This window comes from Pantherophis guttatus, chromosome 6 (genome assembly GCF_059756535.1).
Source record: "Pantherophis guttatus breed Tessera chromosome 6, ASM5975653v1, whole genome shotgun sequence".
Classification (NCBI taxonomy): domain Eukaryota; kingdom Metazoa; phylum Chordata; class Lepidosauria; order Squamata; family Colubridae; genus Pantherophis; species Pantherophis guttatus.
In genome coordinates this window covers 82,265,242-82,337,330 of record NC_142068.1, presented here as the reverse complement: position 1 = coordinate 82,337,330, position 72,089 = coordinate 82,265,242, and the positions used below count along the sequence as shown (strand labels likewise).

The following is a 72,089-nucleotide window of genomic DNA, read 5'->3' as shown; positions in this document are numbered from 1 at the left end:
GGATATCTACGGGACCGCCTTCTGCCACCAACAGCCTCCCACCGACCAGTTCACGCCCACAGAGAGGGACTCCTCAGGGTGCCGTTGGCCAAGTTATGTTGGCTGGCGACACCCAGGAGGAGAGCCTTCTCTGTGGGAGCTCCTGCCCTCTGGAATGAATTGCCCCCGGATATTCATAACATCTCTGACCTCCAGGTTTTTCGCTGTGCCCTCAAGACCCTACTGCTCTGACGGGCGGGGCTGTCAAATTGAATGATTTAAAATTGGGTTTTAATTTTGGGTTTTAAAATTCGACCAAAACTATTTAATGATTTTAATTAATTTTAACTATGATATTGTATATTTGTATTTTTGTATTTTAATTCTGGCTGTACACCACGCTGAGTCCTTCAAGAGAATGGGTGGTATATAAATAAAATTATTATTATTATTATTGGTTAATCTTTAGTGAGATTCACAGCCTTTGAGGCTGGTTAATAGCTCAGCAGCTCGAGTCCTAACCAAGGACCTAGGAACTGTTAAGGTGTCGTCGGAGGATGTAAGCTGTTCCCAGTAAGGATTATTACTATATATTATTATTATTATTATTATTATTATTATTATTATTATTATTATTATTATTATTATTATTATTCTCCGAATGTAGCCCCGCCCAGCTTCTCAAACAGAGGTTTCAGAGGCTGAAAAAAAGCATCAGAAAAGAAGCTTCAGAAAAGAAGCCCCCAAACAGAGCTTCAGAGGCTATTTTTCTGAACTCCACATTGATGAATACCAGGCCTAATTAATTTTTGCTAAGATTGAAAGATGCTCATTAACCATGCAAGCTTTTCCATTTTTGGCTTTCCTTGGTATTCACTGAAATGAATGAGTAGACTCTACAGATGGACTCTGAATACTGGATAATGTTTTATATGGCTTTTTTCTTAAATGTGGGGTGGAAACATGGGAGGTTCCCATAATGTAGAGGCAAATAAGTTGAATTATTGGATGAATTGGCTTTGAAATGATTTAAATTATATGCATATTTCTGTGCATATAGAGAAAAAGCTTCTTTTAAAAAGATTTTTTTTATCCCATCTTCTTTTTCATATACAACTCAAAGCAGAAAATGAAGAGGTACTCCTTCCCGCTCCTATTTTCCCTACAACAACAATTTTGTGAGAGGGCTGAGAGAGAGTGACTGGCCCAAAGTCAGCCATTTTTTCATGCCTAAGAGGTAAAGCTAAAGGTTCACCTTGCACATATGTGCTAGTCATTTCCGACTCGAGGGGGCGGTGCTCATCTCCGTTTCAAAGCCGAAGAGCCAGCGCTGTCCGAAGACGTCCCCGTGGTCATGTGACCGGCATGACTAAACACCAAAGGCGCACAGAACGCTGTTACCTTCCCACCAAAGGTGGTCCTTATTTTTCTACTTGCATTTTTTACCTGCTTTTGAACTGCTAGGTTGGCAGAAGCTGGGACAAGTAATGGGAGCTCACTCTGTTATGCAGCACTAGGGATTCGAACCACCGAACTGCTGACCTTTCTGATCGACAAGCTCAGTGTCTTAGCTACTGAGCCACCACATCCCTTTAGCCAGTATACATGTTGCAAATTAGTATGTGGTCTCTAACTATTATGTTGCAGGTAATATAAATAGCATGCTTAATTGGCCATGGAAATGGAATAATACCTAGTACATTTTGAAAAACATTAGGAGCAAGTTCAACATAATTTTGAGCTAAAAATAGAAAATAAAAGGTACTACACCATGAAGTGAAGGGATAGATTCACATTTCAAAATATTCTATTTTAAAAACAGCTTGGATATAGGTAAACAGAAACATGGCAAAGGGTTTATTTGAAAATATTCTTTTTGACTCATAAACCTCTTTTGCTTATTTGTTTGCCAGATTTTTTATTTCTTAAAAATTGGGGTATTTTCAATATGATACTCATCACAGGTATGAATAATTACAGGTGTGCACAAAATAAAAACTGTTTTCCCAGATGGGTTAATAGAATAACAGAATAACAGAGTTGGAAGGGAATTTGGAAGTCTTCTAGTCCAACCAACTGAACAAGTAGGAGACCCAATATCATTCTGGACAAATGGCTGTCCAATCTCTTCTTAAAAACCTACAGTGATGGAGCACCCACATCTTCTGAAGGTAAGCCATTCCACTGATTAATTGTTGTCAACTGTTAGGAAATTTCTCCTTGTTCTCAACTGTTAGGAAAGGTCTAGGTTGCTTCACTCCTTGATTAGTTTCCATCCATCTTGCCTTCTGGTGCAAGACAAGAAAGTAGATTAACCCCCTCTTCTTTGTGGCAGCCTCTCAAATATTGGAACACTGCTATCATGTCATCCCTGGTCCTTTACTAGATTAGACATACCGAATTCCTGCAACCGTTCTTCATATGTTTTAGCCTCCAGGCCCCTTCTCTGCACTTGTTGTGGCCCGCCAGCGGCCTGTGCGGATCGTGGCTGATCCCAACAATGAGGAGGCTGGTGTGGTGTCACACCAGCAGCCAGCGCTCGCATCGGACAGCAAGGAGGCTGAAGAGGATGTGGTGCCAGAGGCAGAGACTCAGCCAGGGCCTTCAGAACCTCCAGAGGCTCCTTCAAGTGGAGAGAGCGAAGTGGAGGAGCCTCTCCTCAATGCTCGAGCACGCAGGGCTGCCAAAAGGCAGGAGTGGCTACTCAGGAGGAGGAGGTCTCCTCAAGAGTAAGGCTTGAGGATAATTGGCCACTCCCTTAGCCTATTTAAGTCACACGCCGTTAGTAAGTTTCTTGCTAGAAACAACTTGTAATTATCATCAGAACATTTTTGGAAAATCGTATCTTGTTTTCTGGGCTGGTTGCCAACCTTTGTCAGACTTTGGTTTATTCTTACTACTTAATAAATTTGATAAGGACCGTTGGTGTGTGTCAATATCCTCAGGAATCCAGAGCTGGGGCAGAACAGCATTCTTTCCACAGTCTCAACATCTTTTTTTAAATATTATGATGACCAAAACTGGATGCAGTATTCCAAGTGTGGTCTTACCAAGGCATAATAAAACAGTAATAACACTTCACGTGATCTTGATTCTATCCCTCTGTTAATGCAGCCTAGGAGTGCATTGGCTTTTTTGGTGGCTGCAGCATACTGTTGGCTCATATTTAAGTGGTTGTCCACTAGGACTCTTAGATCCCTCTTGCAGTTATTGCTATTGAGACAAATTCTACCTATTCTATACTTGTGCATTTAGTTTTTCTTGCCTAAGTGTAAAAACCCCACTTTTGTCACAGTTGAATTCCATTTTGTTAGTTAGGGCCCAGTGTTCAAGTCTGTCTAGATTCTTCTGGATCTTGAGCTTATCTTTTGGGATATTGGCTACTCTGCCAGCTTGGTGTCATCTGCAAATTTAATGATTACCCTTCTATTCCCTCATGTAATTGTGTGGGTGTGTGTCAGTTAAACTGCAACTCGACTTTTGGTTCCTCTTTATTTCAGCGGAGATCAATTCTGGACGGGTCTTACAGAGAAAGAATGGCAGGGCAGACATTCCTATCCCCAGGGGTGGGATTCAGCTGGTTTGAACCAGTTCGGGTGAACCATATGCTAATTTTACATCTGGTTTGCTGAACTGATAGTTGCAAGGACTGGCTGGCCCTGCCCACCCCACCCCTTCCAGGAGTCTCCAGGCAGCCCATTTTGGATGCCAGGTAAGTGCAAGGTCCACACAGAGGCTCTGGGAGAGTGAAAAACAGGCCTCCCAGAAGTTCTGGAAGTCTGGGTCCATTTCCGGCCTCTGGAGGCCTCTGGAGCCCAGGGAGGCCATTTTTGGCCTCCTGGAGGCTCGAGAAAAGCCTCTGGAGCCTGGGGAGGGTGAAAACACCCCCCACACACACACTATGGTGCAGAAGGCTGTGTAGGCCGTGCCCACCATGGTCACACCCACTCAGCAACTGGGCAGAGAACTGGTTGCTAAAATTTTTGAATCCCACCCCTGCCTATCCTTCTCTCTTCTCTTCCTTCAGGTGGTCCATGCATCAGCCCACTTGCCTGTCTTCCAAACACCTTCCTCCCTTTAGCCACTGCTACATTTCCATGCAAGCATGGGATACCAATTTGCCATTCCTCCCTCATTTTTTCCAGGACCTTCCTTTTCTTCCCCTTTTCTTACATTCATATTTAACTAGCCAGTTCACTTACAACTCTTCTTAATCTTCCAGGGACTTCCTTCCCTTGTAAAAAGTAAAGGTAAAGGTTCCGCTTGCACATATGTATTAATCGCTCCCGACTCTAGGGGGCGGTGCTCATCTCTGTTTCAAAGCCGAAGAGCCAGCACTCCATGGTCATGTGGCCAGCATGATTAAACGCCAAAGATGCATGGAACGCTGTTACCTTCCCACCAAACGTGATCCCTATTTTTCTACTTGCATTTTTTACATGCTTTCGAACTGCTAGGTTGGCAGAAGCTGGGACAAGTAATGGGAGCTCACCCTGTTACGTGGCACTAGGGATTCGAACTGCTGAACTGCTGACCTTTCGATCGACAAGCTCAGCATCTTAGCCAGTGAGCCACTGCGTCCCTATTCCTTCCTGTGAGCAATCATCAATTCTATCAGAGGATACTCAGGTAGAGATATTGTGAAATAGTATTGGGTTTATTTAATGGCTACATGAAATATGTGTCACCAAACAGTTTTCATGAGCCGAGGCTGCCTTTCTAATAAACAATATAGACACAGTGAGCAATGCCTTTCCTCAAGACAATACGATAGCCAGAGGTCATAAAAGGCAGGAGTAAGATTGCAGTTTAAAATGCTTCATGTTGTATTGAATCATTTCTCTTCCATCTCCAGTATGTTCCATGTAGAGTCAAGACACTAGATTATGGTGATAACTTGATTTTAGGGATTTGCGCATGAAGTAGATTATTTGGATTCACCTCAATCTATCTTCAGGCTCTTTTTGGGATAGAAATATTTTGATTACTTTAATGAAGTATCTATGTCTGGAACTGAACTAGAGAGAATTGATTTTGATGGAATTTTTACAATGCCATTAATTAAAATATTCTTTTGGACAACTTGCTGGGTTGAGATTTTTTAAGTCACCATTTTATTATGACATCCAACTTCTAGAGAGTTGGGTCTAAAGGCAGATCCAATTCCATTGGGGAAAAAATATTATTCTTTTAATATGAGCTTTTCTGTTCTATTGTCAGCTGTAAAGCTTGAGGCACTTTCAGTGGTGGGTTGCTACTGGTTCTTCCTGGTTGGGGCAATCCGGTAGTGGCGATGGTGAGTTGATAGCGAATCAGTTCACTGCGACTGTCAGCTGGGCCCTCCCGCCGCGCCCTGCGCTATACCTACCTATATTCGATCATTTTTAGCCCAGGCTGATAGGTGTGGCAGAGCGGACTGCCGTGCCTCAGCTGTTCTGAAATTAAATGTGCTTGCGCGATGTGCAAGTTTGGCAATCATGCGCAAGTGCAAATTGCGCTCAAATCATGTGCGCAAAGTAAACTGGTGATAACACCAGTTGAAACCCACCACTCCCCTCATCCCAGCTACAATCACAAGACATCACAAGCTACAGCTTGTGAAGAAGCCACAGAAGAGGCTGTACTTCTTGAAAATGCTCAGGAAGATAAATCTATCTCAGCATCTACTTCTGCCCTACTATCGTAGCACCATTGAGAGTGTCCTGACATACGGCATTCTTGCATGGTATGGGAGCAGCTCTGTAATGGACAAAAAAGCTCTACAGAGAATCATTAAAACTGCCCAGAAAATCATCAGGCTCCAGCTACCAGCCCTGGACGACATCTTCGAATCTTGCTGTTTGAGAAAGTTGGATAACATTCTCAGAGACTCTTCCCATCCTCCTTACAATTCTTTTTAGACTGTTGCCTTCTGGCAGAAGATACAGAACAATTAAAACTCAGACCACACATCTTCTGAATAGTTTTTATCCCAGAGCTATAATTGCACTCAACAATGAACTAAAGGGCCACCATCAGTGAGCTGTTGGACACCATTACTTGGTCTGTTGTGTGGATGTTTGGGTGGTTTAGGGGTGGGGAATATGTAGTGGGTGTGGGTGTGTTTAGGGGTTGTTATGCGTGTTGGACCTGGTCTTTGGGTGTTAAGTGAATTTCGTTGTATGGGTATACTGTGTATACACGTACAATGACAATAAAGTTATTATTATTATTACAAGGTGGAGTACAGAAATGTCTGTTTCTACTTTTTAATTAACCCAAGTTCCTTTTACATGCCAACTTGGAGAAGCTCATAAAATCAGGTGGAACTTCAACAGCCATACCTAGAGTCACAATGGTATTTGTGAAGCAAGGACATTTTGCTCCAATATATCACATTTTACACATTTGCTTCCTATAACTATTCATTACAAGAAACATAGTCTGAGTCAGAGAAAGTATCTTAAATAATGTATATAGTTAATTATATTGTGTTGGAGAAAATGAACCCTGCTATGTAATTTTTGCTAAATTAATAAGAATTTTTATTATCCAGTCTCAGAGCATTATTTTCCCCTTTCATAATTAGCTTGTTTTTAAAACATTGCTAAAATTTAAATTTTAGATTTACTAATTCATGGAGCACAAATGATATATTCTGTGCCATGCTTATAATTTGTAACAAAGGTATAATGAATGCTGATGAAATTCACAAGCTGGCAGTAGGAATTTTACTACTGATAAAATAAAATTCAGATTTGTAAGACATCCGCAGCAATATCTGCAGTATTTTAATTCAGTTTGTAATAAGTAACATAGACCCATCTTTAGAAAAAGGCACTGCCTAGATTTCATCAAGCCAGCCACTGGATTTCCCCGGTGCCCTTCAGATATTTTGAACTATAAAGTCCTTAAATTTCATGCCATTCCCAAGGATTGATGGGAATTGTTTGAAACATCTGCTCGACCCATTAGCTTACTCATGCCTTAAACTCTTATCCCTTCTTAGTTGTTGGAACCCATACAAAGTGCTACTGGTCTGCTCAGAAAATTGATTTAAAGTGAGAAAGGGAGCTGGGGTCTCTTAGCTATTGTATGTATTGCTGGTTATACTCAAATTGGAAGTGTTAAATCCATTTTCCCTTCTTTTCTCTCTGTCAACCTTGGAGCAGTGGTGGGATTCAGCCAGTTCTCTCCAGATTGGGTGAACCAGCGGTGATTATGGGAAGCTCCACCCATCCATCCAGATATAATGCATAAGCATTGTGCATGCACAGAAGGCCGTGAGCATGCACAGATGAGGCATGTGTGCTCACATTTGTGAACCAGTAAGGAAGGTAAGTGAATCCCACTGCTGCCCTGGAGCCATCTTGGAACATCTTCAGGGTTGCCAAAGCTAGGCTAGATAGAGCTGTGGGTAAGGGAGGGGGAGTAGAGATAGCTGGGGAAACATGTAGCCAACATAACATTCTTTCTCCTGGGAGCCAAGGACACTCTCACCAGCATCTGGCGGAGCGTGGATGGGAGTCATACGGGTCTGGGACTATGACCTGATTGGAGCCTGTGATGGTTGTGGGCAGTGGAGAGAAGAACTTTACCCATCGGGCTCCGGACGGCCCCTGACCTCCGCACTTTCCGCACCGACCTGAAGACATGGCTGTTTCAGCAATTTCCCTGATCTGCTATGATTTCCCTGATTTTATTCTGTTGGGGTTTTATATTGGTGGTTTTTAGGATTTTTATTGTTATATGTTTTTAATTCTGTGCACCGCCCCGAGTCCTACGGGAGAAGGGTGGCATATAAATTTAATAAAAATAAAAATAAAATAAATAAATAAATAAAACTTTGGATTTTTAATTGAGTGGGCTGAGGAATTCCCAGCTGGCTGAGGAATTCTGGGAGTTGAAGTCCACAAGTCTTAAAGTTGCCAAGGTTGGAGACCCCTGCTCTAGAGCAGGGCTGTCAAACTCCCAACCCACGGGCCGGATGCGTCACGTAGTGGCCACGCCCCCACCCGGTTTAGCAATGGGGGAAAAAGTCCCGATACATCACATGATGCTGCTGTGACAATGTGAGTTTGACACCCCTACTCCAGAGCAACTATATGAATATTTCACTAACTAAAATTCCTGGGGATTACAGACACTATGGAATGCATGGTCTACATCAGCAACAGCTGTAAAGAGCTCTTCCAAAAGTAAACAGATTTTTCTTTTCTTTTTTGTATTTTTTGTAGTTTTAACTCACTTTTAACCCATTTTTAACCCATATCTGACTTTTTTTTTTTTTTTACAAAAGCACTTATAGAGAGGGTACCAATTTGTTTTAACAATACTACAAGCTAGGATTTTTAAGAATGGGGAAAAGGAGAAAGAGACAGCACTGAGTTCATCCAAGCCATTGAAGCAACAGGAAATGGAAGATTATACTGCGGATTACAGAGGAAGAAAGACAGATTATAAAGCAGACCTACTATATAACAGTAAGGGAAGTTTCTGAAGCTGTACAATATAGATTAAAATTATAACTGTTCTCTAGCTGAACTTGTTTATTGATTTCTTAGAAACCAGAAGTCTCCTGAAGCAAAAATTCTTTGCTTCTTTACTGGATTGTTTTCCCCAGCTTGTATTTTTTAAACTCATGAGAACTATGTTATGTTTTTCCTTTCCTAATCCCATATTTAGCTTCTCCATTTTCTCTGCCAATTTTTCTTAATATGTAAAATGAAGATTTTTGTCTGTCTTTAGGAAAGAGAATGGCTAGGATCTGATTGCCCAGGTAGGCAGTCTTCCTTGGCTGTAGACTGAGAATGTCTGAGAGGCAATAATCTTTTAAATTAGCAATTTGTGCATAAATTTAAGCATAGGGCTTCTTCTTTTTTGTCTGTAATAAAGAGATAAATTAAGACAAGCTGTGTCTGAAATTCTAGCTGTCAACTCGCAAAGCATCCCTGGCCTGCTCTCGAGTTGCCATAGGAAAGGGGGGAACAGCACAGCAGCTAAAGACAGATGCACATTCCAGACTTATCTCTCTCAAGGCTGTATCCCAGGGTTACTTACAGAGGCCGGAGGAGAGTGATCTCTACAACCCGCGAAATTGCCCCATTGGCAAATGTGATTGATGACACACACTGGGGGAGGGGGGTAACAGGGGCATGATTGGGGCCGTAAATTACATGGGGTAAGAGCTGGCTTCACTTGGGAACGTGCTGACATGAAGCTCCTAATAAATAACTGGATTTCTTTTGAAGCTTGGCTCGAGGGTCATGATTTAATTAGGGCATCTGTCAGAACCCTGACACTAGCACTTTTGGAATGGATGAAGAAGATCTGGAGAGCTGACATGTACAGTTGAGACTGTTCTGAAGGCTGATAATTATCTCCCCCAAATAAAAAATTAAACATAGTGCCATTACGTACTGTTACTGTTTTTCTTAATAAAATATAGACTGCAAATACAAAGACTGCATTTTGTTTCCCCCCTCATAAATATTATTTTATTATACACAGTTAAAGTCAAATTCCTTATTACCAAATCTTAATACTAATTCTTTGCTCTTTTCATTTTCCTACCTTATTCTGCAGTTTCTTATTTCAATTAAGCTTTTAACAATTTTTCTTTTTAATGTTAAGCTAAACTAGAAAAATGTTCTGTAAACTCCCTGAGTGAAGTACAATATATAGATGGAGGGATCTTGGTAAAGCTTATCACCATACTTGACATTTGTTCTGGTGCACCCCTTTCCCAAATGTTCTAATCAGTGGTGGGATTCAAATAATTTAACAACCGGTTCTTTGCCCTAATGACCAGCTGGGTGGGTGTGGCCATGGTGGGTGTTGCCAGGGGGTGTGACAGGCAGCACCTGGCCTCCTGCACCTCCCTGAGAGCAAAAACAAGCTGGGGGGGTGCCACTCCTCTGCCCCATTTTGGGCCTAGTAGGCCTCCCTGCAGCCTCCTGAGAACAAAAATGGGCCACACACCCCACACCCCATTTTGGATATAGTAGGCCTCCCTGCACTTACCTGGCAGCCAAAATGAGGTGCATGGGGATTCCTGGAAGGGGCAGAGCAACCCAGCAATTTAACTACTGGTTCATCCGAACCGGCCCGAACCGGCCCGAACCAGCTGAATCCCACCACTGATTCTAATTCTTTGTACATAAGTTGAGTATTATTTGTGGAGAACTGGACTTGCTATCTACACTTTAACTTTCTAATACTGCATTCTTCATACTGCATCCCCAAAATATTTTGTATCTATAGTAGTTTCTACTGAATGGGAAAATTAACATTGTGGGATCAAGCAACCACTTCAATGGCCAAACAAAGTTGGCCATTATTAATATTTACTGTTTCAAATGTGTGTTTCTGGTTACAAAAAAAAATATCAGGTGCTTTAATGTTTGGTCAATGTGTTCCCTGTAACTCTAAAATATTTAAAAGGGAATGGAGGATTTTATCCGGCAAGAATTAGCTTGGAAAAGATCAATTTTAAATGAGATATGTGTTGTATCTAGAGACTGCTTTGAGTACAATGGTAGATTTGAGTGGGATGACATTTCATTTTCCATATAAAGAGTTATCGATCTGCAATAGCAATTTGGTGCGGTGATTCAGCTATTAAATCATTTCAATTGGAAGAGTGGGCGCATTCAATTTCAAGCAGACCTCTAAAAGAATGGGTCCTTCCTCTAACAACATTTTTAGCTTTCAGCTAAAATCAAACTGTGCAAAAGGAGAATTTTAAATATTTTTTTTCAGGAGCTCAAGGCAATTTCTTTGCTTCTAGTGAACCCCTTGATGCTTTATAAAGTGCCTTCTTCAGAACATTAAAGTTACCATATCCTTTGGAAGGCTCATGAAGCTGCTTTGAATGCTTGACTGTTGCCATGTATAGCTATTTTGCTTCCGTGACAGCCCAGAAGAACTTCCGCCAGTAAGAAACTAGAAAGGACATACAAGGAAAACCAGTTGAAGATGTTTTATAGATGGCATTTACCTCCGGCTAGACTTGCGAAGATGTTTCCGAATAACTCTCCAGTATGTTGGAGAACATACAGAACATATTATCAGAACAGCTACAGAACAGCTACAGAATATATTATCATCTTTGGTGGATGTGTCCGGCTGCAAAAACAATTCTGGGCTAAGATTAAGAAAGGGTTAGAAAAAATAACAGAGCAACCTATGGATGGAAAACCAGAGACATTCTTATTAGGAATATTTACTGAAAAATACACCAAAGAAATAAAATATTTGATTTTACATACCCTGTTTCTCCTAAAATAAGACATCTCCTGATAATGACCCAATTGGGTTTTTGAGCCCATACACTAAAATAAGTCCACCCTGAAAATAAGCCCTCCCCGAAAATATTTAAACACATGTGCAGCCAATCCCCGCCATTTCCTCTGGTTTCCTCTGGCACCCCAAAATAATAAGACCTTCCCAAAAATAAGGCCAAACGCTTATTTCGGGCTTCAAAAAAATATAAGACAGGGTCTTATTTTTGGGGAAACACGGTTATAATACCTAGTAAGCATAGAATGCGCACAAAATTGGAAAAGGGAAAACATACCAACAGAAGAAGATCTGATTTTAAAAAATCCTAGAATGTACAGAGATGGACAAATTAACAAAAGAGCTCAAAGAAAAGGAAGATACGGAATATTATATAATCTGGAACAAATGGTATAAGTGGCTAGAGACTTGAAATATTGGATAATAAAAATAGAGGTGTTGACTCAGTCTTCCATCCTTCCAAGGTGGGTAAAATGAGGACCCAGATTGTTAGGGGGCAATATGCTATTTAGTATACTGTCTTTGGTGTAAGCCGCCCAGAGTCCTCAGAGAGTGGGCGGCATAGAAATATGACTAATAAATCAAATAAATAAATATATGTTTTGTGTTTGTCATATTGTGTTATAATAAAAATAATTTAAAATTTAAAAAAAAGAAACCAGAAGGGACAGCCTTTGGAACTGCTGCACTGAGTTTTCTAAAAGATGAAACTGCTTAAGCCATTTGCTTATTTGTGCCAATATGTTTTGTGAATTCTCTCTTTTGAACACCTCGGCAACCCTCATGTGGGTTGTTTGCAGCTCCTTTGTCTCAAAATGCATGCAAATCACTTCCTTTGGTGGCATAGTGTTTAATCTTAATCAAAGCCCAGCCTAATTGAGATATAAACATGGTCGGTTCATGATATCATTCTTTCCATGCAATCCTCTTTGACGAAAAATACATTGTAAGACTAAAAGCATAGCACAACTGGAAGGTAAAGGTTGCATTACAGAGGTGGTTTCACATACTGTAACAACCAGTTCACCCAGCACTGAAAATGTGAGTGCGCGCCATCCGCGCATACATGTGGCGTCACAAAACATGACAATTCGTGTGCGCACATCATCCGCACATGCATGAGGCATTAAAAACACAGTGATACAGGACGGGATTGCATCTGGGCGGGTGGGCGAGAGCAGGCCTACCTGCAGGTCGCCACTACCGGTTCGCCTGAACTGGTTCGAACCGGCTGAATCCCACCTCTGTTGCATTAGCGGACAAAACCTACAACAAAACTATCCATGTTTTGAAGAGAGAAACTTACTTTTTTAAAAAAAAGTTTTGAACAATTTTATATCAGGCCATGCTGTGTTTTTGCAAGGATAATACATAATGCGTATTTCTGCAGAGAGGATCTTAAAAACCAGCAAGAGGAATGATAGTTCCTGTTGATCTGCACTAAGTCATACTGCTTTTTAAGTAAATTAAATATATCCATGTTAGCACTGCATTTATTTTGTATTATAACACCTGAATAGCAACTGGGAAAAAAATACGACTGCTAGTCCCGTTGTTTGATAGTTTATTTTAAAGATATTTACTCAAAATATTCCATGGAGAACACTTTAGAAAGATAAATAGACAAATCCCCATCTTGAAGTTTGCATTTTGAAAAACCTGGGGTACCAATTCAGGAATGAGAAGGAGAAGAACATAGCATGATAGCATGAGTTGAATTGTCCTACATGGAGGGCTGTGTACATTCTGGGGTTGTGCTATACTCCTACTTGCACTGTGGTTATTATTCACCTGGACTACATGGTGTTTGCATTGGATACATCATCCCCATCCGTCAAACTGTTTCATTGATAGTTCAGAATAGCGGAGGAATCACCTGGTGTCCTACTTTCAATCCCTATTCTACTATAGTTATATACATAAGAAGTTTAAGGATGCAATAATCAAAGACCACTCCCTTTGGGATCAACCTTGCTGATTAGGCACGCTGTTATTTCTAGAGGCTCTGGAAAGTTTAGTGCCTTTTGATAGCTACAGATATATACTGTAGATAATAGAACATTTTGTTTGCTGTACCCCTTACTTTCTCTACTTTTTACCTTTTCATCCCATGCTGTTCTTTTTAATGCTTTCTAATATTAAACAAATGAGCATCAAGCTATGGTTTTCCTACTTCACCTGAGTAGGATGTAGGCCTGCTCTGATCAAGATAAGTGACCAATTAGATGCATACAAAACCTTTGCCAGACCAATCCTCAAATACAGCTCGTCTGCCTGGAATCGGATATTAATACAATTGAGCGGGTTCAGAAGTATTTCACAAGAAGACTCCTCCACTCCTCTGCTCACAATAGAATTCCTTATACCATCAGGCTTGAAAATTTGGGCTTGGACAACCTTGAACTATGCCGCCTATGGTCTGATCTAAGCATAGTACACAAAACTGTCTGCTATAATGACTTACCTGTCAACAACTACTTCAGTTTCAAATGCAATAATACACGGGCAAACAATAGATACAAACTCAAGGTAAACCGCTCCAAACCCGATTGCAGAAAATACGACTTCAGCAATAGAGTGGTCAATGCCTGGAATGCTCTACCTGACTCCGTTGTTACTTCCTCCAACCCCCATAGCTTCAGCCTTAAACTGTCTACTGTGGATCTCACACCATTCCTAAGAGGTCTGTAAAGGGGGCGTACATAAGAGCACCAGCGTGCCTACCGTCCCTGCCCTACTGTCCCCATTTATTTGTACTCATTTCATGTGCTCATGTCCATGTTTATACTTATACCTATTATCTCATACATGTTTGACAAAACAAAACAAAACAAAACAAAACAGACAAAACAAAACAAAACAAAACAAAACAAAATAAAATAAAATAAAATAAAATAAAATAAAATAAAATAAAATAAAATAAAATAAAATAAAATAAAATAAAATAAAATAAAATAAAATAAAATAAAATAAAATAAAATAAAATAAAAGTATGTTGGGAGCAAGCTAAACTGGAAATGTATTTATTTAAAGGGCCCATCTCCCTCTTTTTCCACTATTTTGGTGACTTGTCCTTCTCCTTTCCTTTGTCCTTTTTCTTCTCCTTGTCCTTCTTGTTTTTTATCCATGTGTCAAATTAATTTACATTAATACACATACCAATTTCTCATTTGTGGCAATGCTCTTTTTTCCATCATTAACCCAATTTTTCCTCTTAAAAATTGTTCTGAATATTGACTTAAATGTGCTTTTTGCGTCTTTATTTCTGTTGCTTTGTTGTATTAGTTTTAAAGGGAGTTATTCAACAAATGAGAGAACATCCTAGATTTCAGAGGGAGTAGAATCACACCTGACTTTGAATCCAGTATTTCTGTCAGTTTCTGGGTTCACTGCCAGGGCAATTGATCTGCTGCTATGTTATTCCACTTGATTGGGCTCTCCTTTATCAGGAAGGACACATGGATGCAAATATTAAGTGAACAGGACAGGGCAAGGCAAGGCGGGGCAGGGCAGGGCAGGGCAGGGCAATGCAATTGTCTTTATGTTTAATCATGATGAGGGTTTATTGCCAGCCAACCATCATTGCCCTTTATCTCTCTATATAAAAGCTAAATACCACTTACTCATCATGAAATATTCAGATCCGTAAAGCCTACAAATTTGAAATTTTGGCACGTATGTTCACGTGGCTTCTAGATGCTCACTAAGAAAGGATTTTTCAAAATGACTATCAGATCATTAGTATTTCATATACAGTATTATATTCACACACACTGATGCTAAAGAGTGAGATGTTCTACTCTCCCGCCCCACCTGAAAGGAACTCTGTCCCAACTGCCAGTTGCCTTATATTAACATGCTCTGATGCTACCCCTTCGTTAAACCAAGCATGGGTGTAGCCAGCGTGTGACTCATCCAGCCTGTGGGCTGGGACATTCTACTCCCCCTCCCCCTCTGTTCCAACTGCCAGTTACCTTATATTAACACACTCTGCTGCTATGGAGTTACACATTCCACCAGGCTTTAAGTGTCAATTTATTAAGCCCTATCACATAGTTTCGTAGTGAAGCATGGGTGTCCAGCTAGTTTTATATACTTTACATTGCAGTGTTTAGGACCAGCCGTATTATTATGTTTGTCAAGATGACTGCGACTAGGATTGATATTTAGATGAAGGGACAGCAAATATTTAGTGATGATGACAGTGATGAGAGGAGAAGGGTTTATGGGATGTTCTTCATCAGATACCTGTGGGCTTCTGTTGTTCAGTTACTCAGTTTCTTCCAACTCTTTGAGGCCCAACAGACATCATTGTGCCAGGACTGCCTGCCAGTAACTGCTTGTCATCTTCATGTTCCACATTTAGATAGAACTCTTATCTGCCGTTCTCTGGAACTCAGTTAATTTATTGGGCAATTTTTCCTCAGTGTCTTTTGCCCTCAGCTGTCTTTCTTTAATTATCAACAGTTATTTCATCTTTTTTTTTTTTCTGTGTGCATTTTGGCATATTTTTATTTGCTTTGTTTGCTGTAATGATGTCACAAATTTCAATCCAGTGTTCTTCAGACATGCTGTTTATCTAATCTATCCCATTAAATCTATTATTTACCTTCATTGCACAACCGTATGAAATATCGCTGAAGCTGTACCTCGTTGGTGTGATTATTTTTTCTTTAAGTTGTAATTTTGCAAAAAAAGACTTCATGAGCATCATGAGATCAATGCTCAAGTCTTGTGTATGCTGACTAAATAGAACTTCATTTTTCCACGAAGAGTATGTCCAGATGTTAATATGATAATATTTTTCTACTTGTGTATTTTGATTTGTTTTCTTGCAGAATATTCATGCATGGACTGCTATAATTCACTTTACAGATAACAGATTTGGAAGGGACCTTGTAGGTCATCTAGTCCAACCCCCTGCCCAAACAGTAGACCCTACTCTTCTTGAAAGTCTCAAGTGATGAAGCTCCCACAACTTCCAAAGGCAAGCTGTTCCACTGGTTGACTGTTCTGTCAGAAAATTTCTCCTTATTTCCAGGTTAAATCTCTCCTTGTTCAGTTTCCATCCATTATTCCTTGTCTGGCCTACAGGTGCTTTAGAAAATAGCTTGACCCCCCTCCTCCTCTGTGGCAATATTGGAAGACTGCTATCATATCTCCCCTGGTCCTTCTCTTCATAAGACTAGCCATGCCCAGTTCCTGCAACCGTTCTTCATATGTTTTAGTCTCCAGTCCTCTAATCATCCTGATTGGTCTTCTCTGCATTTTTTCTAGAGTCTCGACATCTTTTTTATAGTGTGGTGACCAAAACTAGATGCAGTACTCTAGGTGTGGTCTTACTAAGGCTTTATAGAGTGGTATTAGTACCTCACTTGATCTTGATTATATCCCTCTGTTTATGCAATTTAGGATTGCATTGGCTCTTTTGGCTGCCGCTGCACACTGCTGGCGTATATTTAGCTGGTTGTCCACTAAGCCTCCAAGATTCCTCTCACAGTTACTGCTATTAAGCCTGGTTTCACCCAGTCTATATGTGTACTTTTGGTTTTTCCTGCCTAAGTGTAGGAATTTTCTCTACATTGAATTTCATTTTGTTAGATAGGGCCTTTGCATGGGACTGCCCTTGAAGATGATTTAAAGCTCCATCTGCTATCATATTCAGCTTGTCATATGTTTACCAGTCAGCACCTGTACAGCAGAATGACAATAATTTTATGGGAGCTGCATTGACTACCATTTCCTTCTGGGTCCATTTCAAGGTGCTAGTGCAAGGTCTATAAAGTCCTTTATGTCTCGGATCCTTAGTATTTGTCAGCCCTTTGAGGCAGTCCAGATCCGAAAGTAGACTCCACGAAGTTCACTTGAATTTTATAGATGTGAGTGTGGACTCCAACTCCCTGAATTCTCATCAATGATCATGCTGGCTGTGGAATTGTGGGAGTTAAAGTCCACCCAGCTGAAAATTTCTCTGGTTAGGAAACAGTAATATAAACAATAAAAATAAACTCTTGAAAACCTGACAATGTTTTCGTTTTGTCTTTTAAAAGATAAAGGTAAAAGTTCCCCTTGCACATATATGTTAGTCGTTCCCAACTCTAGGGGGCGGTGCTCATCTCTGTTTCAAAGCTGAAGAGCCAGCGCTGTCCGAAGACGTCTCCGTGGTCATGTGGCCGGCATGACTAAACACCAAAGGCACACGGAACGCTGTTACCTTATCAAACTTAAACAGTATTGCTAAGACAGATAAATGAATATCATCCTACCTTCATACATACATACATAAGGTAACGGTAAAGGTTCCCCTTGAACATATGTGCTAGTCGTTCCTGACTCTAGGGGGAGGTGCTCCGTTTCAAAGCCAAAGAGCCAGTGCTGTCCAAAGATGTCTCTGTGGTCATGTGGCCGGCATGACTCAACACCAAAGGTGCACGGAACGCTGTTACCTTCCCACCAAAGGTAGTCCCTATTTTTCTACTTGCATTTTTATGTGCTTTCGAACTGCTAGGTTGGCAGAAGCTGGGACTAGAAACGGGAGCTCACTCCATTACGCGGCATTACGGATTCAAACCGCTGAACTGCTGACCTTTCGATCAACAAGCTCAGCGTCTTAGCCACTGAGGCACCACATCTGTCTTTTAAAGAGAATTAAATTAGAGACAGTTCCTTTCTGAGGTTCACTTCCTGCCCAGACTTAAATTATTTCCACTAACTGCCACTACTTTCCTTCTCCAAGGTTGTTTCTGTGGTTATCTACAGTGCTTTCAGGACTATTTCCAAATTCCTGGTAGAATTTGCCTGCTTAGGATGCAGTGGGGGTTAAGAAACTGGATGGTTCTTCCCTGCTGACATTTCCAAAGGCAGTCAAAATTGCCCTCTTTCAGAGAGACTTTTGATGGAAGTGTCATTTAACTGGAAAATCTATTTAGTGGAAGAAATAGAATAACATGCAGTATACAGTACTGATTATGTTTAATGGTTTAATGGCATATAGTCACATTAGATCATTTTAACACCCTAGAATTGAGGAAGTAGACCGTATACTAGTCCGTGAAAAAATAAACATTGGGGTGGTTGTCATTTCCTTCTGTGGAATATATCCCTTATTTGTGATCTACCCATCAGGGATGATAGATCCGGGAGTGTACATACACAACAGTAGTTCATAGCACAATTGGGATGCTCAGATTCACTACAAGGTAATGATCCATGAAGGACTATAAGCTGGATCCAATTGGAGCTCAACAGATAACAAACTAGTCCAGCCAGCTTACATCAGTTTTGACATATTGTTTTCCTTCATGGGAAATTGAGCCTTTAAAATGGTTCAAACAACGTAAATAATAAAATGAAGTAAACAATGCCCTCATAGATAGGAGTAGAAAACCATAACTTTGACCTCTTGAAATCAAATTTAAGGCAGAAGGGTTTGCTTGAAAATCTGTATCAGCCTCCTGGCTGCTCCAAAACATTTATATTTTCCTAGAATATACATATGGAAACAGCATCAATATTTTAAATATAATTCAATTTCCAAGGAATATTTTGGGTCCCAGGAAAATCCATGAAACAAAGCTCAATTCCAGGATGACAGTACTTAATGTCAACATTATTATTTCATTTTCCAATTGAACTTAATTTCATATTATATTATTAGAAATATTCAATAGCTCATGCTTTTAAGAATTATAGACGTGATCTTTTTTAATGATGATGTTTACTTTTACATATGTCCTATGTATCTATGTATCTATGTATGTATGTATGTGGTGGCTCAGTGGCTAAGATGCTGAGCTTGTCAATCGAAAGGTCAGCAGTTCAGCAGTTTGAATCCCTAGTGCCGCGTGATCAAATTTTTTTTCTTTTTTTTACTTTTTAAGCATTTTTTTACTACCGGTTCTCCGGAACTGGTAGTTAAAAATGCTTTAAAAAGAAAAAAAGAAAAAAAAAAGTTCCCACAATCGTGTGTCGCTCAGCTGATTGTTGGAAGTTTTTTTTTTACTTTTTAAGCATTTTTTTACTACCGGTTCGGGCGAATAGGTAGTAAAAAAAATGCTTTAAAAAAGTTTTTTAAAAGGCTTGGACGATTGCTTGACACAGCTGTGATCATCGGAACCTTTTTTTTACTTTTTAAAAGCATTTTTAACTACCTATTTGCCCGAACCGGTAGTAAAAAAATGCTTTAAAAAGGTTTTTAAAAGGTTCCGGTGATCACAGCTGTGCCGCACGATCTTCAGAACCTTTTTCTTTTTTTACTTTTTTAAAGCATTTTTTTACTACCTATTCGCCCGAACCGGTAGTAAAAAAATGCTTTAAAAAAGTAAAAAAGAGGTCCGACGATCGTGCAACACAGCTGTGATCGTCGGAACCTTTTTTTTTTTTACTTTTTAAAAGCATTTTTTACTACCTATTCGCCCGAACCGGTAGTAAAAAATATTTTTAAAAATATTTTTAAACAGGTTCCCAAGATCATGTGCCACAGCTGATTCCCCCCCTCATTGTTCTACTTACCTTCCCAAGACTCCTTTTGGCACGTATTGCGCATGCACGCATAGTGCGCATTTGGTGTGCACTGCACCTGCATGCACGCAGTGTGCACAGCATGTGCTTGACATGCAACTCACATGCGTGGCCAGTGAATTGGTAGCAAACTGGTTCAGATTTCACTGCTGCTGCTGTATATCAAAAACATCTCAGAAACCAGCAGCAGACTGCAGATGGCAGTCAGCAGATGACAGCAGATGGTTATAATAACCATCACTCTAGGTCACAAACCAACTAAAGCCCTCCAAAATATGCAAAATAAGTAAACCAAGTCTCAGCAGCCCCAAAAGAAAAAAATAGGAGTCATCTATAGCATACGGTGTAAGGACTGCAACAGTCACGATGTAGGACAAACTGAACTAGCAGAGCATATCCATAAACACCAACTAGCAGAAGACATGATAAAAACTCCTTTCGTAACACGTGGACAGGCACAACCATAGTTTCAACTGGGAAACTGGGGGAGGGGGGGCCTCCTAAATCAAGCTAAATCCAAAAATACTGGAGAATTCCTGGACGCCTGGCACTCAGATAAATTGGCCATCAACAGGCACATAGATATAAACAACATCTACATACCGTTCAAAGGAGGCAATCAAAAAGTCCCAAAGAAAACAAAAAGACTAAAGCATCTCCTCATCAGCAGAGATTAACACCATGATTGACTCTAGATGAACAATCAAGGAGTAAATAATACCCCAGTCAAAGAACTACCAATGCTGACCAGCTAACAGTAAACAGCTAAAGGAACACCAAGAATACTCCTATCAAAACTGACAGGTCAAGACACTAGTATATAAAAATAAGCACAAATCCCAGTCCCTTCTAATGCTGATGGTGTTACCTCATTAGGTAATAAATGCCTGCAAGAAAACCACCAAACTCAGAGAGGACCAAGGACTCAGCAGTTCAACCCAGAGCTGCAAATATTCTCATCTATCAATCGGTCTGTTTCTTTCTCTGTTTACCTGTTATTTATGTATTCTATTTATATAACCACCCATCTCACTTTTACGTGATTCTATGTAGCTTCATCTTGCTTGAAGAAGCAAAGAGGAAGCAATGTATTGAAAAAATAATATTTAAGCAAATGAATTTGATACTGGAAAAACTATCAACTGGTTTCAGCAGACAATAATTTGAGTACTGTATCATTACTATCATTATTGAATTGCATTGCCTATAAATAAATTATAATCAGAAGCAGATGATTTCGTACAGAGTTAAAGGATTTTTTAAATCTCTTTGTTCTGAAATATAACACTTCTTGCCTGCAGTCTCAGCTGGCATTGATCAGAAACATTTTCTGTGCTTTTAATTCATACAAAAGTATTATGAAATGCTGTTTAGGTTTGGACTATGTTTTCCTTTTTTCATTCATAAATGAAATTCACATTAGATGCTTGGGTACGTATATCAAACGGATTGTGTAAGTTTAAATTTTAAGGCATTAAAAAGGTTCATTTCCATACAGAATGTTTAGTGTAAAAATGTTAATAAGTTGTCTTTTTTAAAGGCTTTTTAATCCTCTCCTTGTCACAAGTTCACTCAAGAATACCCAGTACTGTGTCAGGGTTCCAAGTAACACCCCCAACGAAAGAAGACTCAGAGACTTGAAGTTCCTCAAAGTTCCATTTTATAAAAGATGTCATATTGGCATATCTGGGAAAACCCGAATCTGAAAGCTTCCAGGTTTTCCTCACCCAAAAGAAAGTCCAAGTCCCTGCCCAGTAGCCACATGTCCATCACATGGTCCAATCAAAGCACCATCCCAACTGGAAATGCCTCCCAGTTCCAGCTGTCCAGGTGCAGGGCAAGATGTCCTTGACTCTCTAAGAAAGGAATGTTATTATGACTATGTATCATCCATGCTCTGTACAATCCCCCCCTCCCAGTTTCCACAGCACTAAATGTGGCAGGCCTGAAGGCCCAATGCAAAAGATGGCTTCCAGACCTGACATACTCTATGTTATATGAATAATCATATTCTAGATATCAGTGGTTTAATATAAGTGTTAATTAAATGTAAACAGTTTGAGTCTTCTACTGACAATTTTGCAATGTGTATACTTCCTATTGTTGATTCTATTAAAAGAATAGCCTGATACTAGAAGAAAACTGTTTATTTTGGGGAAATAGGTATTTAACAATATTAACATTAGATGAGAATAAATCAGGAATATTTTTAGGACTATACTGCCTGAATCATAATGCTTTATCTAATTATTATATGATAATCTGTTTCGTACTGCAGAAACATGTAACTTTGGTCCCCAGCTTTTCATCATTGAAAAGAAGAAAAATTCAGTGATTGTCAGTTTATAAAATAGTTGCCACAGTGGGTGCAGCTTCTCACAAATACTCATTTAGCAGAAGATAGATTGATAAGATTATTGTATGCCATCTGATCAAAACTCACATCATGCACAGCTGACAGAGAGAGAGAGAAAAAGCCACTCAGAGTCAATTGGAGTTGGGCAGCTCCAGTTGAACAGAGTAAATAAAGTCCTTCTATTACAAGGTAGTGCTTGACTTACAACTATAATTAAGTATTAGTGCTGCTTTATAAAGACTTAGTAAGGCCATGCCTGGACTATTGCATCTAGTTTTGGTCCCCACATTACAAAAAAAAGATGTTGAGACTTTGGTAAAAGTGCAAAGAAGAGCAATTAAGATGATTCATTAAGGTTGACTCAGTCTTCCATTCTTCCAAGGTCCATAAAATGAGGAGCCAGATTGTTGGGAACAAGATGCTGACTCTGTAAACCTCTTAAGAGAGCGATGTAAAGCACTGTGAAATTCAAATTTTTTAACTACCGGTGCTGTGGGTGTGGCTTGATGGACATGGTGTGGCTTGGTGGGTGTGGTGTGGCTTGGTGGGCGTGGCTTGTTGGGCATGGCAGGGGAAGGATACTGCAATATCTCCATTCCCACCCCACTCCAGGGGAAGGATATTGCAAAATCTCCATTCTCACCCCACTCTGGGGCCAGTTCTCCAAACTGCTCAAAATTTCTGCTACCGGTTCTCCAGAACCTACCAGAACCTGCCGGATTTCACCCCTATGGCTTTCCCATTGATTTTATGGGTAAACCAGCAGAGAAGATTGAAAGGGGAGGGGAGTTGCTTACTCCCTCTAAAAGGGCCCGTAATCTAGGCGTCCTCCTGGATTCGTGGCTGTCCTTAGTGGACCATCTGATGGCCGTGACTAGGGGGGCTTTTGCACAGGTTCACCTGTTACACCAGGTACGCCCCTTCCTAGACAGGGATGCCCTTCGTACAGTCACCCAAGCTCTCGTTATCTCTCGTCTGGACTATTGCAATGCCCTCTACATGGGGCTCCCCTTGGGGTGTACTCAGAGGCTCCAGCTGGTCCAGAATGCAGCTGCGCAGGTTGTTATGGGAGCTTCCCATTACTCCCATGTTACACCTCTCCTGTGCGAGCTGCACTGGTTACCGGTGGTCCTTCGGATCAGCTTCAAGGTGCTGGTATTTACCTATAAAGCCCTACACGGCATGGGCCCAGGGTATTTGCAGGATAACCTTCTGCCTGCCTCCCACCGCCCTGTGCGCTCACATAGGACTGCCCTCCTCCAGGTGCCATTGGCCAGACAATGTCGGCTGGTCCCACCCAGGATGAGGGTGTTCTCTGTGGGTGCACCGACCCTCTGGAATGGGTTACCCACGGGGCTCCGGACGGCCCCCAACCTCCGCTCTTTCCGCCGTGACCTGAAGACATGGCTTTTCCAACAAATTTGCTGATCTGATGGGTGATTTTAATTGGGAGATTTTAATTTGATTAATTTAATAGTTGTTTTTATTGCTTTCCTTGTTTAATCTTCTGTGAGCCGCCCCAAGTCCTTTGGGAGAGGGGCGGCATATAGGCATATAAGTATAATAAAATAAATAAATAAAATAAATAAAATGGTGATTATATGATAGTGTGGCCCTGGCATAAGTGTGAACACATATTGCCAAGCACCCAAACCATGATTGTGTGATCATGTGGAGATGTTCAGTGACATTTTATGACAGCTTTACAGATGTAAGTGCTTTACAGCTATAAAACAATCCTTTCTGAGGCTGTCGTGATTTCAAACGGTCATTAAAACAACTGGTGATAAGTTAAGGACTTCTTGTAGGTAGCGGAAGTGGCAGGAACCACTACTCGAAAGCAGTGGGTGAGTGCAGGATATGAAGGTGTTTCAGGAAGAGAACATTCACAGGCCTTAGCCATTTGCTAGAACTCTTTTGCAATATCTTCACTAGACAAAGCATCAACCCACTGCTACGTAATGGGGCAGGAATATTGTTTCATATGCCCATTTATCAGAACAAATCCTTGCTATCTTTAGTAGCCTTTACTTTCAGTTGTGTGCATAGAACTCCTATTCGAATACTGACTTCCTTGAGTGACGAGTACTGTTGTTGCAAAACCCAAGATGTTTTCGTCTGAAATTTTGTAATATTGCTTTCAAATTGTACTATAAATACCAGAAGAATTTAAGCTCACACTTTCCACAGGGAATAAAAGCTATCTTCTTTGTCGCCTCGGTGCCTGCACAGATGCAACCGTGTCTTTTGTGAAAGAGAACTGGGATTTAGGGATTTCATTTGAGAAGTTAATTGTAAAATAAAGCTTGCTATTTACAATGCAAAAGAGATATTAGCTGCAGTAAGGAGACCCTCACACTGTGACTATTATGACATCCTCGAAATCTGAGATGTCTGCAGATTGCAAATCATAAGTAATTTGTTCACAAATAGTTCAGTCATTTCTTTTCTTATATTGAGAGCTGTGGGTTAATGTGCCTATGACTAATTTCTGCAACCCAAATAATAAAGGGATCCTAATTAGATGCAGCAATCTAAATCCTGAGGTATATTGGATAATTACTGCAACATGCAAAGATCATATGACTGATGGGCTACTGTTTATGTAAAAGTACCCAACATAGTGGGAGAGAGCTATGTTAATTACATTATAATTTCGTGGGTAATTATAAACAAATTTAAAACAGTACAAGGCTAACGATGTGATAAGCATAATGTCTGCTATGGTTCTTCTTTGAAAAACCTTGACTTTATTATAAAATATTCCGATTTTATTTTGGTATGATTTATGCTGAAATTAGTATGCAAATATACTTGTTTGTATCTCAGTATGATTTATACTGAAAACAGATATGATTTTTTTTTAATTAAACATGTCATCTTTTTGTTTCTCCTTCCTGTTGTAAAAGTTGTATATGTGTGTGTGTGTGTGTGTGTGTGTGTGTATGTGTATTTCGCGGGTGTTTGTATGTAGGTTTTCGCAGGTTTTCGCGGGTGTTTGTATGTAGGTCTTTGGTTATTTGGGTCTTCTCCCACGTAAAATTGGAAGTGTCTTGGTGACGTTTCGACGAAGTCTCATTCGTCATCTTCAGGCTGGTGTTCTCGGCTTCGTGCTTCCAGGAGCTTCGTGCTCCTGGAAGCACGAAGCCGAGAACACCAGCCTGAAGATGACGAATGAGACTTCGTCGAAACGTCGCCAAGACACTTCCAATTTTACGTGGGAGAAGACCCGAATAACCAAAGACCTACATATATATATATATATATATATATATATATATATATATATATATGTCTGTAGGCGCTGCCTTCACTGACTCAAAAAGAACATCTGACATACCCGTATTTTTCGGAGTATAAGGTGCACTCCCCCCTCAAATTGGGTGGAAATGTCTGTGCATCTTATACAGTGAATGTTGCCGAAGCCCTGCCCACTTGCCAGCCCACACCCTTTGGCCTCTGCCTCCCAGTAATTTACCTCCTTGCAGCAAACAGCCTGGTCAGCTTCAGCACAGCCTGATTAAGCACAAGCAGCTGATTGGCGGTTGGATCGGCCTCCCGGAATACCGCCTATCAGCTGTTCCAGGCTGCAGGGATTGCCACCACCCATCACCACCTATCACTGCTGCTGCTTATCGCCATCTCCATATGCCTCATTTTCAGCCTCCAAGTGTCCCATTTTTGGCCCGTTCCAGGCAGCAGGGATAGGTGGCGGCAGCAGCAATCCCTGCCGCCCGGAACAAGCCAAGAAATGGGATGCGTGGAGGCTGAAAATGGGGCATGCAGAGGCCAAAAACAGAACATGTGGAGGCCAAAAATGAGGCGCACGGAGATGGTGATAGGCGGCAGCAGCAATGGGCGGTGACGGCAGCGACAGGCGGTGACAATCCCCACAGCCTGGGACAGCTGATAGGCGGTATTTTGGGAGGCCAATCCAACCACCAATCAGCTGCTTGTGCTAAATCCGGCTGTGCTAAAACTGACCAGGCTGTTTGCTGTTTGCTGCAAGGAGGTAAAGTGCTGGGAGGCAGAGGCAAATTTTTTCCCCTTCTTTTCCTCCCCAAAAGCTAAGTGCGTCTTATACTTCAGAGTGTGTTATAGTCCAAAAAATACGGTCCATACCATGGCAAAGAAATTAATATAAATCTCAAAGTATGCTTGAGTTGAGTGGTATGGCTGAATGTTTGTGGTCTATCTGCTGTTGACCTCACCCCATTCCTAAGAGGTCTGTAAGGTGCGCGCATAAGAGCACCAGTGTTCCTACTGTCCCTGTCCTAATGTTTCCTCTATTTCAGTGGTGGGTTGCCCCCAATTGCACCGGTTCTATAGAACTGGTAGTAAAACCAGCAGGAGGCTCCGCCCACCAACCCCGACATCATCAAAACGCTTCTGCACATGCGCAGAAGAGTGTGCTCACAGCCCCACTACAAACTGGTAGTAAAGGTAAATAAAACCCATCCCTGCTCTATTTGTATCTATTTTATGTATTCAAATCATGCTTATACTTATATAAATTACTTAATACGTTCTTGACAAATAAATGAATGAAAAATAAATAAAATAAGTATCCAAAGTTTTTTGCTCATACTATCATTGTCTCTTTTACCAGTTCATCTTCCATTTTTAAGCTTAACAAGAAATTGTATTTTTTCTTTATCAACTTTTCATCTATTCCTAACATTATTTGGTCAAATATTGTAAGCTCTTTAAAGAAACCATAATCCTTAATATCTTTCTCATATCTCAATTTTATTTGCATATGCGGCCACCATGATAGGTCCACACCTATGATTCTGCAACTCTTGTTTAGTTTTAAGTTTCTCTTCCACATTCAAAATATCTTTATACGTTAAGATTTTTTTTCCAGATTTACTATATTTGGATGTATAAATGCTTCCATTGTTGAGAGCCAAACTGGAATTTTAATGTAAATTTTTGCTTTCACCTTTTCCCATACTGAAAGTAGAGCATTTCTTATATAGTGTCTTTGAAAATATCTATGAGTTTTACTTTTGTTATACCATAAAAAAGCATGCCATCCTAATTGGAGATCATGGCCTTCTAGAAGCAGTAATCTTTTATGTCTAAGAGTTATCCATTCCCTCACCCATGTTAATACAGCTTCATGATAATAGAGCTCCCAAACTGGTAGTCCAAAGCCCCCATTGTTTTTGGAATCTTGCAACATTTTCAATCTTATTCTTGCTTTTTTTCCTTGCCAAACATATTTCAAAATTACATTATTTAATTCATCAAAGTATTCATTTCTATAGTTGTGATTCTCCCTACCATTGATAGCTGCAAATTTTTCCATTTATCTATATCTGGATAAACATAGTGTCAGATCACAAAGCATCCCTAGCCTGTTCTCGAGTTGCCATAGGTAGGGGGGGATGGGAAACTGACAAAGCAGCATGGCAGCCAAAAACAAAAGCACATTCCAGATATATCTCTCTCAAGGCTGTCTCCCAGGGTTACCTACAGCAGCCGGAGGGGAGTGAACTCTACAATCCATAAAATTGCTCCATTGGCGAATGTGACTGATGACACACCCTGGGGGGAGGGGGGAAACAGGCTCAAGATTTGGTCATAAATTACATGGAGTCAGAGTTGGCTTCACTTGGAACATGTCGACATGAAGCTCCTAATAAATGACTGGATTTCTTTTGAAACTTGGCTTGAGGCTCACGATTTAATTAGAGCATCCGGAACTCTGACACATGGCTTCTTTGCCAGATTGATAGCATTAGAAGGAAACAAAAGCAGTGGGTGATACTTGGGAAGGGCAGTAATTCCATGGTAGATTATCTGCTTTACATGCAGATGGTTTCAAGTTCAGTCCTTGATTTCTCCATGCAGAATTAGAAAACTTTCACCTGAAACCCTTGAAAGCTGCTGTTTGTTACAGAGGCAATTCTGGGTAAGAGGGGCCAGCAGTCTGACTCAGTAGTAACCAACTTTTATGTCTCTTTGCAAGGGGCAAGAGGAGGGAACAAGATTCATTTCTTGTCTTAAAAGCAGTCCAGCATCCAAAGGTTTCATCACAAAGAACTATGCTTACTAGCTAGTGCTTCCTTGCTAGTTACTAATCAGAGGAGATAAATCATTCTTTTTCCAATATAGCTAAGCATTTAAACACGGTGTTGGTGCCATGGGATGCAGTCAGTAAAGACTGCTGTCTTGTTGACACATTTTTGCTTATAAATATACATTTCTCCTTGATTCTGGGAAGTTCAATGAACATTATGCAATCATCAGTATGCAAGGAAGACTGGCTCATGGGAACTAGCTAGGAGAATCAGTGCTGGCTACCTATTTAATTCTCCAGAGCGCCTGCAATTTTGAGAATTGCTCTACAAATATATTTAGCTAGCATACCCATGATTGCATTACAGAAATATACACTACCACTCTTGCTTAATGAAACCCTGGGAATATTACTATTCCCTGACTTAGCTTAATGCTCTTAAAAGACATGTGTATATTATCCGCCTGAAAGTTAATGACAAATTCAGTATTTCTCAAGATAGCAGTTAATTGTTAGAGCTGGAATAAATTCATGGCTGATTATCTTGTATCTAGGCAACTTAAAAATAAATACGAAGCGCTTACTTCCATTCTCATTCATTAGAGCAAGAAATGTAAGCCAGGTTCCCCAATGTGTCAGCTGTCATATGGCATATTAGTTTGATCAACTTTATGAAGACTAATACGTAATAGAAGAGGTATGTCAATAAGGCCCTTTTGCCATATTGCCAATAAAACACAGACTCCTTGCCTATTATTTTACGCCAATAAATTTACTTCTTTAAGCTGCCACTGGTTGGAACTGCATATCTGATTTCTCAGAAATGGGGGTGTTTCAAAAACATTACATAAGACATTACCATTACTGAGATTATTGATAACAATCACTTAATAGGGCAAATTCTACAGGGTGATGCCAGAAGGGATCCAAGGCATAGCCTGAATTGAACAAGGCCAGCTCTCACCCCTAATATTAACCTTTCATTGTCCAGAAATGTATGCTTCAGTTTGGAAATTAAATGTTGCAGATTCGAACTTCGGGATCTTATACAGTAATGAAACACTTAAAGAGATTCCCAGCATCTATTAATCAGGGTCAAACTTCGGCCATTCTGCTCCCTCTCCTTCTTCTGGTATTTTGACTCTTGTAACATACTTTTCACACATGGATACTGTACCTGGGCCCACAAATATATACACCAATGGTGCAGATATTGAGAGAGCCAGAGCTGCAGTGTTGAAAAAGAAGTTTTACTTTATTGATTTATTTCATTTGTACAGCTCTCCATCTGAAATCAGTGTGTCAGGCCTGTAAACCATCTTTTGCATTGGGCCTTCAGGCCTGCCACATTTAGTGCTGTGGGAAACTGGGAGGGGGGGGATTGTACGGAGCATGGGTGATATGTAGTCATAATAACATTCCTTTCTCAGAGAGTCAAGGACATCTTGCCCTGCATCTGGAGTGATGTGACTGGGAGGCATCTCCAGTTGGGACGGTGCATTGATTGGACCATGTGATGGACATGTGGGTGCTGGACAGGGACTTGGACTTTCCTTTGGGTGGGGAAAACCTGGAAGCTTTCAGATTTGGGTTTTCCCAGATGTGCCAATATGACATCTCTAATAAAATGGAACTTTGAGGAACTTCAGGCCTCGGAGTCTTCTTTCGTTGAGGGTGTTACCTGGAACCCTGACACAGTAATTATGAATGGTAAACAGTCAAAAAATGTGTGTTGGCAACAATAAAGACAGGCCACAAAGCCTGGGCAAGTCTCTGCATTCTGAGTTTCTGATGGAAAAAAAGTCAGATGTATGTGAAACTATTCTACAAAAAGTAGCCCTCTTTAGCCCATTGTAAAGGTAAAGGTAAAGGTTCCCCTCGCACATATGTGCTAGTCGTTCCCGACTCTAGGGACGGTGCTCATCTCAGTTTCAAAGCCCAAGAGCCAGGGCTGTCCAAAGACGTCTCCGAGGTCATGAGGCTGGCATGACTAAATGCCAAAGGCGCATGGAACGCTGTTACCTTCCCACCAAAGGTGGTCCCTATTTTTCTACTTGCATTTTTTACGTTCTTCTGAACTGTTAGGTTGGCAGAAGCTGGGACAAGTAATGGGAGCTCTTTCCATTATGGAGCACTAGGGATATGAACCACTGAACTGCCAACCTTTCGATCCACAAGCTCAGTTTCTTAGCCACTGAGCCAACGCATCAATACAGCCCATTGTACAATGTACAATGTGGCCCATTGAAGGTAACCTCATAGATCACATCGAACCTATAAGTTGGGGCTTTCCGGTGAAATTAGGTCATCAATGACCCAAATACAGTGTCAAGTGTGTGTGAGAGACATTTTTCTGTTTCTATTTTAATTGACGAATCATCAGTTATCTGTTGACATTCACCAAATCATGAAGGAAGCATAAACAGAACAACATGGAGTTTATTGGGATCACCAGAAAATTAGTATCAATGCATTTGAACAATTAAATATGGGTACTAATTCTCACCTCATGCTACGATTGCAATTTCAACAGAACCCTACAATGACTAATCTTTCTTCTCAAGCAAAGCTACATGAATATGATGAAGATACAAGACCAGGGGTGAAATGCTACCGGTTTAGTCCGGTTCGCTCGAACCAGTAGTAATAAAGGCGACTGGTTCGCCGAACTGGTAGTAAAAAATGTTAAAAAAAAAGTTCTGATGATCAGCTGAGCGACGCATGATCGTTGGAACTTTTTTTTTCTTTTTTTACTTTTTAGGCCTTTTTTTTACTACTGGTTCATGTGAATAGGTAGTAAAAAATGCTTTTAAAAAGTAAAAGAAAAGGCTCCGACGATCACATCTGTGGCGCGTGATTGTCAGAGTCTCTTTTTTTTTTACTTTTTTAAAGCATTTTTTACTACCTATTCACCTGAACCGGTCATTAAAAAAAAAGCATTTAAAAGGTAAAAAAAAAGGTTCCGATGATCACAGCTGTGGCGCACGATCGTCAGAGCCTTTTTTTTAACCTTTTAAATGCATTTTTTTTAATGACCGGCTCGGGCGAGCTGGTCATAAAAAAATGCTTTAAAAAAGTTTTTTAAAAGGCTCCGACAATCGTGCGCCACAGCTGATCACCCCCCCGCGCGCTGTTCTACTTACCTTCCCAGGCCTCCTTTTGGTGTGCACTGCGCGCGCGCACCCACACTTCGCATTTGGTGTGTGGTGCGCACTGCGCATGCATGCACTGCAGCACACATTTGGTGCACAGCACGCATACGCAGCCAGCAAACCGGTAGTAAACCAATTCAGATTTCACCACTGCACAAGACCCAACCTTATGGCCAAGAGTCTTAACAGACCTCTGCAAGTATTTCTCCTTGAACCTTGCAACATCAGGATTAGCTCATAATGAACTCTTGGTATTGGGTTTGACATTGATGTGAGATCACAAAGGTTGGTCTCCTCCTTCAGAAAAGCAGCATGAGGTGATGGGTCAGCTCTCTCTGAAGCAGGCAGCAGTAAAGGAAGAAAGCCCAGTTAGTCTTCTTCAGGCAAATAACATCAGCACAGAGACACATCACTTGAAGGATGCAGCTTAATTTCTGACAGGTACATAGCAGCAAAGGGACAACCTTTTCTTCTCTGGTTGAGGGAGGTAATAGCAGCCCAAATCCAACTGGAGACAGGCATCATTACCAGTAGAAGTTATGAACTTTTTCACATTGAGCTGGAAAAAAAAATGCTTAGTTTTTTTCTCTAGTTGCTTAAGAGCTTTTGAGAATACATGGGAAAAAAATACTTATAAAAGCCTCACAAGTCTCGTAAAATTAATAGATACAAAATCTCTTAGTTCATTAAACCGCAGATTCCAAAAGGACTGATGGAAGATGAAGAACGACAAGTCTATGGTAGTGGTGAAATCTAAAATTCGTTACTACCGGTTCTGTGGGTGTGGCTTGGTGGGGGGTGAGGGTAATATGACTGGGTGGGCGTGGCCATTTTTTTTTAACTTTTAAAACCATTTTTTACATGTAAAACCATGTAAAAATCCTTTCAAAAGGCTCTGATGATCCCAGCTGAGTTGCCTGATCGTCAGAGGGCCGATCAGGCAACTCAGCTGGGATCATCAGAGCTTGGATCGTCAGAGCCATTTAAAAGAAAAAAAGCCTCTGATGATCACATGGCTCAACTGGGCATGTGGGGGCGGGGGCAGGGATTTTTGCTACTGGTTCTCCGAACTGCCCGCTGCCATCGCTACCTACTCGCCCGAGCCGGTCTGAACTGGGAGCATTTCACCCCTGGTCTATGGTTTACCCCAAGAGCCTTCGAAAGTGGGTCTTTCCTTCCCCATACTAACCTAGGAAGTATGGTAGACATTTGAAAAAAGAGCAGTCTGACTGTCAGGATTGCAGAAGTTTTACCACCACCAAATTCATTTCCCCCCAGTTTCTTACTATGTACATAATCATATATACAGTAGTGGCCAAAATTGTGGAAACCTTTTGGGAAAAGTGTATTTTTGAGGTTTGATGGCTAATAACAGCACTTTTTATTTGTTCTTATTTCTATACCGCCCTTCTCCAAATAGGACTCAGGGCAGTGAACAGCCAAAGTAAAAACAATACATACAAAATTTAAAAGCAGTTTAAAATAATTAAATATTTTTGCCGTAAATTAAAACAACCCAATTTAAAATCAATTTAAAATTTAACTCAAGCCAGCCCAGTTAGTTGAAATAAATGGGTTTTCAGGGCCCGACTTTTGGGGTGGAGTTTCAAGATAATCCTATTATCTTGCTGGAAGATGGGAATAGCCCGGTGATAATCCTATTATCACTGCTGGAATGGCCTGGGAATAGCCCAGACCTTAACCCAATTGAAAATCTATGGAGCCGATTTAAAGAAACTTGTTAGTCAGAAGCGACCCAGCAATAAAACCCAGTTAATAGAAGCAATCATTCAATCTTGGTTTCACATTATAACAGCTGCAGAACTATAAGACTAGGTTCACTCCATGGGAAGACGTCGTAAGGCCCTAATTCATGCTAAAGGTTACCCAACTAAGTATTAACTGACATGGTGATAATTTTTGCATATCTTGTTTTTTCCTATGGTGATAATTTTTGTATATCTCATTTTCTCTACGTGTTTCACTTTTCTTCTTTATGCTGTCACTGCTATTCTAATAGCAAATCCTTCATAAAAGTTATTGCATTACATTCTTGATTAAATTATCTTTCCATTGATATATCATTTTATGGTACTACTCCAAAAAAAAAAAAGGTGTGTGTGTGTTATTAGCTAGTTTTAGAAAATACACTTTTCCCAAAAGATTTCCACAATTTTGGCCACTACCGTATATGGTTATCTATATTTTTAATTTTTAATTCACAGGAACCTTGGCCATCTTGACTGAAGTAATAATTTGAGTATTTCTGCAGCTAAAAATGAGAAAGCTCTGGAAGAAATTGCTGAAATGGTAACATTATATTTAATTGTTTTAAAATATTTCTAGTATTATAATTGTAGCATGTTTTTTGAATTGTAAACTGCCCAAAGTCATTGACTGAGATGGAGAGGTATAGAAATTGAATAAAAAAACATCCTGGGACATGAGAAACTTTTCTTCACATGCTCTTCGGCATGTGAATAAAACAACAAACCTCCTGTAGACCAGCCCATCCAGAAGGCAGCTGGGAAAAGCCACTAGAACATTATATTGCCTGTAGGATACTGGATTTGCCATTTTTCTACAAATGTTACTTTTAAACACTGCTGTTAATAATAGAAATTAATGTTGAGGTTCTGACACTGCTCAGGGCTGGGCTTATTCTTGCTAAATATTACAGAAATTCTACTTAAGAATTACTAATTAATACAAATTAAGCATGATTTATTTGGTGGGATTCCGTATGCCTGCACAGCAGACTGCCTTCATTTCTCGAAGAGTTTTCCTTTAAACAATTATTCATTGTTCAGTTCTCTCCAGAAGCAATTACTGAATGTGTTTGAAATATTCAAAAATGTCTTCCATTTCATGCTTTCAAATATTTTTTTTTATAATGTTCCTAATTGTAAATTCCCAGGGGTGGGATTCTACCAATTCAGACCGGTTCAGGCGAACGAGCAGCTCCAATGATCAGCTGGGAACGAACTGGTTTGCCCTGACAATTAGATGGGCCCACCCACTCGTGCTATTTTTCTACCTTTATCTTCTCAGCTGATTCACGCTGCAGAGCAGATTGCCATGCCTCAGCTGCATTTCTCCTCTGAAGAAACGTGAAAGTGAAGATTTCACTTCCAGTGCTCATTAGGTGTGTGCACGTGTGCACGAAGCAAGCAATCACCAAACCAGTTGTTAAACTGGGAGGATCCCACCACTGTATATTCCCCAATCCTGCTGTTCATTGTCACGAAGATACGGTTGTTCCTGAGAGGGATGAATGAAGAATGCTTGCAATGTAGGCCAAGATTGTATATTTCCAACTTCTTCTTCTACTTGTGCCAAATTCATCATCGGACATTGGCGATCATGATGGCGATCCTATTTTTATTAACAGCCGCATGAAAAAGTGCTGCTGAGTTTTGTCCAAATCAGTCTAGTAGATTTTGAAGCTATGATGTTCTTCTTCTGCCTGGACCTCATTTGCCTTCAATCTTTCCCTGGAGGATTAAGTATGGCATATTTTTCCAAATGTCACATCACATGTCTGAAATATTCTAACTTTCGCTTTTTAATGGCTTTGATGATTGCTTTCCCAGGCAGCTTATCACCTCCTCGTTTCTGATTTTTATTAACCCAAATTATACATAACAGCCACCTGTAAATCCACATTTCAAATGCTTCTAGTTTCTTCAAGTGGCTTTCTGTCAGAGACCAACTCTCCACTCCGTAGAGCAGGATAGAAAATATGTAACATCTGACAAGCCTGCTTTTCAATCTTAGACTTACGTTGTGACTGTAGAAGACCTTTCTCATTTTGAAGGATAATGTTCGAGCTTTCTCTGACCTTGTCTTTACTTCAGTGGTCATGTCCCAGCTTTCATGTAAATTAGAACCAAGGTATGTGATCCTTTTAATTTTTTCTAGTGGTATTCCTTCCGAATTTATGGGTGGTAAATTAATGGGTTGTTTGCTGACGACCATGATCTTGGTTTTTGAGGTGTTAAGCTTCAAGCCGTATTTTTCCGATATTTCCAGAGGTGGTATTAAGCCAGTTGGGACCGATTCGCCCAAACTGGTAATGGAAATCACAGGTGGGCCCGCCCACATGCCCCAGCTCTATGCCGTCCTATTTAGGCATGTTTTTGAGGCTGGGCACATGGGCGGAAGGCACGCAAGCGAGCAAAGCACATGCGCAGAAGGACAGGTGCATGCATGGGTGAGGCACGTGTGAGCAAAGACATCGTGCGGGTGCGCACTCACATTTGCGAACCGGTAGGGAAAGTAAGTGAATACCACCCTTGGATATTTCTGTGATTCTGTTGATGAGGAGCTGAAGGTCTTCATGCTTACTGGTGAGCAGAACTGTATCATATTTCCACTCAGAAAGCTCAAAGGAGCTACTGATACAGTTCTACAGAAGAATTATTGAGTCTGTCATCTGCACCTCTATAACTGTCTGGTTTGGTTCTGCAACCCAACAAAACAGACACAGACTTCAGAGGATAATTAGAACTGCAGAAAAAACAATTATTACCAACCTGCCTTCCATTGAGGACCTGTATACTGCACTAGTCAAAAAGAGGGCTGTGAAAATATTTACAGACCCCTCAAATCCTGGACATAAACTATTTCAACTCCTACCCTCAAAATGACGGTATAGAGCACCAGAACAACTAGACACAAGGACAGTTTTTTCCCGAATGCCATCACTCTGCTAAACAAATAATTCCCTCAACACTGTCAAACTATTTACTAAATCTGCACTACTATTAATCTTCTCATCGTTCCCACCACCCATCTCCTTCCACTTATGACTGTAATTTTGTTGCTTGTATCCTTATGATTTATATTGATATTGTTTCCTGATTGCTTATTTGTACCCTATGACTATCATTAAGTGTTGTACCTTATGATTCTTGATGAACATATCTTTTCTTTTATGTACACTGAGAGCATATGCACCAAGGTAAATTCCTTGTGTGTCCAATCACACTTGGCCAATTAAAAAAAAAGTCTGTTCTATTCTAAAAAAAATAATATTTCCAACACAATCACCCAAGCCATGAAGGTTTTTAGTTTATTTTTTAAAGTTTATTTTGGATTTATATACCGCCCTTCTCCTGAAGGACTCAGGGCGGTGAACAGCCAAAGATAAAACACATACAATATAAAATTTAAAAAACAATTAAAAACATATTAAACCAATTTGGCCCATACTAATTAAAACACCCCTTTTTAAAAAGCAAATTAAAATTGAACAATTAAAAAGAGTTAGGCCAGCCCAGCTTGTTGGAATAAAAAAGTTTTGAGGGCACGGCGGAAAGTGTATCTCCGGGGGGAGCTCGTTCCAAAGGGCAGGTGCCCCCACAGAGAAGGCTCTTTCCCTGGGGGCCACCAGCCGACACTGTTTGACCAATGGCACCCCGAGGAGCCCCTCTCTGTGGGAGCGTACTGGCTGATGAGAGGCTACTGGTGGCAGAAGGTGGTCTCGTAGGTACCCAGGTCCTAAGCCATGGAGCGCTCTAAAGGTGGTAACCAATACCACCCAGTTGCCTGAATGAAGGTCATCCCAGTTGCCTGAATGAAGCAAACATGCACCTCTCTGGAGCATCAGCAATAGAGGAAAATGCTGGAGAAGGAGGAGGATTACTTTAATGACAACAGCAAAGGCATCATCACATACGCCATGGGAGAAGGCAGTGGTGAACCACTCCTGTATTTTATCAGGAAGACCACAAGGATGGAAAAATATTAAACATGATGGATGATATAGGGCTGGATAATGGGCCCCTCAAGTTGGAGGGCATTCATTGTGCTACTGGGGAAAAGCTGATGAACTTCTGGAGTGTTAACAGTGTTTATGACATGGCTAGATTAAAGCCTTCGTGACAGCTAGTTGGTGATGTTGCCAATACAAAGCTGCAAAGACAGAATCGCAGTGGGAAGATGCAATGTAGGAAGCACAGACATAGGACAGTTCGGTGCAGCGAAAAATGAAATGAGTAGAAATTGATATCTTAGGTCAGAGGTGGGTTTCAGCAGGTTCTGATCAGTTCTGGAGAACTGGTAGCAGAAATTTTGAGTAGTTCAGAGAACCGGTAAATGCCACCTCTTACTGTCCCGACCTCCATCAATTCTCTGCCTCTCGAGTCCCAGCTGATCGGGAGGAAATGGGGATTTTGCAGTATCCTTCCCCTGCCATGCCCACCATGCCATGCCCACCAAACCATGCCATGGCCACCAAGCCACACCCACAGAACCGTTAGTAATTTTTTTTGAAACCCACCACTGTCTTAGGTGTTAGTAAATTGAGATGGATTGGAATTAGATACTTTTTAGCAGAAGATCCCAATGTTTATTCTTCAGGACTGCAGTGACAGAAAAGGAATCATGTTGTTTTTATAGTTAGGAAGGATATAGCAAGGAAAGTACTTGGGCTAAAATGCAACCCATGGCCAAATAATAGCAATATCACTTAGATTTTCAGTACCTACCGCTTTATAGCGCTTTATAGCACTCTCAGCATATTGCACCCAACAATCTGGTCCCTCCTTTTACCAACCTCAGAAAGATAGAAGGCTGAGTCAACTTTGAGCTGGTCAGGATTGAACTGCTGGTGGTGGAATGCAGAGTTAGCCTGCAACACTGCATTCTAACTATTGAGCCACCATGGCTCTTTCATATCAAACTAAACTTCATGGGCAACCCTTTAATATAGGGATAATCCAAGTTTATGTTCCAACCATCACCTCTGCTCCAGTGGTGAAATCCAAATTTTTTTACTACCGGTTCTGTGGACGTGGCTTGGTGGGTGTGGTGTGGCTTGGTGGGCATGGCTTGGTGGGCATGGCAGGGGAAAGATATTGCAAAATCTCCATTCCCTCTCCATTCCAGGGGAAGGATACTACAAAATCTCTATTCCCACCCCACTCCAGGAGAAGGATATTGCAAAATCTCCATTCCCAGCCCACTCTGGGGCCAGCCAGAGGTGGTATTTGCTGGTTCTCCAAACTACTCAAAATTTCCGCTACCGGTTCTCCAGAACCTGTCAGAACCTGCTGGATTTCACCCCTGCTTGTTCCAAAAAAAGTTGTTTGCCAGATCAAGCGATGCTGCCTCCATATTATAACGTGGTCTGAAACCCAACTATTAATCTGTTTCCTCCAAGATTGTCTCACCTGCTGTCCATTAATTTCCACAACATTCTCCCAAAAAGCAAGGTTAGAAACTGGCATGTAATTATCTAGACTGGAATAGTCCATTGATAGCTCATTTGAACTTTGGTGCTAGGGAAGATTCCTAAAAATACCATGGGCTTCCAAGAAAACCAATAGGTAATCAAACGAATTGACCTAAAGCAGCGGTTCTCAACCTGGGGGTCACGACCCCTTTGGGGGTCGAATGGCCATTTCACAGGGGTCGCCAAAACCTTCTCTCACACACCCCCACACCCTCTCTCACCCTCACCCTCTGCCTCTGTTGGATTGCCATTCGCCGTTCGCTTACCCCGCCCACTCCCAATCTATTGCTGCCTCCTGAGTCCCAGCTGATGGCTAGAGGGAAATAAACCGTTTAAATTCTTGCCGCGGGGCTTCAAAGGGTCGCCCTACAGCTGATCAGTGTTAAAAGAAATCAAATGAGAAGACCGGTGCCTGCAAAAATAGAAAAAAACAGCCCCTTTCAGCTTCAGCATAGGTTAATTACCATAAATTGATTTGATCAGCCTCCGGACTCTCAGCTGATTTGCTCTCAGCTGTTTTGCGGAGGGCTCTGTTGCTAGCTGCAAAGAGAGGAGCAGATTTTTTTTCCCCCTAGCTATGCTGAAAAAACAAAACTGAAAGTAAAGCAGGGTCTTTGCTGCAACGTGACAAAATGAGGCAGAGAGAGATTTCTTTTTCTTTTTCCTCACCAAAAAAGTAGGTGCAAAACTGCAAACAATGGGAAATTTAGGGCAAAAGAGGAGGTTCAAGATTTTAAAACACAAAAGAAAAAAAGCTCTATTTAACTAGGGAATTATAATAATTGAGATACTATTAATTGTATATTGTGTTGAAAGCAGAAATGGTTAAGTTGTGGTTTGGAGGAATATATGGGGGAAATTATTTGGTTTATTATTATTGGTAAATATAATTAATTGATTTGTAAGAAATTGGATTGCATGGAAATAATTGGAATATTCATGTTCATATTGATTGATATACAAAAAAGATAGTTATATAACTAATTGATTTATATTAAAATATTGAATTTGTATTAAACAACTGTATTATATAATTAACCAATGTGAGGATGGATATAAAAATAGATGACAATGGGAAGGGGTATAATATAGAATAGAAGGGAAAAATTGAATTTGATTAAGATTAAGGGTAATATTGGTTTTTTAAAAAAATAGATAAGGAATAAATATGGCAAAAAGAAAATATAGAAATTGTAAATTTAATTGAAATGACTAAACACTGGTTAAATTTGTGAACCATCCAAATACTCTTTAACCATCTTAATATCTTTATATTTGTTTGGGGTTGGTTCCCTTTCATCTTTTTTATTGTACAGCAATCTTTCTCCTCAAACCTACCACCTCTCTCTTTTCTTTCCTTCTTACTTTCTCTTCCCCCCTTCTTCTCCTTCCTACTTCCTCTTCCTTTCTCCTTCTCCTCCTCTCTTCCTCCCTCTCTTACCCTCACTCCTACTCTAATTTCCCTTCCCTTCCTTCATCCCTCTCTATTGCTGTATCCTTTTATGCATATGGACTACTCAGAGGGCTGAAAAAGTTATTTTTGACTGGTCCTCGCACTTTTGACCAGTCCTCGAACTTACGACTGTCCTCACATTTTACGTTTTTGCCCTATCTTGTCACCATGGTGAAGAGAAGCAGTTGTGAAATGAGTGACACGGTTGTTAAGAATGCTACAATGGGCATGATGACCAGTCATAAGTGCAAAGACCGGTCAAAAGTGCGAGGACCTGTCAGAAATGACTTTTTTCAGCCCTCTGGGTAGTCCTTTTATGCACATGGACTACTCAGAGGGCTGAAAAAGTTATTTTTGACTGGTCCTTGCACTTTTGACCAGTCCTCGAATTTACGACTGTCCTCACATTTTACGTTTTTTGCCCTATCTTATCACCATGGTGAAGAGAAGCAGTTGTGAAATGAGTGACATGGTTGTTAAGAATGCTGCACGGGCATAAATGTGAGGATGGTCATAAGTGTGAGGACTAGTCAAAAGTGTGAGGACCTGTCAGAAATGACTTTTTTCAGCCCTCTGAGTAGTCCCTATACACATAGCCATGGCCACCCGGTCACATGACCAGCTAGCCACGCCCACCCAGTCACATGACCTCCAAGCCATGCCCACAAAATAAGCCACACCCACAGAACCGATAGTAAAAAATTTTAGAACCCACCCCTGGTTGGGGGTCACCACAACATGAGGAACTGTATTAATGGGTCGCAGCATTAGGAAGGTTGAGAACCACTGACCTAGAGTTTTTGCTTGAGGCACAAATGACCAAGCTCGAATTGCCCTACTTCAGGCACATTATGAAAAAGTTAGTTCTCTGGAGAAGTCTATAATGCTGAGAAAGGTGGAAGGAGAAGGACAACTAACAATAAGGTGCAGAGATGGGTTTCACATATTTTTACCACTGGTTTGCCGCACACCAAAAATGTGAGCATACACACACACATGCTCGATCTGTGTTTGCACCTTCCACGCATGTGCCTGGCCTTCCATACATGCTCTGTGCTCTCACACACGGCTTGTATGCATGAGTGCAGCTTTGAAAACATGGCTAAATAGGACAGCATTAGTAGTAGTGCGTGTCGAGCCCTGCCCAGGGCTCGCTATCTCAGGGACGCTGGGGTGTTTGGGGCTGGACGAGGCGCTCACCTGGCCTCCCGGCACAGCAGCATCGGATCTGTGCAGGAGCTGGAGATTCAGGCGGTGCAGCCGCTGAAGAATCAGGCGATGCAGCCAAAACCTACCAGCGCTGTCCTATGACGTCAGAGCTGCGACACCGGTCGGCATTGAACTCACCAGCTGATGTGGGAGGGGAGAGTTTTGAAATTAGTTTGCCAGATGGTGGTTAGGGAATGGGGAAAAATATAAATAGCGCTGCATGGCGGCTGCGTGCAGCGCTGACTTAAACTGTGTGTTCCGGCCCGTTTTGTTCTTCTTGCTGTGCTGCTGCTTATCTGGAATAAAAGATTGTTAAAGGACGCTGCTTCTGATGATTTCTTGGTGGACACGGTCTGGATGACAGATGGAGCCGCAAGTGCGATTGCCAATACCGGTTTGCCTGAACCGGTCTGAACCAGCTGAATAGCACCACTGATAAGGTGGATGGACTTAATTGTAGTGGTGATGGGTGCCCCACTGGAAGACCTGAAGGACCAGGTTAGAGACAGAGCTTCATGGACAAAGCATATGTGATCACTAAGTCACTGTCTTGATGGCACAAGATCAGTTTTAAATACAGGTAGTCCTCGACTGATGACCACAATTGAGGCCAAAATCTATGTTGCTATGTGAGACATTTGTTAAGTGAGTTTTGCCCTATTTTACAACTTTTCTTGCCACAGTTGTTAAACGAATCATTGCAGTTAAGTAACCTGGTTGTTAAGTAAATCTGGCTTCTGCATTGACTTTGCTTGCCGGAGAATCACAAAAGCTGACCCTAAGACCCTGCAATCGTCAAAAATATGAGTCAGTTGTCAAGCCTCTGAATTTTGATCACAGGACCATGGGGATGCTGCAATGGTCACAAGTGTGAAAAACGGTCATAAGTCACTTTTTCCAGTGCCATTGTAGTTTTGACCGGTTAGTAAATGAACTGTTGTAAGTCAAGGACTACATATATACTTATCTATATTTAATATTGATATGCTTATCTTCTCCCCATCTATTTTTCACTGTGTTCATTTTTTAAATCACATATTTATTTGCATCAGTATTTTTATTGTTGATGAAAAATGTTAAGTTTAAGAAAGTAGCCAGAAGTAAGATATCACCTATGATCGTGAAGATACTGGGAACTAATTGTCTCTATTGCATTGGCCCAACCCAGTGATTCCTACTTCTGCTCCTCTCTTTCTGAAGGAGAGAACAGTATGTTTAGAATCAGTAGCGGTAAGTTATCACAGATCTAAGAGAAGCATCCTGTCATTTCCCCTGAGTCTTCACACCGCCCGGTTTCGGGTCGACGTTCAGGGCTCAGGACCCCGGACAGCACCCCAGTATTCGGGGAGCTGGTTGGATTTTAAAGGAGATTCAGGTTAATGTCAGGGTTCTAAGTAACACTCCCAATGAAAGAAGACTCCGAGGCTTGAGTTTCCTCAAAGTTCCATTTTATTAGAGATGTCATATTGGTACATCTGGGAAAACCCGAATCTGAAAGCTTCCAGGTTTTCCCCACCCAAAGGAAAGTCCAAGTCCTTGTCCAGCACTCACATGTCCATCACATGGTCCAATCCAAGCACAGTCCCAACTGGAGATGCCTCCCAGTTCTAGCCATCCAGGTGCAGGGCAAGATGTCCTTGTCTTTCTGAGAAAGGAATGTTATTATGACTACATATCACCCTTGCTCCATACAATCCCCCCTCCCAGTTTCCCACAGAAGTAAATGTGGCAGGCCTGAAGGCCCAATGCAAAAGATGGCTTCCAGGCCTGACACATCCATTTCTGTCAAGGAGTAGGGGCACATGCATTCAGATGTTCTTCCTTTCCCCAAGATATTTTCCTAGTTTTTAGGCTGAGAAGATTGCACAAATGTGATTTATTTATTTATTTATTTATTTATTCATTCATCCATACTACATGGAATTGCTTTATTAATTACCTGTCTATCTCTAACAAGTGATGCAATTTTCATGGGTATCATTGAAAGCTGTGTTAAGAGCAGATCTAACAGACATTCCATGTATGCTTAGGGATAGACAAGAAATCCATTGCTACAAATGGTATAAGTTGCTAATACAGATTGTATCACAGTAGCTTGGGGCAATAATGCCAGAGTCTTAATACAAAGCAATACACATTTTGGAAAAAATACTTCAAAAATGGATCATTAAAAACGGTGAAGCTATGTTAAAATGTTGTATATCACCCATAACTATGTATCACAAACTAAACATTAGTTTCTTAAAATAGTGTTAATTAGGAAAACCAACAATCAAAATGAATTATGAGAGGAAACTAATCATATTGATGCTACCAATAAAAGTTATTTCCAATTTTTAGAATGGTTCATAGAATACTTAATGGAATGGGATAATGAGTCATTGCAGTCAGTATTGATATGTGCCAGCAGCAGAGTGATCTGTAGGTAGATAGACAGATCCATTTGCAATTCAGCTGTTTTTGTTCATCAGGCTTGCTGAAATTTCATCAACAATCCTTTTGAGCCAATAAAAAAAAATCTGGTGGGTAAACTTGGGTGTTCTAGATGCACATAATATCAGCCAAGCACTACAAATCAGTCAAATTAATAATTATGAACTTCATTGTCCCTATTATGTAGGACAATTATTTTATCCCCTACTAACTGGACGCTCGTGCTTCGCTATGAAACTATGTGCTTGGGCTTGATAAATTGACACTTAAAGCCTGAAACTTAATGTAGAATGTGTACTTCCATAGCATCAGAGCATGGTAATATAAGGCAACTGGCAGTTGGAACAGAGGGGGAGGGGGAGTAGAATGTCCCAGCCCGCAGGCCAGATGAGTCAAGCGCTGGCCACGCCCATGCCCAGTTTAGCGAAGGGGTAGCATCAGAGCGTGATAATATAAGGCAACTGGCAGTTGGGACAGAGTTCTTTTCAGGTGGGGAGGGGGAGTAGAACGTCTAACTCCTTAGCATCAGAGTGTGTTAATATAATACTGTATATGAAGTACTAATGATCTGATGGTCATTTTGAAAAATCCTTTGCAAGAACCTAGAAGCCAAGAAGAACATATGTGCCAAATTTCAAGTTTGTAAGCTTTACTGTTCTGGAGATTTTGTGATGAGTGAGTAGTATTTGGCTTTTATATATATAGATATATAGTAGCTCATTCCTAAATGTTATTTCAGAGAACATTTTATCTTTTGTGCTTTAACAGTGCCTGTCTCCTAGAATTTATGGTGATTACGGTGATCTGCCAAGAAACATACAGGCTAATGGAATTAAAGGCTTGGAGAGGTAGGAATTTTAAGGTACAGTTATATTAGGACCCTCTTGTGAAAGTCTGATTTATCCCAAAGACATATTTCAGACAGCATTTGATTTTCTTTAAATAGCCTGCTGCCAAATGAATTCAAAACCTAAGCAATAAACCCAAGGAAACGTCTGTTAGTGAAATGATGTATAAAGACATTCATTTATTAGAAATGAAGAGGCAATCTACACTAAGGTGACAATTACAGGCAAGGGTTGTTGTATGGAAAAGAAAATCAAAAGGCATTTCTACTCCAGGGGGAAAGGATGGAAATGGGAAGGGAGGGAGGGTTCAAATGCTAAGGGAGAAAAAGGATGTTAGAAGTGAATTTCTAATTTACAATTTCCTGGAGCAAGAAATGAGTCTTAGCACTGTTCAAAGGCAGCTTTCTTCTGACTGGTGACCTCCAAATTTGTTTGGGATATAAATCCTAGAATTTTCAGTGATCATGGTCAAATGTCATACTAGATACAGTAAGAATTCTGGGACTGAGGTCAAACACATCTGTAGAGTGCCAAGTTGTAGAAGACTGTTCTAGAGATGTTTTGTCTCTAGGACAAATACCTAAATGTTTGACAACTACATTTGTCAAAATACAAACTACATTTTAGAAGCCAAGAATTATGTCTGGCCAGGAGCTGCATTTAAAAAAGCTGATAGGATCAAGGCAAAAAGAAAGCAAAATAAATTCCACTTAATTTTAATAAAATTGCAATTATTTAAAAACAGTAATCTGATTTCTTCTTCTTATGAATGTAATGTTTTCCTTTGTTGGTCATATAAAATATTACAGGTGAATGTTCATTTCTGAAAGACCTTTGGTAGCACAGATCCTGTTCTGAGCAATGAGCTTTACTGCTGGAACAGTCATCCAGATAATTTCAGTCTCAAATCTGTTTTATATGAATATAAAAGGTTTGCTTCTTTCTTTAATAAGAGCAAGATCAATGTAAGATAAGGATCAGTTTAGTTGATCACACTTGAAATAGTGCAATGTTTACCGTTGCCGCAATATAAAAAATATGTTGAGACCAGTGGTGGGGTTAACATTATGTTACTACTGGTTCACCCCACACGTGCATGCTTGCTTCGTGCACATGTGCACCTGATTTCCATGCGCTCCTACCTTCCATGCATACACCTGGCCTTCCGTGCATGTGATTTGCTTGTGTGTGCACCTTCCACGCATAAGCCCAACTTCAAAAACATGCCTATATAGGATGGCATAGAGCCGGGGCAGATGGGCAGGCCCACCTGTGATTTCTGTTACTGGTTCAGGCAAACCGGTCTGAACCGGCTGAATATCACTTCTGGTTGAGACCAGGGGTGGGTTCTACTTACCTTTACTACCGGTTCGCAATGGAGCCACGCGCACACACTCACTTTGCTTGTGTGTGCGTGCGCTGTTCTGTGCATGCGTGGAAGCATTCTGATGACATTGGCATCGGTGGGCGGAGCCTCTCTCTGGTTTTACTACCAGTTCTATAGAACCGGTCTGAACCAGGGGCAACCCACCATTGGTTGAGAACCTAGAAAGAGTGCAGAGAAGAGCAACAAAGATGATTAAGGGAATGGAGGCTAAAACATATGAAGATTGGGTTCCAGGAATTAGGCATGTCTAGTTTAATGAAAAGAAGGACTAAGGATGACATCATAGCAATATTCCAATATCTAAGGGGTTTCCCATAAAGAAAAGGGGGTCAACCTATTTTCTAAAGCATCTGAAGGCAGGGCAAGAAGCAATGGATGGAAACTAATTAAGGAGAGCCTAGAACTCAGGAGAAATTTCCTGACAGTGAGAACAATTAACCAGTGAATCCCTCCGGAGGTTCTGGGTGCTCAAACACTGGAGGTTTTTAAGAAGAGATTGGACAACCATTTGTCTGAAATGGTATAGGTCTCAAGTTTCAAGTTTTCTGCTTGAGCAGGGGGTTGGACTAGAAGACCTCCAAGGTCCTACTTAGGAATTATTGGCTGTGATGAGCAAATCCATAGGGGAAGAATAAGGGTTACTCCCCCCCCCCACAATATACTTGGTTGTTTAGAGACAACCTTAAGTGCTTTACAATCTGGGTCTTGTCTATATTCCACTAAATATAATTGGCTTTTACTAGGGAATATGGGGGGCAAAGCACAGTTACCCTCATGCCCCTAGGTCTGGATACTGAGAGCCTCTACAAAAAAGAACTTGGATTCCATTGTATTGATTTAAGGGAGCAAATTTTTCCTACAATCCTTTGAGCCAATGGCATTTTTAAACATGGTTTTGAATATTGTGCCACAGTAATAATTCGGGGAAGTAGGGATTCAAGGGAAATCCCTCAAACTAAAGGAATAAAGAGTCTAACCCAATTTCACAAGATCTCACAAGATCTCAATGGAGCTCACCCCATTACATAGCATTAGGGATTCGAACCGCTGAACTGCCAACCTTTCGATTGACAAGCTTGGTGTCTTAGCAGTGTTTATGTTTATGTTCTAATTTATCTTGGAAAACAGACCTTTCCCTGTACAAGAGTATCTTCAGATGTAGAGATTGTAATATGAATATATATCTGAATGTAAATGTCACAGAATTCTGTAGCATTCTTAGATAAAAATGTAGAAAATTGCACAGAAAAATATCCATCCTGAGTGAAATTGAATAATACTATTAATTTTCAAGATGTTTTATCCTATATTATATTTGATAATATAAAAACCTTAACTAAGCTGCAACAGAGAGAAAATGATATGACCGGATAGAACATTTTTGTTCTATGCAATCTAAATTATTGATTCAGTTGACATTCATTGAAATCATGGAATTAGCTGCCAAAAGACAAATATTTTATAATAGTTTTTCTCTTTAACTATATAGAATAAAATAGAATTAGAATTAGAATTAGAATAGAATACTTTATTTGGCCAAGTGTTTAGACATTAGACATAATCATGAAATTAGTATAATGATTTTCATTTTATGTTTTTTTCAAAAGTTCATTTGGCAGAAACTATTTTTCCCAAAGTTTTACTTACCACTTCACACAATAATATGTGAATAATTTCAGTTTGTTTGGATATAAAAATCTCTTCACTGCAGATTTTTCTTCATTTGTAAGTTCCAGTTACGTCATATCGTCACCGCTACTGGCTCAGCCGAACCGGACCAAACCGGGAGGAACCCACCAGTGCTGTAAAGTGATATATAAGTCTAAGTGCTATTGCTATTTTATTTGGGCAAAAATTATTCTTGTGCATTAAAATTTCTCTTTTTATGCAACATAATTGGAGAGGTTAAATTGAATGCATTCTGGGTTTCTCCTAAAGCACTTTTACTCTTGGTGGAGGAGGAAAAAGCGGAGGGTAGAGAGAAATAGCCAAGAGTAAACAAAAAGACTCCAAAATGCAAGACAAACAGTATTTTTATTGCTTATTCAAACAAATGAATGTATTTTAAAATGCAATGGAGTCAGAATATACACTAGGTGATATTTATAGTGTAATTAACAACTAATTGCTCTCATTATTTTCAAATTGCTAATTCTATTATTTTCTTTCTAATTTTTGCCTGTGTGGGATTAGATTGATGGAACAAACTAAAAGCAACTTTAAAGAAATAAGTAATTCTAACAAATACTTTATTTCTATCAGGTTGTGTGCCCAGTGTTGATGATTTGATAATTTTATATTTGTCAAAAGCCTCCTCCTCCATTCATATGCCTTTGAATGAAGGAACAGGAATGGGCAAAGCCAAATGATTTGACTGAGAATTTTATTTTATTAGTCGTGTTGTTTGCTAATGTATTCATGCTTCAGCAGGTGGCAGCGTCTACCTGTCTGGGCTTGGGGTGTCCAAGAAGCCACCAGAAGTCAAGCTGGACTCAAAGCTAACTTTTAATTTAATGTTATTTTTATTTATTTTTAGAATAGTAGAACCGATATGATGAAATGATGAAAACAGACATAGAAAATAGAGTCGTGCATATCAGCTTTTATTTTATTTTTTGGGGTCTGGGTGCCAAATTGCATGTTCACTTAAATTCTACTGTCAGTAGCATTTGAAGAAATTAGTCATATATATAGCCCCAGGGGCTATCTTCAGACTCATTTGCCTCTTCTGATTGCTCTTGAAGGATGTCATGCTCTTTCTCAATCCTGAGGCAAAAATGGTTGAGAGGGATTCAGGGATTCAGGCCCGGGGTACTTGCAGGACCGTCTCCAGCTGCCTTCCCACCGTCGTGTGCGCTCTCACAGAGTCGGCCTCCTTAGGGTGCCGTCGGCCAAACAATGTCGGTTGACGGCCCCCAGGAAGAGAGCGTTCTCTGTGAGAGCCCCGTCCCTCTGGAATGGATTGCCCACCGAGCTCAGGACAGCCCCCGACTTTCTTTCCTTCCGTCGTGAGCTGAAGACGTGGCTCTTCCGTCAACTCAACTGATCCATTTGGGGGTACACTGTCATAATTTTAAACTGTTTTTAATAGGGTTGCTGATTTTAATTTTATTGCATTGTGATTTGTATTGGAATTTGTCGTTTTGTAAGCCGCCTTGAGTCCCCAGGGAGAAAGGCGGCATATAAATCGCAATAATAAATAAATAAAAGACTCCCTTTTTAGGAGTCTTTGGCGCAGTGGTCTCCAATCTCCAGGAACACCTTGAAGAGACATAATAATGATAGAATAGGTAGAATTAGTGGGACATAATAGTAGAGTCAGTAGAATTGGTTTGACTTGCTGTTTTGCTTCTGTAAGAATTGCTTTGCTAAGAATTGGAATTGCCTCTGCCATTTGCTTCTATCAGTGATCTAACTTCTGTTATTTTGGTTTTTTTGTACAACTCTGTGCCTGGTAGATATCTCAAGAAGCAGGGTATGTCATGGTTTGGCAGAGTTATATCAGGCAAATACCTGTGTTGCTAAGCACCCAGCCCCTCTGTTGCTAAGCACTCAAGCCCCCTGTTCCTTCCTGCACTGCCAAGGAAGGCATGGGCCAGGGGGCTAGAATTGGGTACTAAGCTGTTGGCTCTGAAGGTATAAAAGGATGCCATACCTTCCCCAAGGTGTGGCCTTTCACTGCATGCTCTTTGTCTGTATGTTGTGGTATGGTCTACCCAGTTCTTCTTTGTACAAATTAAAGCCGATATTTTTCCAAGCATCTTCTTGGGTCTCTCTCTTTGGCATTCTAGTGACTCAAGTACATTTTGGGACCTTACAACCTCATCAAAGATGATGAGTGCCAGCTCAGGATTAGCAAGTTTGACACCTAAAACATTCATTCAGCTGCATTAGGCCTCAGGTAATAAATTATTCTTAGGATTGCTAGTTTAGGCAATCCATCTGTCTGCAAATGTGGGTGTTCCATCATTGGAGGTTTTCAAGAAGAGATTAAACAACCATTTGACCAGAATGGTATAGGGTTTCCTGCTTGAGCAGGGGGTTGGACTAGAAGACCTCCAAGGTTCCTTCCAATTCTGTTATTCTGTATTCCTATTACTCATTCTTGTTCTAGGTGCTGGATCATTGAGTGGCATCTTAATTCAGGAGGTTCTTGGTTGAGGCAGAACATCTAGATTTCAGTCATCAGATCTGGTTGGGGTGAAAGGACTATTGATTAGAATAGAATAGAATAACAGAGTTGGAAGGGACCTTGGACGTCTTCTAGTCCAACCCCCTGCTTAGGCAGGAAACCCTACATCACTTCAGACAAATGGTTATCCAACATCTTCTTAAAAACTTCCAGTGTTGCAGCATTCACAACTTCTGGAGGCAAGTTGTTCCACTGATTAATTGTTCTAACTGTCAGGAAATTTCTCCTTAGTTCTAAGTTGCTTCTCTCCTTGATTAGTTTCCACCCGTTGCTTCTTGTCCTGCCTTCAGGTGCTTTGGAGAATAGCTTGACTCCCTCTTCTTTGTGGCAGCCCCTGAGATATTGGAACATTGCTATCATGTCTCCCCTAGTCCATCTTTTCATTAAGCTAGACATACCCAGTTCTTGCAACAGTCCTTCATATGGTTTAAACTCCAGTCCCTTAATCATCTTTGTTGCTCTTCCCTGCACTCTTTCTAGAGTCTCCACATCTTTTTTACATCGTGGCGACCAATGCAGTTTTCCAAGTGTGGCCTTACCAAGGCATTATGAAGTAGTATTAACACTTCATGTGATCTTGATTCTATCCCTCTGTTTATGCAGCCTAGAACTGTGTTGGCTTTTTTGGTAGCTGTTGCACACTGCTGGCTCATATTTAAATGATTGTCCACTAGGACTCCAAGATCTCTCTCAGAGTTACTACTATTGAGCAAGGTACCACCTATACTGTACCTGTGCATTTTGTTTTTCTTGCCTAAACATAGAACCTTACTTTTTTTCACCATTGAATTTCATTTTGTTAGATAGCACCCAATGATCAAGTTTGTCAAGAGCCTTCTGTATCGTGAGCCTATATTCTGGAGTGTTGGCTATTCCTGCCACCTTGGTGTCATCTGTAAATTTGATGAGTTCCCCATTTATTCCCTCGTCCAAGTCATTGTTTGTGAGTGATTAGTTTGTGATTAGTTTGTGAGAGGATCTGTTTCAGGCAGTGGAGTCAAGAATCAGGTGAGAAAAGGCTAGAGTAAAATTCATTATTGGCCTGGAGTAGGTAGAATGCATGAGAAATGAAAAGGAAGATATACAAGAGATAAGGAAGGCAGCCCCACTGACATCTCAGTCTCACTCATGGGCAGATCAGGAATTTTCTAGACCTTTTGCCTTCTCATGAAGAGATGAGAACAATTTCAGGTCTCCAGCTGAAGCTTAGATTAATACTGAGTGCATTATTCAGAACATACTGCTTAGCTTTCAGCAATGCTCAGGGATCTCACTTTATTAATTTATTTTATGTATTTCACTTTACTATTTTTAAAACAGAATTGACATATTTGTGGTATTGTGAAGAGAAATAACCAAAACACTTCATCGAGAAGTATAGACAATACAGCACAGACTGGCATACTTAGGAAATTAAAAATGGCTTCCTGTCTATAGAATACAATAGTATGTGATTAATTTCAGTCTGCTTAAATATCAAAATCTCTAACTGCACAATTTTCTTCTTGTATTATGTATGGGATTTATCAGTACATAAGGAGGCTGTGAGAATTGCCCTCCAAAGCTGTAAATAGATTTCAGAGGCTAAGGTCCATGCTCTCTCGTACACGCATACAAATCACAACACAGATGTGCTCCAGAAACTATTTATACCATGCCCTCACTTCATCTATCTAACTCAGAGATGAGGTGGCTTGAAGTTATTCTTAAGTATCTCAATTTTAAAATAGTGTTCTTCCTCTTCTCTGGACAAAATTTTGGTCGTGGATCCAATTTAGGTTGACACTATAGTTGATGACAAAGGGATCCCCAGATTTCCTACTGATTCATTTTAGCTACTGCAAGTATATCCTTTCGTTTTTAATCTCTGGAAACTGTTGTCAGTTGCCATTTTGGCTTAGGCTGCAAGAGGACTGTATACCTGGTCTCTTCAGAAGCGCAAAAGGATTTTGGTCATCACGATGTAAAAAAGATGTGGAGACTCTAGAAAGAGTGCAGAGAAGAGCAACAAAGATGATTAGTGGACTGGAGGCTAAAACATATGAAGAACCATTGCAAGAACTGGGCATGTCTAATTTAATGAAAAGGACCAGGGGTGACATGATAGCAGTATTCCAATATCTCAAGGGCTGCCACAAAGAAGAGGCAGTCAAGCTATTCTCCAAAGCACCTGAGGGCAGGACAAGAAGCAATGGGTGGAAACTAATCAAGGAGAGAAGCAACTTAGAACTAAGGAGAAATTTCCTGACAGTGAGAACAATTAATCAGTGAAACAACTTGCTGCCAGAAGTTGTGAATGCTCCAACACTGGACGTTTTTAAGAAGGTGTTGGCTAACCATTTGTCTAAAGTGGTCTAGGGTTTCCTGCCTAAGCTATTCTATTCTATAGCTATTCTACTCTACTCTACTCTACTCTACTCTACTCTACTCTACTCTACTCTACTCTACTCTACTCTACTCTACTCTCTACTTACTCTATTCTATTCTATTCTATTCTATTCTATTCTATTCTATTCTATTCTATTCTATTCTATTCTATTCTATTCTATTCTATTCTATTCTTTCCCCTCTGTAAATACCGAAGTGCTTCTCAGTTTTTGTACCAGGGTCTTCATTATAGTGGTTTAAAAAAGAGCATTACATGTTAGACCTGACTATGTTGCTAAGTGGCATGGTCATGTGATGCCACACTTTATTATTGCATCACTTAGTGATGACAGTTCTGGTCCCAACTGCCATCCTTAACCAAGGACTACCTGTATGGAGATGGGCTATATAATAAGCTTGATTGCACTGTACTTCCTTCTCATATGCTGGTGAATCGAAGAGGTATTTGTCCAAACTGTTTCTAAACATGAACTTGTTTCAGCCTCCTTTTCCTAGAGAATGGTTCTTAGATATTTCTCTCATGGTCCTCTTCCTTACTGTCCCAGAGAGAAGCACAAGAAATCTTGGATTTAGAAGATAAAAGTTAGGCAAGAACATTGATGTAAGCTGGCTCACCTTTGTTAATGACCAGAAGCTGATGGGATCTAGTCTTTGTTTCAAGCATAGACTCTAGAACCAGCGCATCACAGACAGCTCTTCTAATCCTGGCAGAATTGGATGTGGGTAACATCCATTTTAAATTTGCTGGCAACTTGTCTCCCCATAGCATTAAGTGATTCAGTTATGGGAAGGATTGTCTTTATACAATGCATGGTTTATTTGCAGTGATGGTTCTAACTTTATTACTGGACATATAATTTCCGTTCCATTTCCTTATAGAATTCATCTAATAACATCAAAGAAAACCTGGTATAGACACAATTAGAAACATAATGTAGCATCCTTTGTTATTAAGACAGCGTTTGGTTCTTTTTTCTTTTTTTAACTCAAAAGTCCTATAGCAGTGATGGCTAACCTTTTTGCCATCATGTGCCAGAAGGAGGGGAGCGCAGGGGGAGTCACACATGCATGTGCCCACACCCATAATTCTATGTGCCCCACCCCCGCGCATGCGTGTGTGACCTCCCCGTGCTCCCCCCACTTTTGGCACGTGATGGCCCAGTGTGCCAGGTAGGCCTGTTTTTTGCTCTCCCCAGGCTCCAGAGCCTGTCTAGGAGCCTGGGTAGGGTGAAAACGGCCTTCCCCACCACCCGGAGGCCCTCTGGAGGCCGGAAATGGCCCGTTTGCTGACTTCCGGTCCCACTTCCCAATTCCGGGCGGGTGGGTGGGCCCAGCCGCTGGCAGTAACTACCGGTTCACCTGAACTGGTCCGAACTGGCTAAATCCCACCCCTGTGTGGCAGACAATTTAAAATAGGGATGTTCAATCTTAGCAATTTTAAGACTGGTGGACTTCCTCAGCCAGCTCACAATTCTGTGAATTGAAGTTCATGAGTCTTAAAGTTGCCAAGGTTGGACAGTCCTGCTTTAAAGGGTCAAATCACTATGAAAATCCCCTGATTTCTTTGTTGGGAAAAAGTGAGGTCCATGTTTAAAAGAACTTGAACTTTAAAAAGCCAGGAAGAATTCTGCTTCTTTCAACACCTGAGTTTCTTACCAAATATTGCTCACAGCAGCAACTTCTAAGAAGCTTCAGAGGAAGTAATTTTTCTTTCAGCTATTGCCCTAGCAACAGCTAAGGCTAATGAGTGTGTTGCCAAGCATTTGAAGACAGCTCCATTGTCCAAGAGTACTGTGGAAAAATTACACTCATCAAAGCAACCCCATCTTTCTTGCTGATTTCTGTACATTGTAGCTTTTCAGCTGCATCAATATGCCAAATGTGAACCCTACCAGGTGCCTTAAGTTAACTTTTCCTGGCACCAAGTTTAAGTGCAAGTGCTTTTGAAGAAACAATGAGTTGCCAGATTAGACTGGGCATGCACTGTTGATCTGACAAATGGGAGCAATTTTCAACTGCCACATTTGAAGTACAATCTGTTAGATGTGCAAGAGTTGGATCTGAAGCTGCTGCCATGCTTAGGTATCATTTGGTTACATACAGCTTGTACTGCATTTAGCCATTGTACAGGGAAGCAACTGGGGCTCTCCAGATAATTTAGAAGACCACTCCCATAATTCCATGCTATTAGAGGATTGGGCAAGGGAGGGGGGTTGCTAGGGTTTGTTTGTTTATATTCCATCTTTAATATTTTTACAAATAACTCAAGGCAGTGAACATATACAACACACCTTCTTCTTCCTATTTTCCCTACAACATCAACTCTGTAAGTGGACAGGGCTGAGAGTGAGTGGTTGGCCCAAAGTCACCCAGCTGGATTTGTGGCTAAAGCGGGACTTGAACTCACCGTCTCCTGCTTTCGAACCTGGTCCTTTAACCACTAGACCAAACTGGCTCATTAACTATGTTATCTGTGAGCTGTGCCTTTTCACATAAACAAGTTGAGATGCTCAGCAATGAACTTGGTGTACCGTTTAAAGGAGAACAACATATTTACATCAGAAGTGGGTTTTAGAAGATTCTGACCAGTTCTAGAGAACCAGTAGTGGAATTTTTGAGTAGTTCGGAGAACTGATAGTAAAAATTCTGACTGGCCCCGCCCCCATCTATTCTCTGACTCCCAAGACCCAGCTGATAAGGGAGGAAATGTGGATTTTGCAGTAAACTTTCCCTGGGGAGGGGTGGGAATGGAGATTTTACAGTATCCTTCCCCTGCCATGCCCACCAAGCCACGCCCACCAAGCCATGTCATGCCCACCAAGCCACATCCACAGAACCGGTAATAAAAATTTTTGAAACCCACCACTGACCATTAAATACCACTTCTGACTGGCCTCAGCTCCATCTATTCTCTGCCTCCCAAGTCCCAGCTGATAAGGGAGGAAATGAGAATTTTGCAGTAACCTTCCCCTGGAGTGGGGAGGGAATGGAGATTTTACAGTATCCTTCCCCTGCCACACCCACCAAGACAAGACAAGCCAAGCCCACCAAGCCACGCCCACAGAACCGGTAGTAAAAAATTTTGAATCCCACCACTGATTTACATCATCTTGTAAGATTCTCAGTAAGGCCCATTCTTCCTCACTCCCACCCGCTAACAGAATCTGAATGCGGAACAGCTGGGCACACAGAATCAGAGCAAAGTTTTTGATTTTCAGGTACAAGTTAATTGATTGCCTTACCGCCAGCGCTAATTGTGTGCTTGACAGTTTACCTCATTAGTGAGCATAGCAGGTACTGCCTTTTTGGCGCTTGGTGCTGGTAAAGAAGAGTTTGGTCACTGACAGCAGCGTAAGGGCTGAGGCTAAGCTCATATCACTGACAGCGCCTCCATTTTATTTCGCTCTTATATCGGTCGCCATTTTAATGGTGTCTGCCTAACGGAAACAACCTGCTATCCTGAAGTACTTCACAGCCTCAAAAGCAAAGCGTTGTGTGGCAGACATCGTTCTGTCCGGTCTACCCTTCACCTCCGGTGTTTGACCAAAGACCTTGGATTCAGGGAAGTGACAATACTTTATACTTTCATTTGTCTTAATTGTATTTCAGTATGGCTGATTCAGCTCTGTCTTCAGACATCGAGCAAGAGGTTTCCCACCCCAGAGCCCCATCTCCCAATCACTTAGTGACCATTTGAAGTTCCAACCCATCCTCCCAAAGGTACTTATGATCTGGTTCTGGATTTCCAACAGTCGCCTCCCCTGCAGTTACATGCCTGCATGTTGGAAACTTGGCAACCGGCTTTCATTTATAGCCTTTTGCAGTGTCCCACGATTATTTATTTATTTATTTATTTATTTATTTATTTATTTATTTATTTATTTATTTATTTATTTATTTGTTTGTTTAAAATTTATATACCGCCCTTCTCCCTGAGGACTCAGGGTGATGTACAGCCAGAATTAAAAAACATAAAATACAAATATTAAAAAACAATTAATATATATATAAATTTGGCCCAAAATTAAAATACAAACCAATTAAAACATTTAAAATTTCTTTTTAAGCCAGCCCGGCTTGCTGGAAAAAGTGGGTTTTAAGGGCACGGCGGAAGGCACTGAGGTCTTGGATTCTCCTTATCTCTGGGGGCAACTGATTCCAGAGGGTAGGTGCCCCCACAGAGAAGGCCCTCCCCCTGGGGGTCACCAGCCTACATTGATTGGCTGATGGCACCCTGAGGAGGCCCTCTCTGTGGGAGCGCACGGGACGATGTGTTGTACGATGTTTTTTTGTGGAAAACATTTAGTCCATTTTTTGGCAAACACGTCTCACAATTAACAATGGAGTCACTTTGCAATCATGGTTGTTTGCATGATCAATCACATGGGTGACCTATTTCATGACTGCCATGACTATAATGGGCAGGCTTCATTATGGTCATTAATCAAGAACTACCTCTACCTATGAGCAATTCTTACCTGCATTTTGTGTTTACTGGAATAATGTTGTTCTTAATAATTTATAAAACAAAGTGAAAAGCCTTATGATACATTTGTACAGCAGATTCATAACCAGATGATCCGTTGTCTTTAAGGGAGCAGTTTCCCCAGTTTATTCTAATAATAAGAAATATATATGCACATCATCCTCTAGGAGTTACCTTAGCTATAAATCATTTAAACTGGATTAGATATCTACACCAATTGAATTGTATTGATTTGATTTTTGATAGCCCATGGGATTAAATAAATAGATCGACATTTGGAGGTTCCTGTGAGTGTTGAAGCATCAAAAAAAACCCGTAGATAATAGAGGTAGAAATTAGGAACAGGGAAAGTATTATTATGTAAGCAAATTGGCCCAGACAATACACTGTTCACAAAGCACTTACTATATTTTTTGGAGTATAAGACACACCTTTCCCCCCCAAAAAAGAGGGTGAAAATCTGGGTGCGTCTTATACTCTGAATGTAGCCCCACCCAGCTTCTCAAATGGAGGTTTCAGAGGCTGAAAAAAGCATCAGAAAAGAAGCTTCAGAAAAGAAGCCCCCAAACAGAGCTTCAGAGGCTTTTTTTCCCTCAAATGTCAGGTTTATCTTTGCACTAAGAGAATATCTTAACCCCAAGGTGCTAAGATTTTCTAAAAGCTTCCTTCAAATCAAACTTGTCATAAAGAACCAGGAATTTCCGTTCTTTCACAGCTGCTATGCACTTAGAAATGAACCTACTGTCTGCTTTTTCGATACTTTATACCTTGTTAATTCACATGTTCAAGCAACAGCAAGGTATTTTAACTAGGCTAGTTTGAATTATGAGGAAGATGCTGTTTAAATGCAATCCTTTGCATACTTAGAATTAGCAAGTCAGGGTTTTCAAGGCTTCTTATATTTATCTTTAATGGTTCTGTTATGAAGGAAAATTGAAGAAAATTCTGCTTCTTGTCCTTTGTTAAAGCTAAATTCTGTTTCTTGTCCTTTGTTAAAGATAATAAGTCCCTATCTTAACTTTTCCTAACTGTTTGGGCCAGTGGTGGAATTCAATTTTTTTTACTACCAATTCTGTGGGCGTGGCTTGGTTGGCGTGACGTGGCGTGGCTTGGTGGGCGTGGCAGGGGAAGGATACTGCCAAATCCCCATTCCCTCCCCACTCCTGGGGGAAGGATATTGCAAAATCTCCATTCCCACCCCACTCTGGGGCCAGCCAGAGGTGGTATTTGCCAGTTCTCCGAACTACTCAAAATTTCCGCTATCAGTTCTCCAGAACCTGCTGAATAGCAGCCCTGTTTTGGGCCTTTTGCAATTTTCAGTCTCCCTTTTCTTTATATTTTTAAAAATCCTACTTGTGATGTGGTCAGAATGGTAAAAGCATTGTAAGTATGGGCATTTTGCCAAATAATTTTCTTTTTTCTTTTTTTCTTTTTTTGGCAATTACAATATTAATTCTTGATCTTTTTTCCTCCCCATGCCAATGTCTACCAAAATTTTGCTTTTTTCACAGTAGTTATACACAGGACTGGTGTGTTCAATTTGCTCAGCAGTTGGCTTAAGGGCCCATCATTGTTTATGCTGGAAAAGCTGCTTAACTCATTTTATAAACGGTTCACAGTAATATCCCTGGGCATGTACAGCCAGCAATTCTTTGCTTTGATTTCCTTGACTGCAGAGATCCATTCTCTTAATGCTGAAATTGCCAGTAAGAAAAATGAAAAACGGCTACCATCTTGGGAACATAACTGTGTGGAAATGTACTTTTCACAACACACCCCACAATAGCCTAATGCTAATTGCTGCAGCAATTATTTTAACAATGCCACATTGAGCAAGAAATCACAGCTAGAAAGCTGTTAATACCAAGACAGTTTCCTAGATATGTGTTATTTTCTGTACTCACATTAATGTGGAACTAAATGGATAGGTGCGTATGTCTGTGAACTTCCTATCTGAGAGGATTAAACTAAAGAAAAGGCACCTGTGTTCCAAATGAGCTTTAGAGTTAGAAGCAGGATTGTAAATGACTGAAGTAAAGATGCTGGCCATTCTTTTAAAATTCTGGCTCAAATTACTCTGTTTCCTCATACATCTGGCTCCTTTGATATTTCAGGATACCTGTTGGTCTTTTAGAAGTGAAATAAAGGAGAGAAAAAAATCCATGCTTTTGTGTTTGCTATGAAGTATGTGATGCTGTTAGGATTTATTAATGTTAAGGAAATCAGATTAATCAGTTTATCAGGTACCTAAAGTAATAGCAATATCCCATCTAGTCAAAATAGGATTGATAACTCTGGAGAGGGCTTTACTAAACTAGATTTTTTAAAACCAATCTTACAAGTTAGAAAAGTGTGCATATGTGTGTGCAATTTAATGTACTTCTATTGTCCCTCCTGAACCACAGGTTTCAATGAATACCATACTCAAATTGTATCTGCCTGTGTGATCCTGGTAGAATAAATTGATAGCACATATCCTAGTATCTATTGCATAGAATACTGAGGCATTGCAGTAGCAAATACTGCGCTATAATTTCTAAGTGTTTGTCAATAACTGGATTTCAATTTCTGATTTTTTTCATAAAGCTTCAAATCATTCATATAAAGCAAATGTGAGATTTTATTAACATTTTCTTATTTAATAGTCAAGATTTGCTTTCTTCAAAATCACTGAAATCCTAGCTATGACAAATAATAAGGATGATAATGAGTCACCCTGAAAGATATCTCTCGTAATATTGACAAGCCCATAATTTTCGTTTCCAACTACCAGTTCTGTTTATCTGCTGCTTCATTATTTTTTCTATAAACATTCTAATTTTTTATTGACACCTGTTATTTCCAAATATTTTATGATTCAACTGTATGGTAATGGATCAAATACCTTTTTACAATCAACCCAAATCATATGTAAATTGGTTTTTCAACTTTGGTAATTCCCCAAAACCACTTTTTCAGTCTGTAGTTGATCTTTTGTATGACTGCTTTTTCAATTTATTTCCTTTCTGTTCGACTGGAAGGATGTTATTTTCTTCTAAATAATCTTGGATATTGTCCACTATAATGCCTGTGAATGATTTAAATATTGTAGGCAAGCTTGTTATTGGTTTACAGTTTCATGGTGTTGTTCCTTTGTTTGAGTCTCTTGGAATCAAATCAGAGGTGGTATTCAGCCGGTTCGGACCAGTTCAGGCAAACAAGTAGCTCCGACGATCAGCTGGCCCCGCCCTATCCTGTCCTTTCATTCCTTCTTTCTAGCTCAGCTGATATGTGCAGCACAGCTGATTTCCATGCCTCCACTGTTCTACTTACCGGGGCTGCCTTAGAAGCAGCTGAGCTTCAAATTGCTATATTTTGAACACTGCGCGCAAGCGCATTAGCCACCAAACCAGTTGTTAAACCGGTTGCATCCAATCACTGAATCAAATACATTATGCAATACATTAAGCTGTTTATCTATGTAATTAGTCAAATATTTGAGCCAAAAGCCATGCAATTGCTCATTTCAAGGAGATGTCCAGCTTTTAATCCTTTTCACTTGGTTTTTACAATTTCTACTGTTATTATTAGGTCTTTCATGTGATTTTTTTTTTTACTAAATCATCTTTAAATTATTTTACCCATCTAGCATTGCCCAGCCATAGCTCCTAAGTCCTGTTACCTTCATGGCAACAGATACCCAGGAACCCTAGCATCTGATTCAGCTATATTATTATTACAGTTCATCATATAGTCAGCCAGATGTTCAGACTGCATTTAGCATTTTTATCTTCCTCTGAGTTCTTCCCTGTAATAGGCAGATGTTGTTATTTGATGTATTAAAGGTATCTTCACAAAATGTAAGCTGCTCCGAGTAATTGCATTTTGCAATTGACTAATGGGACATGGTGTCTCAGTGGCTAAGATGCTGAGCTTGTCGATTGAAAGGTCGGCAGTTCAGCGGTTCGAATCTCTAGTGCCACGTAATGGGGTGAGCTCCCATTACTTGTCCCAGCTTCTGCCAACCTAGCAGTTCGAAAGCATGTAAAAAATGCGAGCAGAAAAATAGGGACCACCTTTGGTGGGAAGGTAACAGCGTTCCGTGCACCTTTGGCATTTAGCTATGCTGGCCACATGACCACAGAGATGTCTTTGGACAGCGCTGGCTCTTCGGCTTTGAAACGGAGATGAGCACTGCCCCCTAGAGTCGGGAACGACTAGCACATATGTGGGAGGAGATCTTTACTAATGGTGATTTTGTTAATGCTGATGATGTTCAAGTGATGCTCCGTTTTTTGAGGGATTGCACTCATGATGCCTATTACTATTGGGTACTATCTTTGCTTTCTTTTGCCAGTCATACTATTTCTATTTGCTGGTCTTTGTATTTTGTTATCTTCTCGAGTTCTTTCCCTTCTCTTCTACTATCTCCAGTACTGTCACATCCACTATCCAGACATTTTTTGTCTTTTTTATCAACAATCGTTAAGTTTGGGCTGTTATGTGGCAGGTACCTGTCGGTTTGAATTCTAAAGTCTCAGAGTACTTTAGCTTCTTCATTTTCTATTATTTTCTCCATGTGATGGTCCCATGAGTTCTTGCTTATAAGCCAATGGATATTTGTTGCAGATCTTCCAATGCACCATTGATGCCATTTCTTGTAATCAATCTGTGCAATCTTCTTGCAGCAGCTAAACAGATGGTCCACTGTTTCTTCAGCTTCTTTGCAGAGACGGCACTTGCTATCTATTGCTAACTTCTCAATTCTGGCTTTGTAGGCATATTATTGATCATTGCACAGTCAGCCAGATGTTCAGACTGGTTTTGGCATTTTTGTCTACCTATCGAGTCCTTACCAAGGACCTGCGATAGGCGGATCTGATGTTTGATGGTGTTACAGATATCATCGCAGGATGGAAGCTGTTCCAAGTAAAGCCGCCTTTTGCAATTGACTGATAGCGAATTTGTCAATGCCGATGGTGTTCAAGTGGTGCTCCAGTTGTTTTGGGATTGCACCCAAGGCACCTATTACTATTGGTACTATCCTTGCTTGCCTTTGCCACAGTCGTTCTATTTCTATTTGTAGGTCTTTGTATTTTGTTATCTTCTACAATTCTTTCTCTTCTATTCTGCTGTCTCCAGGAACTGCCACATCCACTATCCAGATTTTTTTTTTTTTTTTTTTGGTCTTCCTTATCAACAATTGTTAATTCTGGGGTGTTCTGTGTCAGCTGCCTGTCTGTTTGAATTCTAAAGTCCCAGAGCAATTTAACTTCTTCATTTTCTATGACTTTCTCTATTTTCTGGTCCCACTGTTGTGACCCAGGCCCAAGTAAGTAGTAGGAAAAATCAATCAGTGAAAAAACAAACAAACTTTATTTGAACAGCTGAGAATTACTTCATTCCCAGCGTCGTTCAACTAAATTAAAGCAAATTGCTCCCAACACAAATTCCTCAGTCCTATTGCAAACCTTGTCCAATTAGGCAAACTGCCAAAGGCCTTTCTTGGCAAACGTTCAGAAGTCACAGATACAAAAATAAATACAAGACGTAGACTAAGAAGAAGACAAAGCTACCAATGTTGTTTTCCGACAAAGCCCAAACGCCATTGCTGGTCTGTTTTAAGCCTTATAGGAGGGGCCAATCATCTCTTTGCTCTACTCCTGAGTTGTCCTCTTTGCTTGAGCTGCTCTTGCCTTCTGGCAGCTCTTCTCATGCATGCATTAGGAACAGGCTCCTCCTGTTCCTCTGCCTCACTCCTATCAGTCTCTGGAGGCTCTGGAGTCCGCACCTCACTCCCTGATAGCCCTGGCCCCATCTCTGCCTCTGACGCAGAGCCCTCATCCAGGCCTTCCCCAGCCTCCAGGACTGGCCCATGTTCTTCCTCAGCCTCATCGCTGTCCGACTCCGCTGCCAGCTCCGCAGGCTGCTGGCGGACCCCAACACCCATCAGTTCTTGCTTGCAGGCAAATGATATTTCTAGCAGATCTTCCAGTGCACCATTGCTGCTACTTTGTCACGCCGCTGCTTGTAGTTGGTCTGTGCGATCTTCTTGCAGCAGCTTACCAGGTGGTCCACTGTTTCCTCAGCTTCTTTGCATAAGTGGCACTTACTGTCTGTTGCTGTCTTCTCAATTCTGGCTTTGTATACATTTGTCCTTAAGGCTTGGTGTTGTGCAGCCGGAATTAGTCCCTCAGTCTCTTTGTTTAACTTTCCTGCTCTTAGCCATTGCCAAATCTTGTTATTATCTGCTTTCCCTGGTATTTTTTTTTTAATGTACTGGCCATGTAGTGCTTTGTCTTCCCATGCCTCCATCCTATTCTTCATTTGGTCTTTCTTGGAGGCTAGTTTGGTCTTTCCAGTAGTCATTAAGCCTTCCTAATATACTAATGTCAGTGCATCTTCATCATCATCATCATCGTTGTTTTCAATTCGATTCACAGTCTGCAATTGGTAAAACTTAACAGTTCAAGTTCTAACAAAGGACCTAAGAGCTGTTAAGGTAATGTTTGAGTTTATAGGCAGTTCTGAGGAGGTGGTTTCTTGCAAGGTCAGGATATTCAGGTCAAAATGACTTTTTTGAGTGCAGAGCACGGTGCATTGTCATTAGTTTTCTTGTCTTTCGATCCAAGTTATCAAGTTGTAGCTGAGTGCAATCAATTATTCCAGCTGAGTATCATATTAAAGGCACTATTCTGGTGTTAAGATGGCCTTTAAGATGTTTCCTCCACTCAGCTTTGATCTCAAGGTTTTCTGGACTCACTTTATGCATTTTGTTGAAGTAGCTTCCTTGACTTGGTTGTGCAACTTGTACACTTCTGGTGTTACTGCTTTTATCAATTCTTCATTGTCAAGTTCGAATCCATCACCTTCAACTATTTTTCCTGCCTTAAGAGCCTTGGTGGCGCAGCAGACTAAACTGCTGTTAAAGTAGCACATAGCTGCCAGCTGCCTGCAATTACTGCGAGTTCAATTCTCACCAGGCTCAAGGTTGACTCAGCCTTCCATTCTGCCGAGGTAGGTAAAATGAGGACCTGGTTTGTGGGGGCAATAAGCCGACTTTGTATAAAATAGAACACCACTTAGGGGGAGCCAAAAAGCCCTACTAAGCAGGTATATACAAAAGTATGAAGGCTATTGCTTAAAGTATTGTAAGCCGCCCTGAGTCTCCGGAGAAGGGCAGCATATAAATCGAACTAATAAATAAATAAATAAATAAATAAAAACAACAATTGTTGTACATTTGTTAATGCCAGATTACATTTCAGTGTCTCTGCTTTTCATCAGTGAGCTCAATTCAGCTTTTGTTTTTCCAAAGAATTTTATTGTTATTTACTTTTATTCATTAAACATGAAGCTCAGTCAACTGAACATTTAAAAATGTATCACAAATATTGTTGACTGGCACTGATGGTTGATACGGATTGCTGCCAGCATCCTAGGTAACAACCAAGTACCTTCTTAAAATGTATGATGTTCTGAGTAGTGCAGTATTTTGCAGTTTCACTGGTGTTATCGCAGGAAGCTGTAATTTCTTGATGTATTTTGTAAAATTCTTGGACATGGTGCCAAGTGCCCCGATGACAATGAGTATCACTGTTGTGTAGTTTTGATGGCCAGGTCACAATATTTTGTGATTTTTTTCCCACTTCTTTTTCTTTGACTCTGGTGTCTCCTGGTACAGTGATATCAATAAATTGTACGTTTCAGTTTTTGATGACTGTGATATCTGGCATGTAGTGTTCTAAATGATGATCCATCTGTTGTTATTATATTTATTTATTTATTTATTTATTTATTTATTTATTTATTTATTTATTTATTTATTTAGACTTGTTAAAGCCACCTACTCCCAAAGACTCTTGATGATTACAACATACAATTAAAAACACAACCAGATATCATAACAGTCTGGACAAAAATAGCAATAACAACAACGTAACATTAACTCACGTCTAGGAATAGAAGCTTCCAGAACCCTAAGAAAATGGGTGCCATCTGAGAGCACTAAATGAGTGGTACTTATGACAGGTCCTCAATGTTCTGGCTATGTAGTGTCCCCACAGTTACCTGATCACAATCTGGGCACTTAGCAACCAGCTAATAATTATTATGTCTCAGTGTCCAATAATCACATGATCATCATTTGTGACTTTCACTGCCAACTTCTGACAAGCAAAGTCAATGGGGAAGCTGGCAGGAGGTTGCAAATAGTGATGGTGTGAAATTGTGCTTAATGACAGCACAGATTCATTCGATGATGGCAACTGGAAGTGCCAGAACTGTCATAGCTAAGCAGTATGATTACCTGATGTTGAACTTTATGAGCAAAGAAATGAGGAGATTCTGATCCCAATTGCTGCCATTAACATCTACAGGACTACCTGTAGATGTTAAAGAGGAGGGGTGAGAGCACTGAATCCTGAAGCAACCATGTAGGAAGGGGTGCCTTGTTTGATCTTTCTTCCCCTTGTCAAGCATGAAAAGACCATCCACAGAGAAAGGAGAACCACTGGAACATAGTGCCTCCACTCCCAATTGCTACAGCTGGTCCAGAAGGATATCATGGTCAACAGTATTGAAACCCTCCAAGAGATCAAGTAGATCCCTGTCCATCAACAAGTACTACTAAGGCCATGTTAGTATTAGGATCCATCTTGAAACCAGGCTGAAAAGGTCTGGACAACGTTAATACTTCAGTACGTTCTGAAGCTGTCACTCAACAGTCTTCAACAAAAATGGAGGCTTCCATTTTGGCAGGTTTCACCATTACATATGGAAAACATTTAAAGATGTATTATATCCTCAAATACCTGAAATATATTTCTACGCTGTACAAGTGTCACTGTCAAGTTTCGAGGTCGTCTCGAATAAAATGCATTTCAAACAAAATCTTTGAAGAAAAAACTTCTATTTATTGAGCACAACATCCTAACCTGACTCCAAACGAAGCCAACACTGACTTCCAGCCCCCAAACCCTCCCTTTCCGTTACCCACTCCCCTGCACTCATTGGCCATCTTCCAAGTCATTCTACCCCTAATCTACTCAAGCTCAAAGGAATTCCCCCCTCCCATCTCATCTCCTCGGAAACATTATCTCCAGAGAAAATAAGTAGGTGAAAAGTCAGCCGTCCCTTTCCAGACGCCTTCGCTTCTCCTTCTTATGTCAGCACTAGAGTAAATGCAAGTTGAAGTGCTGACAGTCACATTCTATAGCCCAGTGGTGAAATCCAATTTTTTTTACTACCAGTTCATGGCAGGGGAAGGATACTGCAAAATCTCCATTCCCACCCCACTCCAGAGGAAGGATACTGCAAAATCCCCATTCCCACCCCACTCCAGGGGAAGGATACTGCAAAATCCCCATTCCCACCCCACTCTAGGGGAAGGATACTGCAAAATCTCCATTCCCACCCCGCTTTGGAGCCAGCCAGAGGTGGTATTTGCCAGTTCTCCAAACTACTCACAATTTCCACTACCAGTTCTCAGAACTGCTCAAAATTTCCGCTACTGGTTCTCCAGAACCTGTCAGAACATGCTGGATTTCACCCCTGCTGTAACCCCAACAATAGTTTTTAACTGTCGCATAATAGCATTAAAGTTAGTTTGACATTTGAGAATTCTCCCTTCAGATTATTAGGATACATCAAGTTAATTTTTTAAAATTGCCACTATTTATTCATAAAACAGTATAAGTATCAAAAACCTGGACTTTTAGGGACTTGAAGCCCTGCTTCTGTTTTTTCCTTTAAGAAAAATCTGATTTCAGAAAAAAAATATGATTGGGTGCTCTTTATGGTAATACTGGATACTGCTAGAATATAATGACTTCCTTACTATTCAGTGCAAATGTGATGTAGGCAATCAGTGTGCATTTCCTCTCCACGTTCCCTGCAAAGTCTTCTCACATTCCTAAAAGCATCCATGAGCAGAGCAGTAAAGTCTTCCAAAAAGTCATTTATAGGAGTTTGTTCTGGCTTGAGCAATTGGCCATTTCCTCCTAAACTTTGATACACATAGCTGACACTCTACTTAGTTGTAAGATGAAATCCCTGCATTTTGATGGGCTTTATTGATTGATGGAATTGATACTGTCTACTCCAGCAAAGCAAAGTACCAGAAAAAGCATTCTGATCAATCAAAAGGAACCAATCAGCAATATAGTTCACCCTTGGTATTTTTTTTATAAATAGCTGCCTATTTGGAGAAAATATATAGGAAGGGAGGGAGGGAGAGAGGAAGAGGGGAAGGAAGGAAGGAAGGAAGGAAGGAAGGAAGGAAGGAAGGAAGGAAGGAAGGAAGGAAGGAAGGAAGTCCTGCATATTGCATAAGATGTTTTGATTTGTTTGTTTCATTGGTGATGTAAACTGGGTTGTTAACCTTGCTCTGGAAAGCTTCATACACTTCAGGGTTTCCTAGAGTTTAATTTCAGAAATGCTAGCATGTAGTCTGTCTTATTTGGCTCAACCCTAATAGATTAAACTCGAAGAACTTAGTTAAAAAAGCCCTGGATGTAGGTATTTTTTCCATGTTTAACTTCAAAGGAGGTGCCAATTTCTATTCATTGACCTAATTCTATATCATCTGTGCCAGAAGTGGGCTGCTGCCGGTTCAGACCAGTTCGAGCGAACTGGTAGTTCCAACCACCGTCTGGGTCCGCCCACCTGCCCTGGCATTATCTCATCCTATATATTTCACATTCTGGCTCACTCACTCGGCCCACACAGCCCAGCTGATTTCTGCGCCTCGCCTGCTGTATTCACCACGGCTGCCCAAGAAGGTGCACTGGAAGCTGCGCACAGAAAATCACCGTATGTTTGAAGCTGCGCGCAAGCTCACATTTTCAGTTCTGCACTAGGTGAACTGGTTGTTAAATTATGTGAAGCCCACCTCTGATCTGTGCCATATCTGGCAAATACCAGTATGTTTCCGATATGGAAACCAATACTGGCACATCAGAAATTCTGCTTGTGTGCTACTGATCAAGATGTCACAAGGTGCAACAGGTGTGTGCTATTCTCAGAGCAATTTAAAATTAGCGCACAGGTGGTAGCTTCAAGTCAATCAAAAGCCTTCAATATTCTTCCCATCTGCAGTTTGTCTTCCATTTTTTCCCCCAGTTTCCTTGTAATTCTCAGACAAAAGATTCTTGCTCTCATCTTCTAACATCCAATCTGCTTTTCTAGGATTATTTGCTCATCTATATTCAAAATGAGAGTGAGACATCTAAAACAGTCACCAGTTATAGTCACTAAGGGCACCGGAGGTGGGGTCAAAAAACATGCAGCTAAGTCAATATAATGTCTGTGCCCATATAATTAAGGTCCTGCTCTTTTGGTACATGTGGTGCATGCATAAGGAAAAATACACAGTCTATACCAGATTATTCAATCATAAGCACTAAATTAAAAATGTAAAAATGAACAGAGGAAAACAATCAGTTCAGATTCAACAATCTTTGCCTCAATGTTAAAGATATATTTATGTATATACATGACGGGGAATATACCTCCCACCAAAAAATCAATATCAATCAGAATATAGCTGGAAGGGGCCTTGGAGTTCTAGTCCAATTCCCTGCTCAAGCAGGAGACCCTATACCCAAGATGGCGAACTTATGGCATGCGTGCCACAGCTGGCACTCAGCCCTCTCCGCGGGCATATGAGCCATTGTCCAGCGCAGCTCCATTGTGCATGCGCATGCGTGCCTCCCACCGGCCAGCTGATTTTCAGGATGCGTGGGGGGCGGGGCGCATGTAGGAGACATGCACGCATGCACAGGGGGGTCGCGTGCACATGTGTGGGGGCGGGGGTCAGGCGTGCATGCGTGGGGGTGAAGGGGGGCACGTGGGGGTGTGGTGTGCCCCCCACAACCCTTTTCTGGGCCCAGGAGGCTGCAGGGAGGCATGCTAGGCCCAAAACGGGGTGTGGGGGAGTCACATGTGCATGCATGGGGGAACAGAGGGAGTGTGTGGGGGGTCACGTGCCCATGTGCAGGGGGGGCACATTGCATTATGGTTGCCGGCACGCATGCGCACTTTCGACACACAATGAGAAAAAGATTAGTCATCACTGCCCTGTACCATTTCAGATAGGTATAGTACAGTGGTGGGTTCCTCCCGGTTCGGTCCGGTTCGGCCGAGCCGGTAGCGGTGACGATATGACATCACCGAACCGGTTCTCCCCCCCGCCCTCCCCCCCACCCCCCCACGTTATTCTTACCTTTTATTTGGTCCCACCCCCAATCTATTGCTGCCTCCTGAGTCCCAGCTGATGACTAGAGGGAAAAAAACTGTTTAAACTCTTGCTGCGGGGCTTCAAAGGGCCGTCCTACAGCTGATCAGTGTTAAAAGCAAACAAATGAGTCAGGTCGTAAGTGCGAGGACTGGTCGTAAGTGTGGGGACCTTCCAGAAATGACTCTGACCAGCTAGCCACACCCACCTAGTCACATGACCCCCCAAGCCACACCCACAAAATAAGCCACGCCCACAGAACCGGTAGTAAAAAAAATTAGAACCCACCCCTGGTATAGTACCTACAACTTCTGAAGGCAAGTTGTTCCATTGCTAAATTGTCATCACTGTTAGGAAGTTTCTCCTTAATTCCAGGTTGCTTCTTTCCTTGATTGGTTTCCATCTATTGTTTCTTGTCCTAACCTCTGGTGCTTTGGAAAATAAGTCGACCCCCTCTTCTTTGTGGTGGCCTCTCAAATAGTGGAATACTGCTATCATGTCACCCCTACTCCTTCTTTTCTCTAGACTGGTGACACCCAATTCCTGCAACAATTCTTCGTATATTTTTGTCCCCAGGCCCTTAATCATCTTAGATAATTGCACAGATCAGAAGACTTAATAAAGACACAATCTTTTCAGATACAGGTCATTTAGTACAGTTAAAAATCACCTAATCAGTTTTCAGATTAAGAATATTTTTCAAAGAATTGCACAAACAAACCAGAATACTTTTTAGATTTGACCAAATTTGAAAAATGCAGAAGAAACAAAATTCAAAATATTTGTTGAAACTTATTTAATGCTGTTATTGAATTACAACTCAGAAGCCAAATAAATTAAAGGTTGTATTATTAAAATAAACAGATTTTAAACAGGTCAATTGATGTTCAACAGCGAGAATATAGATCAGGAGTGTCAAACTGGCAGCCCACAGACCGGATATGTCACGCACAGGCCATGCCCACCCCAGCTCCGCGAAGGGGAAAAACGTCACGATACGTCACGTGACGGCAATGTGACACCAAGAGTTTGACACCCATGATATAGATGAAAGGCAAAAATTAAATATTCTGGGAATATTAACACTTAAACTATTCATTTTTAAAAAACTGTTGTAAATGCAATAAGGTCAGATCATTCTTATGTATTTTGTTGTAGAGCCCAACAATTCTGGAAGATGATTTATTACAGAATGAAACAAATATTAAAGATCAAATTCTTTTTTTCCTGTCAGCTGTTTTTATTTCAAACATTACTGAACTTTATATCCCTACAAAGTATACTGAGGTAGCTTTATATAACAGCTGCAAGAACAGTTTATATCTTTTATTGACAAATCAGACAATTTGCTCCTCAGAAGAATGATAAACTAAGCTGGGAGAGTATTTATCAGTGACAAAAATAATTTCAGGTTTGAAAAACAAGCCTGATGCAAACTTTAATTCAACTTGCAAACCTTTCGTGGGTTATAACTCTACTTATCGACTAGTACTGCATCTAAAGTTTGAGCTTTTCTTAACACAAAGCTTTGCCACATCAACTTTTTCTTTACCAATTTCTTGAAATAGGAATTTCAAAACCTCATACACAAAATACACTGCTCAAAAAAAATAAAGGGAACACAAGCAGAAGACATCCGAGATCTGAATGAATGAAATAGCCTTATTAAATACTTTGTTCTTTACATACAGTAGTTTATATGCTGCTCAAACAACTAAAGGGAACACAAAACTACTGTATGTAACGAACAAAGTATTTAATAAGGCTATTTCATTCATTCAGATCTCGGATGTCTTCTGCTTGTGTTCCCTTTATTTTTTTGAGCAGTGTATATTGTACTAATCCACTGTTATTTTGAAAATTCTTTTTATTTTTATATAGCCTGTCATTTTCTTATGATTTTATGTTTTCTTATTCTTTTTTCAGTATTTTTGGTTATGGTTTTAACTACTAAAAGAAATAACTGTTTAACAATAGGTTACCTTTTGATGGTGATGTGATGGCTTGCTTTTTAAACCCCCTTCGCAGAGCCTGACAAGGTGGCTCAGTGGCTAAGACACTGAGCTTGTTGATCAGAAAGTTCAGCGGTTCGAATCCCTGGTATAGGTCTCCTACTTGAGCAGGGGGTTGGACTAGATGACCTCCAAGGTCCCTTCCAACTCTGTTACTGTTAACTGTTGACCTCTATTTACATGTCCACTTGAGCTAGTTGCAGCTAGTAATGTTGTCGGAATCACCTCACATTCCCTTAGCTTAGAATGCCCTACTGATGTTGGGCTTCCTGGACTGAACTCAATGTATGCAACAGTTCTTCAGTATCACACCCATAACCAAGGCATTTTATGGAACAGAACAGAAAAGTGAAAGATGTAAAAGCCTAATTGTCTACAAGAAATGTTAGAGCATATAATTCCTTCTTACCTGAGCACCGTCAACCCTTATTCTTCAACTTGCTTGTCAAAAACAGATCATGCCAGACTAATCTTATTGCATTCTTTGACAAAGTGACAAAATTAGTGGACCAAAGGAATACTGTCGATATAATTTACTTGGACTTCAGTAAGGCATTTGATAAAGTAGACCATAACTTACTACTAGATAAAGTAGAAAAATGTGGGTTAGACAGCATCACCACCAGATGGACACGTAACTAGATGACCAACTTCACTCAACGTGTAGTCCTCAATGGAACTGCATCTACATGGAGGGAAATATGCAGGGGAGTACTCCAAGGCTCTGTTTTAGACCCAGTACTCTTCAACTTCTTCATCAATGGTTTGGACAAGGGGATAGATGGGGAACTCATCAAATTTGCAGATGACACCAAGCTGACAGGAATAGCCAACACTCCAGAAGATACAGAAGGATCTTGACAGACTTGAACATTCTTGAACGCTATCTAACAAAATGGAATTCAATGGTGAAAA

General features: G+C 40.7%; 2 long non-coding RNA genes across 2 annotated transcripts; one reads left to right on the top strand and one right to left on the bottom strand.

Moving 5' to 3' along the window:
* Positions 1-31,645: 31,645 nt before the first annotated feature.
* LOC132709207 (uncharacterized) lies at positions 31,646-70,383 on the top strand. The gene is made up of 4 exons (XR_009620245.2): positions 31,646-31,756; positions 33,541-33,625; positions 44,416-44,495; positions 70,321-70,383. It is a non-coding gene; the product is annotated as an uncharacterized LOC132709207 (long non-coding RNA).
* On the bottom strand, positions 51,705-53,075 carry LOC117678025 (uncharacterized). Its single transcript, XR_004594884.3, has 2 exons — positions 52,831-53,075; positions 51,705-52,057 (listed from the first exon to the last, which is right to left on the bottom strand). It is a non-coding gene; the product is annotated as an uncharacterized LOC117678025 (long non-coding RNA).
* Positions 70,384-72,089: the final 1,706 nt, after the last annotated feature.